This window comes from Alosa alosa, chromosome 11 (genome assembly GCF_017589495.1).
Source record: "Alosa alosa isolate M-15738 ecotype Scorff River chromosome 11, AALO_Geno_1.1, whole genome shotgun sequence".
NCBI lineage: Eukaryota > Metazoa > Chordata > Actinopteri > Clupeiformes > Clupeidae > Alosa > Alosa alosa.
In genome coordinates, this window is record NC_063199.1 from 5,410,373 (window position 1) to 5,482,461 (window position 72,089).

The 72,089-nt window shown below is 41.1% G+C and overlaps 2 protein-coding genes and 1 long non-coding RNA gene across 7 annotated transcripts; 1 reads left to right on the forward strand and 2 right to left on the reverse strand.

Annotated features, from left to right (window-relative positions):
- The first annotated feature begins 3,067 nt into the window (after positions 1 to 3,067).
- On the forward strand, positions 3,068 to 14,689 carry rgma (repulsive guidance molecule BMP co-receptor a). The gene is made up of 4 exons (XM_048257701.1): positions 3,068 to 3,923; positions 6,551 to 6,666; positions 9,951 to 10,468; positions 13,283 to 14,689. Exons 1-4 carry the CDS (start codon positions 3,895 to 3,897, stop codon positions 13,988 to 13,990), a joined length of 1,371 nt encoding a protein of 456 aa, XP_048113658.1. The 5' UTR covers positions 3,068 to 3,894; the 3' UTR covers positions 13,991 to 14,689.
- Positions 14,690 to 17,749: 3,060 nt separating this feature from the next.
- On the reverse strand, positions 17,750 to 50,010 carry chd2 (chromodomain helicase DNA binding protein 2). 5 transcript variants are annotated; one of them, XM_048256795.1, is made up of 39 exons: positions 49,193 to 50,010; positions 48,728 to 48,839; positions 43,563 to 43,785; positions 42,129 to 42,215; positions 41,668 to 41,729; positions 39,635 to 39,814; positions 39,165 to 39,304; positions 38,645 to 38,870; positions 38,322 to 38,422; positions 38,149 to 38,190; positions 37,836 to 38,005; positions 35,824 to 35,948; positions 35,332 to 35,548; positions 35,130 to 35,219; positions 34,752 to 34,942; positions 34,250 to 34,360; positions 33,237 to 33,425; positions 32,272 to 32,431; positions 31,763 to 31,915; positions 30,712 to 30,783; positions 29,839 to 29,988; positions 29,526 to 29,677; positions 29,303 to 29,399; positions 29,063 to 29,155; positions 28,607 to 28,777; positions 26,631 to 26,800; positions 26,426 to 26,467; positions 25,849 to 25,988; positions 25,498 to 25,636; positions 25,046 to 25,196; positions 24,455 to 24,577; positions 23,959 to 24,081; positions 23,441 to 23,569; positions 22,626 to 22,742; positions 22,108 to 22,286; positions 21,750 to 21,849; positions 21,165 to 21,348; positions 20,658 to 20,904; positions 17,750 to 20,165 (listed from the first exon to the last, which is right to left on the reverse strand). In XM_048256795.1, exons 2-39 carry the CDS (start codon positions 48,787 to 48,789, stop codon positions 19,823 to 19,825), a joined length of 5,451 nt encoding a protein of 1,816 aa, XP_048112752.1. In that variant the 5' UTR covers positions 48,790 to 48,839; positions 49,193 to 50,010; the 3' UTR covers positions 17,750 to 19,822. The 5 variants fall into 5 exon arrangements, with proteins under 5 accessions (XP_048112752.1, XP_048112749.1, XP_048112751.1 ...); XM_048256792.1 differs by having other exon boundaries at positions 43,527 to 43,785; XM_048256794.1 differs by having other exon boundaries at positions 43,527 to 43,785; positions 48,728 to 48,948.
- A 635-nt stretch (positions 50,011 to 50,645) lies between these two features.
- Positions 50,646 to 58,601, reverse strand: LOC125303203. The gene is made up of 5 exons (XR_007195028.1): positions 58,388 to 58,601; positions 56,792 to 56,846; positions 56,577 to 56,627; positions 53,017 to 53,075; positions 50,646 to 50,960 (listed from the first exon to the last, which is right to left on the reverse strand). It is a non-coding gene; the product is annotated as an uncharacterized LOC125303203 (long non-coding RNA).
- Between the last annotated feature and the right edge of the window lie 13,488 nt (positions 58,602 to 72,089).

Below are 72,089 nucleotides of genomic sequence, written 5' to 3' on the forward strand. Positions count from 1 at the left end.
GGCCTGTAATAGTAAAAATCTCTCCAAACTTTACATGATTCAGTCAGATAAATGGAATGCTCAATTGAAATGACTATTAGAACATAATAGTGTCGTGTTTCATACAAAACTAGACTGGTTTATGTGATTTTAATGTAATGTGGTTTCATAAAGCCCTGACTTTTCCTTTTTTACAGTGCTACAGTATCTATCTATCTATCTATCTATCTATCTATATTTATCTATATCTATCTATCTATCTATCTATCCAGCTTGTTATTTCTCATTTGCATGCTTTGTGTTTGTGTTTAATTGCAATCACTTGTCGTCTGTTTAGGGGATTATAGGCATGCATAATTTATCGGTGGGCCCCAGAGGAGAGGAGTTTCTGTGGAGAGGTACTGTGTTGGAGAGTGGCAGATTACCAGGGCTCTCCGTGCTGGCATACCACTCACAGGTGGGGGAGTCCCTTTCAGATGGTGTGGGACAAAAAACGTCTGGGGCCTCTGACTTGGAGCAGTAAAAAACACTCTCTTGGCTCTAACCTGCTGAATCACTTTAATACCTGTTATTCCAGGTTGCAGGGAATTTCTGACTCTTATAGTCATCATGAGATTATGCTGTCGCCTCATCAAAAAAATAAAAAAATCATTCAGTGTCTGAGAAGTGATAAGAGTGTGTGAATTGTGCCTCCTACTTACAAAATACAGTAAAAAAAGCTGCATTCCTGACCCATCCCTCTGGCTCAGCTAAGAAAGCATGCATGGGTCTAACATGTTACCTTTCCCTTGTTTGTGTGACAATATGTGACATTGTCATCGATCTTTACCTGTCATAAAATGTGTAACTTTTTTTTCTCTCCTGTTGGTTTAAGGTCTGGTAACCTAATCTGTTTCTAAACTTGGAGACAAATAGAATTTGTTTTGCCTTTTTTTTCTGGAATGGCATTGCGATTCAACTCTCTGAAAAATTGTTTGGGAATCTAGTTGGGAATCTATTGGCCACATTTTAAACACAAATCATGTCCTGGAATGCCCCAAACAGCCGAAAAACAGCAAAAAACACAAAGCAGGCTTTGCAAGTAAACAAATCTGAATCCATTGGTGTCTGTCAAGTTCAGATTAATGTAGAGTAATAACAGCCAACAGATTAAAAGGATATTGTGTGTGGGAGGCTATGTTTATGCCGATCAACATATTGTTTTGCATTCCTTGACATTTTGATGGTGATCAAACTCAGGACAAGTGTTCACAGTGTGCTTTTGCTCAGTTGTTTGTGGGTTCCTACACCAAACCCGTCAATTAATTGGATTCTGTCATTGTTGCTGACTTTCATGACCAGTTCGAAACTTATTTCATTTGCTTTTGTGGCTTATTCTTTATGACTTTTGAGGATTGTAAGATCAATTTGTTTTCCGTACAGCATTTTCACATTTTTAACGATGGATTAACAAATATGTAATTGTCTCTTTAGAGGTTTTGAATTTATACTGTAGATTGTAGAATGAGACAAAAGAATTGAATTTTGTTATTGATGCCTGCAGATGTTTTTGTCATAAGTTCATTTCACGACTTTGCTCTTTGTTGTAATTATCTTTTTAAATTCCACCCAGTGACAGATTTCAATCATTCTGGCAGCTCAGGACACTGTGTCTCCCTTTTTGTCTTTTTAAGGACTCGATGAGAATGGGGACATGGTCAAGTTGTCATGGTTACAGGGTGAGACCCTTTATTCTAGCCAAAAGCTCCCTATGTCCTTCCCTATGTAGAGGGCAACAGGCACAAGAAACTAGTGTATACTAAGGCTGACTATCTCTTAACATGGAATTCTCTTGTTCAGTCCCCTTAAGCACTATTAATTAACACATTGGGATAATTAATTGTACATGTGTTGCACCAGCAGTCTACATACCTACCTATGACCTTTGTAAAATGTAATACATGAGGCTAATAATAGCCTCGTTGAGATATAATAGAGATAACATGGCGACTGCATTATTTTATTCTCTGTGCCACTGGTTCAAGAGTATACAATGGACATACTGATAGACACACTTACTAATACTGATAATGCCTCAACCTCTCTCAATGAGGAAACAGCCGACTTAGCCACACTCTTGGCTTATCTACCTAATTACACTTAACGCAAAAGAAATGAGATAAAGCCTGCTTTGATCATTCATGCGCCATTGTCCTGTGTTTCCACAGAAAGTAAATTCTGTCTCGTCGTAGTCTGACCCTGGCATAGCCTACACATTCATAAAATAGGCCTAAACATAAAGTCGGGGGATTGACCTGACGACGTGAGGCCACTGATGTCTTGAACCTTTATGAACAATTTTAAAAATAACTGGTTTTCCTAAAATCAGAAACTTGTGATCCTTCCCCCACGGTTAGTTGGATTGACAGTTTTGTGACTGTCACTGCGTCCATGAATCTAATTTGAACCACCTCTATTAGCCATGGTTAGGGCTTTTTGTACCGGATTAGACCCTATAGGATGGTCATAATGAGTCAAATGAAACATAATGAGATTCTAACTGTCAGCGCTCTGCGGTATGGAGGAAATTATAGGAAATCACAGGGAAGTGAAATGTTTATTTTATTGATTTTTCTATCAATTGTGGTCGGTTTTGGCTGGTGATTGAGATTGGCAGGTTTGACTTTAAAATAAAAGTGTCTTAAGTGATTGTTTTCTTCACGTCTCTCTCTGTCTCTCACACACACACATCCAATGTCTAAGGAAAAGTATATGAGAAAGAAGAATCTGTCTTTCCATATGCCTATGACAGCATTATATAGCCTACAGATAAATGAGACTATAGGCTTGTTTTGTCTACTAATTTACCTCATCAACTAGGCTAATTAGAATTTTTTCTAAGAATACGTTTGGTTTGACGATCTTAAAACTTATACATATGCATGTGCATTATGCAATAGCTTATAGGTTGTCTAAATATTATATTCCACCACTGGGGTGATGTAGGCCTAAATACAATCTTGCACGTTACAATAAACGATGGTACTTACACTCCTTGTATGGTCTAATGATCGGCAGCGAGATGCTTAATATTTTCAAGATCCATATTTGAACCTTTACGCCGATAGAAAATACACTTCATCATAGCCTACCAAAACCGTGAGCATCTTTAAGGTAACCTATAATTCAAATGGCTATCGTCAAAAAAACTCCTGATTGTTCTACCAAACATTACTTGCTGATCCATGGGAAGTGCTATGCTGCGCTTGAGGATGACACCCCCTGCATGATCGAGTCGATTCTATGATGCGACGTGTGGCTTTGTGGGAGTGCAGAGGCGTCCCGCAGTGCTGATCATTGTGTCTCTCTCACTTTCTAACGAGCCATTTCACAACACCGGGGAGAAGAAAACAGCTAGTGGTATCAGCGGCTGCACATGTGGAGTGACGGCGGTGCATGAACACTCTTCCAACGACTGAGGCAACGCAGAGGAATACAAGCACAAACATGAAAAGCTTCTTTTGCCAGAATGTATCGCTTTGGCGCATTGTGTGTGTTTTTTTTAATATAGCTTAATCAGCTTAGTTCATTCGTGAAAGTGATAGAGTTAATTCAACGAGGCGGGAGAGGTGAAATACCTTAACACAACACAACATCGGAAAGTATTGGACTGGGCGAAGGAAGGAAGGCTGTTGTGCATCACAACTACCGGCAACTTATCTTGTGAAAAATCTATATCAGTTAATGCGCCTTATCTGGAATAAAAATACAGGAGAAAATGCATTGGAGGCAACGATATTATCTGCCAAGTTAAGCAACGGGGTTGACACTGAAATCTGGATTACTGGTGATACTCTTTTGGGCGAACACAGGACTACGGGCTTCCTCTCGCCGTAAGCTTCAGCTCGGTCCCGTGGCCAGACTACGTCTCGGTCGATGGTGAGGGGATCCATGCCGTCTCAAAGGTTAGTAGACACCAGTGTCGGGTGTTTGTTTGATATGTTTGATAGGCTATAGCCATTTGGTTTGTGTGCAGGATTTCATATCAACGAAAAGCTGCATGATTTGACAGAGTTCAACAGCAATTTAAACAATTTAGGATAGTGAGCAGCTGAAAAAATAGTGATTCAGCTGCATCGCAAATTGATTAAAGTAACTTTAGATTTTATGATAAAGTTTATTGGAGTTAACAGTCTAAATTGTAAGTTGTTCAGGCTTGTTAGCCTATAAATAATATTTTCAGTTTTGTGTTTCTGGAATGTCCTTTCTGTTTTTCTTTCCTTATTTTTTTCTCTCTTTCTTCTATAGCACGCATTAGGCTAGTACTTAACACAGCAAATAAGCAAATGTTATATTTTAATTTTCACAACCAATAACCCGTAGGTAGCCTACCACACATGTAGACTTAGCTATACTTTTTCATTTTCTATACAGCCCACGGAGTGTTTAGGAGACGTATGATATATTCAGAGAATTAACCAAGGTGCTTAACCACGTATGTTTTTCTGGACTAAAATGTCATGCTGTCATATGACAACCAGTTATGTTAGAGATATAGGCTAGTGCCCTGTGTATGGGACATGTTGTAGTCTCAATACTGAACATCTTTGTCACATTTTGTCACATTTGTCATTTTGATCATATGGGAGCATAACGCCTATATTAAGCTGTCTGTGTTGTGTTGGATTGCATTTTAAAGGGGATAAATATGAAACTTACACGCTGTCTCAGCTGTGAGGGTCAATTATTAGACAGGGAAGTGTTCTGCTGGTTTTGGTAACAGTGGTAGTGCAAGCGCCATCTATTGGGCGTAGGTGCGGAAGTACAGAAGATGTCGGCTCACAATTAATAACCATTGGTTGAATTGTCCTCTGTTTGGACTTTAGGCCTACGTTTTCATAACTACAAAGATGGTGTTTGTCGTTTATGACACATTGGCTATAGGTCCTAATAAATGCCGTCATTCCATTTGGTTAGAAAGTCCCTCTACGTGGCAAGACAGTTATTCATTTCCATTGACCTAATAGAGCCTATCCTCAGTCAGTAGGCTATCAGATTGTATGGCTACATTGGCTGGACTGTCATGATGAATATGCAGCAGTTGTGCCCAAGTCATGCACCCCTCAATTTCACACAGTATCCTAGTAGCCTAAATCCATAAAATATACCATGGTTTCACCGTATCATTCACAAATCATTGTGAAATTAAAGTTAGGCATTCAATCCGCTATGCTAGCGAAATGTTAATATTAAGGCTCAATCACTTATCTCTTCAGTGCTCCAGCAGCAACGTGTTGACTGTCTGGGACAGTGAAAGGCTCTGTCTGGTTCACTTTCTCAATTAGCACTACAGACACTAGGGCAGAATATTAGAATATATATATATATATATATATATATATATCCTTTAAATAACGGCTTCAATGGCATTTGGGGTGGTACACTGACTATTGGGAGAATGATGTCTCTGTGAAGCCGGAACGCCTGTTTTTTGGGCCGCGAAGTGACACCTCTCTTTTTTACGCGCTGCATGGCCTTTAGCGTCATTCTCCAACGTGCAGTCTGCTAGCCTTTCATAGAGCCATGCACTGTGCAAGTGGCGACAACTGTAAATACAATAGGCCTATGTTGCTTAAAAATCTAAATATAATTGAAATTGTGCACCTGTACTGGGAACAATTGCATTAGGCTATGTGTTGGACATTTCCTTCTTTAATAGGCGCGTCAAAATAATTGTATGGCTTCGTAACAGCCACATCGACAAGTCATACGTTTTGTTCTAGCCTAATACGTAGTACGCAAAATAAAAATATAAAATGACACTAGGCAATCATCTAATAAATGAAAGTTGCTGCTATATGCCTGGGCTAACACCACGACTGAAATTTCAGTGTCAGGCCTGCCTACATATTATGCATCACGTCTTTAAAGCGAGTGTCTGTCAAGACAGAGTCCATTATTTGCCCTTGTCAAACTCCAAAACATCTGTGTGATCCATAAATCTACGATTGAACGTTCCTTTGTAGTTTCCATGTCTGCGAGTATTTCTAAAGGGAAAAAACAGTGCCCCCTTTTGTACTGTTCAAAAAAAAAATGAGGACGATTACATTTTGCCAGTTTGCACAATGCAGGCCATATGCATCGCCTATTTCCTGTAGGTACTTGAGAGCTTAATGTATGTACCAAGCCAATACAGTTATCCGATAACACTATCCAGTAGGGATCCAACGTGACCTCGTGTGGGCTATGGTGAACAATCTTGCAAGTTTGCAGGCAGGGGTGTAATTTGAAGCTGAAAGGGGTTGAGGGGTGGTTCTCGGTCTTCTTATTGGTGCAGTTCCTGGAGTAGGCTGCCCTTTCTTGACACCCCTGTAAGAAGATAGATGTTTTTTCTTCAGTGTTTGTTGAGGAATTCCAAGGCTTGGAGAGTTGTCTGAATCTCAACGGATGTTTGGCGCTTGCTTGAAGAAATCCTTTGTAAACAATCAACGGAATGATTTCAACCCGAATTAGTTTTTTAGCGATCTTAAAGGAGTCCGACGTCAAAAGTAACTCGCTCTTTATTTTCTCCTGGCCGTGCTGACTTGACTAGGGAGAGGAGAGGAGCGCTGTCCCGTGCTGGATGGATGGTTATGGGGAAAGGAGCAGGACCTTCGGCGCTAGAAGTCGGCAAGATCCTCGCTGTGTTTCTTTATCTCTTTCCTGCAGGTGAGTCCGTCAACTTTTACTTCTTATCTCATACTCTTTTACTAAAACATATGTTTGTCTGTAAACAAATGCTCTCTTTTTGGATGAAGAGACGGTAACAAATTAAATGCATTTAACAAATAATATCCAATGGGACGACTGTGCAAAGTAGTAGTGTTATAGCTTCATGCCTGGAATCTGATTTCAGTGTAGCCTATAAAGATGATCTTCACTTGCATTGGTATTGTGTCGTTTTCATTGCCAATGTTTCTGAAGTTGGGAAAATCAGTCATAGCTACTGAAAGCATGCAGCGTGAATTCATCTGATGTGCTCGTTTCCGGGGAACATTGATTGAAACCTGTTGGATAGCCTATGTGTGGATTTCGGTGAATATGAAATATAAACCGTTCAGACGTTTGTCTCAAGTACATGCACAGTCCGGTAGTTTCAGAGACGCACTTTTAGCCCATGTAAACTGACTTTCAAATTGGGTTGTTTTCGCGTTTCCAAGTCACGCACATTTTCCTATGTCTCGCCTCAGCCGCATACATTCCTCCCAAGCCCCCAGGCCCTGTTTAGTTTGGGGGAGGGGGTTCTATCCAGATCCCCAACTTGGATTCTCAAAAAAATAGTCCTACTTTGTGCTTTAAACGTTTAGCCCGTTGCCTACATATAGTGTGTGAGAAGCGAACTGTAAGTCTCTCTAAATAAACAGCATTTTTTGTAAGCCGTTTCACGGATTGCCTCCAGAGGTTGCATATGTCTCGGCCTGCCCTGATCCTACATATATTATGATTTTTCCGTGTACAAGTACACTCAATCATGCCAAGATCATTATAAGCTATGAACGATAAACCTCACTATAGAGAAAAGAGGCCGCATCAAAGTCGATTTAACACCCCGACGAAGCTTATCTTTTTTCTTTTAACTCATGTAACGCCAAACAAATAGCCATCATGAAAGGGATAGAGTTGCTGGCAGTCAATTTCAGATTGAGATTAGTTTATTGTTTTTTTTTATTAGATTGGTGATAAATGCCTTTTGTTATGGGGAGGCGGGAGAGGTGTGGATGGGGGATGTATGGGCGAGCGCGGAGAGTGGAGGTGGTGATGGTGTCAACTGATTGTGTTGATGATTCTGGGTGTCACAAATTAGCCTTTTAACTACAGATATAGGATGAAACACACTGACAGATGAAAGCAGTTAAACCTGTCTTGCACAGTACTATATAGCTGTGTTAGATATGTCGTTTTTATTTTCCATGACATAGTATGGTCACTTGTCTTCATTTTAACAACATTGTAGTCATGGTATCCTTGCTATCTCTCTTCCTCTCTTTCTCTCTCTCACACACACACACACACACACACACACACACACACACACACACACAGAACCAAATAGACAGTATTCTTCTACATGGATTCTTTCCCCTGTACAATTACGCTTTCATGCATTTTCCCTCATGCGTTAGCCTTTAGTTTGTGCCATCAAGCAGGGAAGATTTTAATTTCAGGTCATGTAATCTAAGCCCTGGGGAATGCCTGTCCAAAATCTAATTTAGCCTTTGATTAGTGCCCTTATTCGCAGTGGACAGGTGGATATCTTATACCTCGTCTGACCTGTGGAATGGTAGGACCTCCCTTCTTTTCCGCCCTCTGGATGGGAAGCCAGTTTCTCCTTGGAGATCTTGTTTCTTTAAGAGAGCACCCTTCACACACAGACACAGAGGCACACACACACACACACACACACACACACACACACACACACACACACACACACACACACCTCCCTCAGCCCTGCACCCTCTCTCTCCTGCGTTGGAGATGAAACTCAACCTAATCCCTTTACACAAGGCTAATTTATGACTCTGCTGGTCTCCTCAGTGGCAAATTACATTGTCTTCATTCAGAGCTTTAAGACCTCTCCCCTCACCCCACATTTACAACATGCACGCACACACACGCACACACTTTCACTAATGCAAACTAAAATTCATGCCTACACTTCTATTCTATTCACTAAGAAGTGAAATCCTCAGGAGGTGCTTTTTTTTTGGGGTTCCTGCTGAGTTATCTCAAAAGGCTGGTTACAATGCCATGACTCCCCTAGGTGTGGAAGTGTGTTAATTAACTCACATTTGACCATTTGCATTGGGACCATTTGCATCTTCTCTCTCCATTTGTCTCCACACCAATCTCTAAAATTAGCTTGTTTGTTTGTGCTGAGTATTAGCCCCCATGATAGTCGATACCCTAATTCACAACAATCTCCACGGCGATCGTATCCGGTGGGCCTGCTGCTGCTGAGGCCATGGTTTCTCTGTTTTTATAGCCGTGCCGTTTTCCCTGTGAGGTAATCAGGTTTAAAAAGACTGGTGGAGCTTCATCATGCTCTAATGATGTCAGTTCAGATTCTTATTGGGTTAGCTCAGCAGCTTCCAAGTGTTGATACAGAGTATTCTTGTTCTTATTGTGTACTGTATAATGTGTGTTGTGATATGCTGGTTTATGGAGAGCTTTGTGTTATAGCAAAACAAAAATATGTTTTTGTAAAAAAACAAAAGCCTAGTTTGTATTTTCTAACTTGTTTTAAGTGTGTGTGTGTTGGGCGGAGTTATATGACTCCCTGTTGGAGTTGATAGAGTTGCATTAAATTTCTGAGCAGGATTGATTTTTAATGAAGTGCACTCATACATGATGGAAGCTGGCACATTGCAGCCTCTTGGAACCACATTTATTTTGAGGAATGTTGGGTTTCATTACATGTGAGCGCACAGTTGCTCAGTGGAAATAAATACTCAATTTGCCAAGAGACCCTTTGGGAGAGCAAAAAAGACAGAAAGTAGAGATGTGTGGCATGACTTAAAAACAGTTTCTGAAAGCTTGTGCATATGTTTGTATGCAGCGGCCTGTTGAGTGTATAACAGATTTATATTTGCTGTGACATTATTCACGGATAAAAACAGTTGAAATACTTTCTGAGAACACAGGCCATCACACAAATCATGGAAAGCTTGTATTTTAAGTAAGCACTATTATTCTTTACTTTCTTTCGGACATGAATCGAGCATTGTTTATAAGATAAAACTGATCAAACCGACAACTGCATCTGGGTCCTAAAGAATGGTCTGCAGTTTGTATTTCTATTTGATTCCTAGTGATATTTTTATCTCTGGTATCAACAGGGGACCCCTCAAATTCTTGTTTCTTCACAAAATTGCACAATTGAGTAGTGAAAGTTTGTTTCCAAGGTTTCTTGATGGCTCATATTTCTGTCTGTTTCCTCTTTCCCCCTGCAGTGAGCTTACAGTGTAAAATCCTCAAGTGCAACTCGGAATTCTGGGCTGCGACGACGGGTTCCGAGCCTGAGGGGGACGTGGAGTTCTGCACGGCACTGCGGGCCTATAGCAGCTGCGTGCGCCGGACCGCCCGGACTTGCCGCGGCGACCTGGCCTTCCACCTGGCCCAGCATGGCATCGAGGACCTGATGAGCCAGCACAACTGCTCCAAGGAGGGTCCCACGACCCCGCCCCGTGCCAGGCGCCCGCCATCCCCCGTCCCGCCCCAGCTGCCCGAGGAGACCACACAGGGCAGTCCGGAGGTGTGCCACTATGAGCGCAGCCTGCCGCGCCACTCTGCGCCTCCCAACTACACCCACTGCGGCTTCTTCGGCGACCCGCACCTACGCACGTTCACGGACGACTTCCAGACGTGCAAGGTGGTGGGCGCTTGGCCGCTCATCCACAACAAGTACCTGTCGGTGCAGGTGACCAACACACCTGTCATTCCCGGCTCCTCTGCCACCGCCACTAGTAAGGTGAGAATGAACCCCTATTGTTCCTCTCTTCTCTTTTCAGCTTACAGGCTTTGTGTCGCCTGTTAAGAACATATAATGATGAATAGCGTACACTTTCCTGGGGGCAGAGTGGGTCCAGATCTGAGGTTGTTGTTGCAGTTTGTATTGTGTTGGGATTTCTGGCAGGTATTGGGTTAATAATGTCTCTGCAGCCAGAGCACATAGCAGAGGAGGGAGGACTGAGTTTGGACTCTGGTTAATATTTGGATGGCCTCCATGGCAGATGAAGACGTGATAAACAGAGCAATTGATGGGCCTGCGATAAGGCTCGCTTTTTTCAACTGTGGGAATGCCAGTATGAAAACAGAAGTAATAAGTCAGAATGTTACCAGGCTCCAAGCATCTCCAATTTTTTCTTACCAGACTGCCAAGACTAATGTTACTATATCTTTGGCAGTCCTCGCCATTGTTTGTATGTGAATTAAGAGCCTGTTGTTTTAACTAAGTGCTCAGTCCATACAGGAAACTGCAGATATTTTCTCCACATTAGCTGGTCCTCATACCTCATAAATTATCATTGTTTTGCTTTACGGTACATTGAACAGGCTGGAGCACCGCCCCAAATTTAGCCAGCTGCAGACGGCGAAGGTGAAAGTCAAGAAATGGTAGTTGTGCACTTGCAGACCACTAATCCATTTAGTTTGTGCTGGGTTCACATTTTGGTTTGCGTTTGCCAACTTGTAATTAAGTGACCATAGGCCATGTTTTAATCACAGGCCTCCTTGTGCAGGCTTGGTTCTATGTGAGTGGAAAAAGGATGAAGGGGGTGGAGTGTGGGGTGCTTGCAAAAGGAACATAATAGAACTTTGTCCACAGTCCCATTAAGAAACAGGGCTAATTTTCCGTCATCAAGAACCAGTAATAACGCGCGATTAAGCATGCTGACCTTTCTGCCTCTTTTCTCTTGATAGTGGTCATTTTGTTAAGTTGTGCTTGGAAACCAATGACACTGAGGCACTGAGGCCTTTTTTTTAATAGGTACAAAAGGAAAACAAACCAGCAGATAATGCCACCTGTGCAAACAGCCCTGTCCTCTCCCCTCTTCTGCTCCCCTCCCATCTCACTCTTAGCTCCCTTTATGAGTAGGGCCCCGGGCCAGGGGTGGGGGATATAGGGGTATTTTTGTCTCTATCGTATGTTGTTTTTATGATACAATATGAAACTGTTATGGAGTCGCATTGTACTCAGTTTGTAAGTACAGGAATTAGTTTGTTTGCAAATAAATAGTATTTTGTTTCATACAAAGACCAGAAATCAGTTGTTGTGCAACAAGAGAATAGCCCAAAAGAAAGAAAGAGAATGAAGTGGAGAATTGAATGGAACAAAAAAAAATTATAAGCAATGATAAAAGCACACTTGCAATTATGTTCACAGTGTTTCCATGACATATCTTTGAACAGTAAAAACGTGTAAAAATTTTAATGGGACCAGTATAAATTTGTCATATCGCCCAGCCCTAATAAGGACTTTTTGTGTGGACTTTTGCCATAGAGGAACTGTGTGAGTTTGTGGGGAGGAAGGGGGATTCTGACCTGAGTGGGCTGATTACTGGAGCAGTTTTGGTCTTTTCTGTTTCTACCCCCCGCTGCCCTCTTCAGCTTGAACTGAAGGCCCATCTATAGTTCAGTGAAATGTAGATGTAACAGAAAAAAGTCATTAACATGGTTGAGATTGATTCCTCTCCCCTGAAGTGACATTACCTCTAGAGAGAACGTGTTACAAAGTTGGTAGTGGTGTGTAAGTGAACTTGAGTCAATCATAAACATATTTTTATCACACTATGATGTCAGTTGTGTAATTGTTATATTACTGCTGCTAGTTTCAGACATTGTTGCTAGATTCAGAGAGTGAAAGGTAATTTGTTAGCTAGCCATAGGCATGTAGCTACATGACCTGGCATACAGTGTTTGTACTTGGCATGAGACATATTTAAGGGGTGTTTGGAAAGCGTGGGCAACTGAGTGCCGGCTTTGTTTCCGGCAGTGTCTGGAACTGGAAACTTCATCCTGAGACCTTTAGACCTTTTGACTCGTACCTACTGTACATACTGTGTTAGTCATGCTGTGTTCGTAATCATCCTATCTTGTCCTGCAGTCCCCTAACACTGACATTTAAATGTAGCTGAGATGACTCCTGTGAGCTTCTGGTTACTCAAAATTGTCCAGCTCATAATGTGCATTTTCTGTTCAAACGTGTTCTCCTCACTGAGGTACATGGAGGTTATGGTATGCCCGCATAACCATTCTCATGTCACTTCAAACAGCAGACCCACTCTTGTCATCCCAGGGTCACCAATGTCACCCCCCCCCCCATCCTGAACTACCCCACCACCCCAGAGCAGAGCAGAGTAGCAGCGCCAGCCTTCCTTAATTAGCCCCCGCCACACGCCTCAGTCCGGGCCGCCTGGCGCAGGGCCACTCCCTGGAGCAGGGTTCTGGGGTTCACAGGCCACTCTGGGCAGCATGAATGGATTGCCTTTGTGTCTGCAAACTGAGGCCTGATTTAACAGAGACTAGACCTGTGTTCCTCTGCGAGCGTTTACTTTGGCCTCCCGCACGTCGGAGCTACAGCTGAAATGTGACACTAGAGTCAGACTCGTGAGGCAGGAGAGCCAGTCTGCATCAGAGCTGGGTCTTTTCCCCCTTTCTCTGCAACACAGAATGGAATGCACTTCAGAATGCATCTGTAATGTTGACTGAACTCATTTTTGTACAAAAACTCCCAGGACCATATTTCAGATCTGTGGCACTGACCTTTTTTGTCTTTGTTTTTCAGCTGACAATCATTTTCAAGAACTACCAGGAATGTGTCGACCAGAAGATGTACCACGCAGAGACAGACGAACTCCCGGCGGCCTTTGCTGATGGCTCAAAGAACGGGGGTGAGCGTCATGGCGCCAATACCCTGCGGATCATCGAGAAGGTTCCGGGCCAGCACGTGGAGATCCAGGCGCGCTACATTGGCACCACCATCGTGGTCCGGCAGGTGGGTCGCTACCTGACGTTTGCCGTGCGGATGCCCGAGGAGGTGGTCAATTCCATGGAGGACCAGGACAATCAGGACCTCTACCTGTGCCTGCACGGCTGCCCAAACAACCAGCGTATCGACTTCAGGACATTCAGGGCCCACGCCGTGGAGAGTCAGGCCCAGGGTCGGGCTAGGCCCGGCAGCCCTCAGCAGCCTGGCTTCACCTACCAGACAGCCGTAGCCAAGTGCAAAGAGCGCCTCCCTGTGGAGGACATGTACTTCCACTCCTGCGTGTTTGACCTGCTGTCATCGGGAGACATCAACTTCACCCTGGCGGCCTTCTACGCCTTGGAGGACGTCAAGGTGCTCCACTCCAACAAGGACAAGCACCACATTTTCGAGAGGGACATGCACTTAGGGAACGCGGGGCGCAAGGGGTCGTACTCGGTCCTCGTGCTGCTCCTCAACCTGTTGGCTTTGGTGCTCTGGACAGAAGGTTGCTCAACACATCTATAGTCCACCACCGCGATCTCCATCTTCATTGTCGTCATCTTCATCGTCCATGTGATGGCTTTGAGCCTGTGTGTGTCTGCGTACCGCTGGTCTCGGCTGTGTCACGTCCAGTCTGTCGGAGGCAGAGCCCCTGCACTGGTGCACCCCCTCACTCCCAATCCCAAGATGGCGGTGGTGGTGGCAGTGAGGGGGGTGAAGGTTCCAGATGGGTTGGGCGCCGGGTCATCCCGCTCATTCCAGCCATGGACTCACTCATGTTCATTGTGGTTCGTTATGCACCGAGGGGGGAACAGTAACGTCGTTATTTGTGAAGTCGGACTCGGGAGTGAGATCCCTTGCTTGTCATCGCGCTGCTGTTGCTGGCTTCAAGGGACACGGTTGTGATGAGGAGGAACTGCAGTGAGAGAGAGACCCCCCTGTCCTCCCGCTCCCCCGCACACACTCCATCCCTCCCCACCTCTGTCTACTGAGAGCTTGGATGTCCAGCTTCGGATTTAATCCCTCATTCCCAGAGAGGCCAAGTAGCCTATGGGAGACGGTGATGGGATTTGGGATGATCCTCTGTGGAAAGGACATTTTTTTCCCCCTTCTCTTCTTCTATCCCTCTATTTTTAACTCTCATTGAGGATCTCCTCCTTCACTGGTGCCAAGTGAGTGGAGTGGTTGTATTTGGCCCCTGGTGTATGTATGTGTGTGTGTGTGGGGGGGCAGGGGGAGGTTTACCATGACAGGAGCTGTTATTAACCTCTGCTGAAGAAGAGGGCCTTCCCTGAGCTTCCTGTTTGATGAGCCTCCAGAGCTGGAAGAGGCCAGAGCTCGCTGAGAGAGGGAGCCCCTAGCCAAAGGGACGTCAGAGTAGCGAGCCTGGTTGTCTGCAGCGGAGATTAATTGGCCGTAACGCCAGGTCCTTTTGTGTGTGTGTGTGTGTGTGTGCGCGTGTGTGCTCTGTGTATGTCAGTTAGTGTGTGTTGCTTTGGATATTCTGTGTGTGTGTGTGTGTGTGTGTGCGCGCGCGCATATGTGTGTGTGTGTGTGTGTGTGCGTGTGCATATGTGTGTGTGCGTGTGTGTGTGTGTTCCTTAGAACTGTAGAATTGTAGTTTGGAGACATATTTGCTAATGTCTTTATACTGCACCCAGGGCTTCAATATAGTGCCGGCCTGGTGGTCTAAGGTCACTCTCAATGGCCTTTGTCTGCCAAAAACTTTTGCCAAAGTGAATTGGCAGACGGATTGGAAAAAACTTCCTGCTTCACCGTTTCCATGTGTCAATAACAGTGTCAAAGAGATTTTTGTCAAAGAAAATACACCCACATTACATTGGTGCTTAAATCTCAAAAATATTTATTGCTCTGTTTGATTAGAGTTTATGTGGACTTCTTTCAACCGCTAACAAAAACCAAGCCCAGAGAGCAAGCACATTTGGGGCAGAGGAAAGGCAGGCTGCCATATGAACAATATGTTTACAGATTTTTTTTTCAAATGAAAAATCACATCGATCAACTGAACAGACAGCCTCCATTACTTAAATCCCAACATGGAAGTGGACCAGCCAGCACACAGCTGCCAGACCTTTTTTGTTTTTGTTCTCCGACTCAAAGTTGTTGGGTCGGTTTACAGTCACTGTGCTGTGGAAGATGCCCAGTTGAGCAAAGGGGACTGGTCAAGCGCAAACCGTGACTGGGCAGGGTTAGAAGGGACGCACGACCCCACGGGCAGGCTCATTCGTCTTCCTGACTGCTTTGCGGAAAAAAAGGAAAACAGCCCTCTCTCTCTTTCTCTCGCGCTCTCTCTCTCTTCTCTGTCCATTTTAGTAAAAAGGGGTGTCAACGTGGCTGTGCTGTAGGCCTCTCTTGACTCACAACTTTGCAGATCTGTGAATTTATGGCTAAGGCCCTTTGCCAAAGAACCAGCCCCGGTGCCAACAATTTTCCCCAAACATCTTTCTAGCTCACTCTAGCGCTCCCACTCAGTCTCTTTCTCTCTCTTTCTACAGCCACACTCACCCACTCGGTCTCTTTTTTACTCTTTCTCCCTCTCTCTCCCTTTGCCTCCTCATCTCTCTCTCTCTCTCTCTCTCTCTCTTTGGTTAACCTTCATGGGTTACCTAAGTATTTGGACTCCAACCAGACGTCCTGATTGTGTATAATACTGGAAGGTGCTGCTAAATGAAATCAGTGGATGGAATTGAGTTTGTGAGCGGTATGCACGAGAGGAGATGTAACGGAGTGTATATGTCAGCCAAGCTCTGCTTATCCACAGATCGTCCTCACCACTACTTCCATTGGAAAAGAGGCATCGGTCGGTGTTTGTTTTTTTCTCGTCTGTTACTGTCTCTTCTAGCACCATTTGTTTTAAACATGAAGTCAGAGTTTTAAAAGAAACAGTCATGTGGGGATCGGGGAGGTTTAGTTTAATGTTTATAGCACTAAAAACGTCTGCTGTATTAAGAAAAATTCTCTGCTTCTGGGTACCTCTTAATATCAATGCTAATGTTAGAACAACATGCCCACTCCCATGTTAAACTCCATTATCAGGTCATTGTGATGCGGTAGAAGCTTAGATCAACACCCCAGGCAAGTTGAAAGTGCACGTCGCTCCCTGATTTGCAGGAAGAGTTGCTGATGGAAATTGGCCCATGGTGTATATTCAGTCTCACAGCGTGGATTTTTGTATCCAATTAAAGCCCACATTAAACATCCGTCTGCCTGAATAAAACTCCCAAGTAATTCACCTCGATGCTGAGGTACAATCAAACTTTTGCCGACAAATGTATTCTAGATCTGTCTGTCTGAGGTGAAAATCTCAGAGGGTATGTATGCTTACACTGAAACATCAGGCAGGCGGGACTACTGCCAAGCAAGCATGTGCCAGTGCAGAATTAATTTAGTCTGTAAGACAAGCTAACAAAAAAGATATCAAACAACTAAATGATTGTAATGTGGACATTTTGTGTTGATAGGTGTACTTTGTAAAGTCAATTTCTATCAATGGATGGTTCTTTGTGTGTAATGTGAGTCTGTACATAGGTTTGTAAAAGTTGTTACATTTGAAAAAGAATAGTGTTTATTTGTTGTTAAATTGTTTTGTAAATCTTGACATTTTATATATGTGAGTACAGTGAATGTGACCTTTTATTTAAAAATAGAAAAGGTTTTATGTATGTGAAACAACACACCAAATGTTAATCAACCTAACAGATCTAAAACAAATCAGAACTGAACCATATTCATAAATAGGGAATTCAATGGTGTTTTTTGTTGTTGTTGTTTTCATTATGGAAGAAGCACTTTATATTTTTGTTTGTGTTTAGCTCTTACTTGTCATGAACTTGATAGAGCTCATCAAAGTTGTAAACCTAGGAAAGAATAAAAACACAAAATCTAAACTAAACAAAAACTAAACATATTGCATAGGGTTTGCCAGAGATCAAACTTGGCTTGTATGTAGGACTAAAGTGGTGCCTCATGCTACCTGTACATATTGTAAATTATTTATTGAGCGAAAATAAATTGTCCTGTCGATTTGTTTTGGAAATCTTGTGTCCTGTGTATTTGATCTCCCTGCGACTTGCAGTGACTAGCTAACTTTATATGGCTTACACTGCCACCTAGTGGATCCTATGTTGTCAAAGGAAATGCCCCAGACATTTTGAATGCACTTTTAATGCTTTTTAAATGTATTTTGTTATAAGCAATATTATAAAAACACACTAATCTCAATCTTGAGATAAAAGTGAAAAAGAAAACACCATCAAATGTAACTTTTTCATGATGTAGGAAACTTTAATACATATAGGTCTATAAACATATGTACAGTTCAGTCTGATTGAACAGTGGCATTTTAGTTTCATCTTGTGTATAAATTACTCTGGTTGGCATATCTGTGGAGCTCAGCCTGGCTCCGAGAGCTGTTGGGTAGTGTCTGGTTGGCGGGGTGTGGCGTTGTGGTGAAAAGGGGTGGAAGATTCTCCGGGCACTCTCTTGGTACAAACACAACTGTCGCACTCTGAGAGTACTAACGCTCACACTGAATTCAAACACATTAACTCATCCCTTTCTGTTGCCATGACACTACGGAACCACACAACCCACACGTTTGTTCCCACCCCCTTCCTCAAGTAAACTTGAGTCGTCTTCTCGAGTTACTTGATTACGACTCCCATCACAAACACCTAATACTGAGACATCTCTATGTTCAAATCATTGAACGTCCAGGCATCCATACAGTCATGTGAATGTACATCAGAATTAAGGCACACATGGAGAGAACGCTAAACACATTTAAAAAATAAATCCACATGTTTCATGTTCAATAGATCAGGATTGTGGGTCAGCTTGACTGCTGAATGTTGGCGGTCTGCTTGGACAGCGGCAGACCGGATCTGTGCCATGTCAGGGCCGGATTCAAGCCAGAGTCAGCTGCTCTCTGTGCTGGAGACGATCCTGATCTGACATCCTTGGATCACTTGGTTTCTTTTCTTTCCTTTCTTTCATGACTTTGAAAGGCAGAATAATAAAGCACACTGATGACAAACGAACGAAAGAAAGAATGAGTCTCGAGTCCATGACACTCAATACTTACAAAGTAGAAAACAGGACTTGTAGAGTACTGAACTTTTAGTGCAATATCAGATGCAGGAGAAGTCTTCATACTGCCCGTACTGGCCCAAGAGGGCCCAACAGGCATTGAAATGGCTCAAAGTGAAGAAAACAAAAACGATGAAGAGAAGAGTAGCTTACATATCATAGTGTTCTGAGTCGTCCCTAAAAGATACACACGGACCTTGAATACTGGTGCATAAACGCCCACTCTTGCCATTAAGCTGGGCAACTATTAACAGTTATGTGCTCGTAGCACAGTTAAGGGATTGATAAAAAAAGCCATATCAATGGTACATTTTTTTAGCAGACTGGTCAATTCAGTGATGGAAAAACCAAAAGTGGTTACTAATGATTCATCATTAACATTTAAAGTGACATTGTTATAAAAAAAAGTAAGCTGTTTCAGTGTAATCCACTGAGAGTCATTGTAAAGGCTTGATCCTACGAGAAATGTGCTGTCGGGGAGAGTCAAATGAAAAACACATGATAAGTTTCACCAGAGCTACTCAACTTAAAGCTTCGATGGTATGAAGGTGCAGCAGACACAATCTGTTTCTTTTGTAAAACAGACTACTTTTCTAAGAAGAGAGATTCTTATTTTTTTTGGAAAATACTACAATGAAAACTACAAAACAACCAAAAGCGACAAACATCAAAAAAATAAATGTTTTACTCTGAGGGGGTAGGTGGGTCAATCCCTTCTCTGCTTACTTTCAAAAGGCCAAATGCGTCAGGCACTTCAAATGTGTCATTCAATCGTTCTTTTCAAAAAGGCATTGAAGATTGTTCCTGTGACAGTCCATAGGACTTAACATTTCTCACGGCTGAGTTCACAGAGTCCATAGAAATGCAGCTAACAGTTAAACAGTGTCTCTTGTCTACTCCTTGGGGGTCAGGCTGTAACCTGCCTCAGGTAGTGGATTGGGGGGAGAGAGGGGGGCCTAAAGGGGGGCAGAGCTCCTGGCTGCATCCCCTGGCGGCCATGGGAGGAGGGAGAGTAATGGGGCTGGCAGAGATGGTGCTTGCTTGTCTTGATCCCTCCTCTGTTGAGCAGGTTGTTTGTGTGTTGAGGAGGGAAGTGGCCACTGGCTGCTCTAGGCCAAGGCCGGGAGCTTTGGCAGCAGCAGCAGCTAGCCATTCCCCCGTTTTCCCCCTAGAGTGAGGGTAGCTTTTCCTGGGCACTGTGTCTGGCCTCTCGGCCTGAGGAGTCGGAGGAAGGGCCGGAGCTGGCGTCTACCTGCTGTTCCAGTTGAAGTCTCCCGCGGGTTTGGCCTCGATGGGGGGGCGCTCAGTGGGCGAGTGCGAGTCGTGGGGAGACTTCTGGGCTTGTGGGGAGCGCGGATCCAGCAGGGGAGGGGGTTTGTCCGGGTGGAAGGGCCGGTGGTGGTCTGGCCCCGCGTTGGAGCCAGGGTTACCTGGGGGTCCTCTGTGATCGGGCATCCGCCTAAAGTCTGGACCATGGCCTCCACCACCACCACCACCTCCTCCTCCTCCTCCACTACCTCCTCCTCCTCCACTGCTGCCATAGTTCTGGGAGCGGAAGTCATCGGGTCGTCTCCTCTTGGGGTCCATGTGTCTGAGGAAGCAGGAATGGTTGACATTAACGGCTGCAGTGTGTCTGCCTGTAGCACTAAACCTGAGATGTACTGACTGTCTAAACAAATCCACCCACAGCTGGAGCACTGCACTTCTAATCTGATGAAACCTGACTATACGCAACACTCTGATATAAATGGCTACAAAACATAGATAAGCGAACTGCAATTACAAAAAATGTACCTGATGCTTCTTTCCATTCTAGGACCATCGGACACATAGTGTTGCAGGCAATTATTTCTTTCAGATATGCTCTCGAGAGATGTTCTCTCACTAGAAATCCCTAGTGCTATAGGTAGGGTTTCCCACAGCAACCAATCAACAACCAAGCTTATTTAATATTTATAAGAATGCGGAGGAGAAACTAAAGGACTCCAAAGAGTTCATTGGAAATGAGCCTGGAGCACAAATTCCAGAGATATTCCAGAGATAGCTTTAGCAATTAGGTGCAACTCCCTTTCCCTCTGCTCACCGGTCATAGTAGTTGTCCCGGTGGCCTCTGTGGTCACGATCATTGCCGTACTGATCGTAGGGCCTCTTCCGTGGGGAGCCGCTGTTGCGGTAGCCCCCTGAGCTCCGGTAGGAGTCGCTGTGGGGACGCCGGTCGCCATAGTGATGGTCCTTGTAGCGGTCGTAGGGGTGGTGCCGGTCCCCCTGCCATGACTGGTTGCTATTGCTTGGGTAACCGTAGCTTCGGTCCCTTTTCCAGTCTCCTCGGTCTGTTGCAACAAGAAACACACCACAGTGGTGGTCAGCATCAACCACACGTGATTATCCGTTTCTGTTTCACACCAACCATAACAATACCAAAAAATACCCCCCAAAATGCAAAACTTAAGCACTGGCTAGATTAATTAAACAAATATATATCATATATTAGGATGGTGGGCTATTTACAACTACATTTAGATGCTTCTCACAGATTTAAGTTCTTTATTTCCCACATAAATCTCTTCTCCACCCTGTGTTAGCATCTCACCATCTCCTGGGAAGTGTCTCTTGTTGGGCTGGCCGTAGGGGTCTCTGTGGTGACCGTGTCCAGGGGGCCCAGAAGGATGGCCCTTCTGAGAGGCCTGGGTGCCTGTGGAGTCTCGACTGGAGCCGGAGGGCTCAGGCCTGAAGGGCCTCTTCTTGCCTGGGTCCTCCTTCTTCCGATGCTCTTTCTGGAGATAACAAAAAGATAACAATGATTAGGGTCGAAATGTTCTGCCGAGGAGACACAAAAATTGGACCCAGTGATTTCTCTGAGCAATGTTCAAGCATGTTCCAAAACATTCTTTGAGACATCACCATCTGTGATAATGGAACATCCCTCATGAATTTATCTCTACATGCCCTTTAGAAGCAGAGTTCTGCTGAAGGTTTCTTCCTGTTAAGGAGGAGTTCTCCCATGCCATGGTTGCCTTAGCGATCGCTCTTGAGGGTTCAGACACTGGGCTCTAAAACCCCTTGAGACTATTTCAATTGTTACTGGCTCTATGTAGATAAAGACAATTAATTTTAATTGAATTGAATGTCTCAGAGCTATACAACCATGAGTGGAGCTGCTGGGAAGCGTGCTTACCTCCTCCTCCTGGGAGCGTTTCTTCTGAGCCATCTTATACAGCTTGTGCAGCTTCCTGGCTCCAAACTCCGTGAATTTGGACACAAAAATCCACAAGTTCCTGGAACACCAAAACAGACACAAATGTACAAAGTTAGTAATGAGAATTAAAAGTAACAAAAAGGAGTTTTAAAACTAGCAGTCTAACTACTGAAAAGACATGCAAAGTCCACTCATGTCTTTTGGCAATAGCTTGCGATGGCCTTTGAAAGTGTGAAACGCAGGACTGCAGATTTGGACCATGTACAATAATGTGCACACATATCAGTGGACTGCACTAGGATGCCTGTCACGTATCTAGCTGGGCAGGTGGTGTTACCTGCGCCAGGTTTTGACGTGCTCCGGGTCATTGTAGGCTTTAAGGCACTCTGTGATGCGATCGCCGATCTTCAGCAGGCAGGTGCGCGTGTGCTGAAGCTGGTCCTGCACGGTCATTCCCTCGTCAGGCTTATCCAGCTGCTTCAGAGCCTTCTTCACTGGCCGCATACGCTCCTTACACTGCACACATGCGCGCGCGCACACACACACATATATTTAAATCAATTGAACACATACAACACAAAAGTATGCAAACATACAAAATGGTAATGCGAAAGCATAGAAACAGAAAACACATATTACACATTGTATCTGAGTACACGCTTGTACTTACGCACACATACATACATAAACACACTAACATATCCATTCACAACCATCTGGGGCAACTAAACACCTTCTGGTATCCTAACAACCATGCCACACATTCACATTGCATTCTGCTCTGATTTATTCTCGAGAGAGAGAGAGAGAGAGAGAGAGAGAGAGAGAGAGAGAGAGAGAGAGAGAATGACTCACAATGCTAAAGGTTTCCTGGTCCAGCTCATCGTCCTCCTCTCCGATTGGCACAGGATCACTGCCCGCTGTAATGTGCACTGGCCCCTGGGGCTTCTTCCCTTTGGCTCCTGCCTTCGCCTGAAAGGAGAGGACACTTAGCACTGCTACGCAATACTACATTTGTACTATTTTCTTTTTTTAAGCTTGAGCCTTAATGATGCTGTACAGTACAGAAGGCTGTGCAGCACACTAACTACATAATTACCTAATTACATAGTAATTACTACATAGGTACATATTTAGTTATTACATGGCTCTTCATAATGCTGTAAAATGTTCCATGCGGAATGTGGAGGTCTGATAATTTTGTATAACAGACAGTTGGTGTGTATAACAGACCGCTGTCAAGGAAAATGGGTTTTGTGCTTATTATTCTCGTCTTTCATATCACTCCGCAAGTAGTCCAGTCACTTCTTGCAATGGAACTTCATTCAAAAGTGAAAACAGACGGTTGATCAGCTGTGTTCTAAAGAATGTTCAAGATGATTCAAGTTTAGCGTGTGAACTATTTTCTATATATATATATTTCTACTATATCTAGTTTCTCAGCAAAACAAAACGGTAACAAATAAATGTGTAAAGAGATATGTAAAGAGACATATCATGAAGAGTTTATTTTTTAGTTTTGTCAAGTAGTCGCATAATAAGCAGGATAATGTATAGAATGTCAATCATTATCGGGAAAATAAGACAAGCCATGAAGTCATATTTCAAATTTTTACAAGAAAGGTGTGGAGCAGACATTTTCCCATAATACAGAAAGAAAAAAAACACACCTTTTCTTTTTTGGCCTTGGTACGCTTCTTCTCTTTCTCTTTCTTAGGAGTTCCCTGCTTCTCTTTATTCTCTTTGTTGTCTTTCTTCTTCTGTCTCTTTTTGGCAGGTGATTTATCAGCCGTGTCATCCTAAGGAACACACAGACAACACTCAGGGAACACACCCTCATAACGTATGTGTTATGAACTAAGATACCATCTGCCAGTTTGTCTTTACTGTAATGGAAACCCAGGTGGGGAAGCAAAAGCTTGTACGAGTATGGATGGAAGTGTTTATTTTGGAATAATGCCCTGTTAACAACCGTTAACAGTTAACAACCATATAACTACCATTTCAAATGTTAAAGTAATGTTAGTGCAGAAGCATAAATATGAAGCAATAGACGTTCATGACTAACAACTTAACAACTAGATGCACCTCAAAGTGCTCTGATATACAGATCAGTTGCCTATCCAGAAAATGCCTCAACTGACTAATTCCCATTGCTCCACTCTGAGCACTGCGGAAGAGGATCTACCTTGACCTCTCCCTCCTCAGAGGGGTTGTCTGAGAGACGCGGAGAGGAGATGTCATTGGACAGTTCATCTTTGGGAACCTTGTTCTCCTTCTTCACACGAGGCTTTCTCTTCTTTACAACAACCTGAGAGGAGACACGGAGGAGATAAAGACTGAATAATCTTCATTGAAGATTTTTTTTATGATTTCACACCAGGTTTGAGTTGTCCACGCTCCTGCCCGACAAAAAAGTCAAAATCTGGACACATGACATCCATTTAAAATGTTTACTGTGATTAAAACCAGTGTGAAAATGTGGCAGCTTCTACATAGTGTTGCCCTGCTGTTTTGCCTATCTACATACAAATAGTATTTTACTCTTACACCAAACTCCATATCAAACACTAGCTTTCCTTTATTTAATTTGGTATTTGGCTTTCCAGAGTTAACTAATCCAAATTATGGCATATATGACCATAACTCTATTGACATGCGAAGATTGAGAGGCTGGTGCGTACCTCATCTCCTGCCTTGGCGAGGTTCTTGCTGTCCTGCTCCTTCTTGAGCATCTTCAGCAGGTAGTCTGCCCGCAGCTGTAGCTGCTTGGCCTGGGGCTTCTTGTCCGGGTCATCAGGGAGGATCTGCACTCAACACAAACAGACGTGTGAAAAGAAGCCACAGTCACACTGATTTAATGACATTTCCATGACACTCCATTACTACATGGAGCCAGACTCGCCAATATGTCTGTTCTTTATTTCTCTTCTTCATCCCTCATCCTCTCCATCTGAATTCACTCCTAACTAATCCTACCATGTCTGCTCTATATTTAAAACAGTCACCTTCCTAAAATAAAGTCATTTTTTTCAAGTTTTTCAGAAAACACAAAAAGTTAACCAAAAATTGAATGATGATGATTTAGGCAAAAAAATATTATGCCATTATTTTAGGAAGGTGACAAAATGATACTATTTACTAGTAGTATTTTGGGAAATGTATGTACATTTTGTAACAGTTGGCTCTGTTGTAAACTATGTGCTTTTTCATGGAACAGAGTGATACTAGTAACCCTAGAAATCAACTACAACAGCGTCTTGAGGTAGGTGTACCTTGTCGGCCAGTTTGAGGTCTGGGTCCGTCTTGAGCTGATCCCAGTTGCCGTAGCCGTGCTCGTAAATGCCCAGCAAAAGCTGCGTGTCGTCCTGGAGATCCCAGTCCACATCAAAGTGGGGGATCTTCACCCTGCACGTCAACTGGAACCTGGGAAAGTGAGTGGGTAACAATAAGCTACAAGGGACCTGTTGGTGTTCATTAGGTCAAGCACCTGGAGGATACCTCTGACGCTCACTCACTGCAGACACATACAATACACAAGTGGCTATTGATAAATTGAATTCTTCTTTTGTCAACTCTTCTTTACATGTGTTTAGAATGGAGGAATTCAAATGCCTGGACAGAAAATGAGAGTTGTTCCGATGCTTGCTTTTTAGAGTGAAGGTCACTGGGCCTGTGTGTGTGTGTGTGTGTGTGTGTGTGTGTATGTCTCAAAGCAAAGACTCACTTGTTCCTCTCGGCAGGGTTGGAGGGGATGACTTTGTGCAGGGGATCAAACTCCTCCTCGTGCTGAATGATGGACTTGGCGTTGACCTGCACGCCAGAGATCTTGATGTTGATCCCTCGCCTTTTCCCAGGACCCTTAGCTGCAGAGGCAGCACAGTGCCATGAAGAGAAAAACAGGAGGTAGAGAGTCAGCCAAGGTCATAGGCTCGCTACTGAGTGTGTGTGAGCCACAAAGAACCCATCACGTCTAGCGAATAGCTCCACGCCACACCAGATTAGAGACGCTTCTGGTCCAGCAACAGGTCTGCTGTTATGGTGTGGCAGCATACACAAAACACACACACACACACACCTTCTGCAGGGTTTTCTTTGAGCTGCTCCTCATGCTCTTGGACAGCTGTCACGCAGCTGTTGTGCACCAGCTCTCCCAGGCGCTTCAGGTCGGCGATGGACTTGTCGACCAGCTCCGAGTCCCGTGCAATGGCCTCCAGCCTGAGAGAAACACAACAGAGGAGGTGACATGGCTGCAACACACTCAACAACCACAGCCAGACCAGTAGGACACAGTGAACAATCAAACATCACAAAGAGGCAAGTGTATTGTTTAAGCTGTATTCTAAAACAAGTATTTTGTGCTTAAAAAGCCATGAAAATCATAGATCATTTGAGTTCATGTTTTAAAACAAACCCACAAGGATGGCACAACCCTCATTCAGTCTCCATGGTACCAAACGTTTATTTTCATTATCAGACTTACAAAATGGTGGCTTTCACCAAGCCCATCTAAGAACATGGGACACAACTCAATTCAAGCCAGAAAGTAGGACCAATCTTGCTTAGTGTCTATTTCTTGACATCCTTGCTGTTCAAACTTTATATACAGCTAACTAATACTAATAATTATAATAATATTGATAAAGATGCTTTACCTCTCCAAAGGTGCTCCAAACTTCTTGTAAGCCTTTATGAACCTGATGAGTACAAATACAGAAGATGTTTAGGGTATAGTGCTCACAACATAAAGGCCATGATTCCAGTTAGCAAATTATCAGGATTGAGCTTTGGTTGCTTGGGATAAAACTACATGATCAAATTTCTCTGGTCTTATAAACACAGCTGGGGTGGATGCATTACCTGCGGATTTCGGCGTCTGTGAAGCCCTCCACATTGTTCTTGCGTGCCCGCGGCCTTCCACGCCTTTTGGGCTTCTTGTCGTCCTCGCTGTCGTCCGTCTCACTGTCCGACCCAGATGAGCGGTTCTTGAGTTTGGAGCCAACGTCACTGTCACTGTCATTGGCCCGTGCCTACAGACACAGACACATCACATGTATCACATGTCAAATCCGGTGCAGCCTTATGCTATTTACATTTTCTTACTTCTTTTTCATATTTATGACTAATCTCCTTAAGCAGTCCAGATAAGGATCCAGACAAGGATTGCAGAAACATAAGAACTACGCCAAAGGACCAATTCAGAGAACCTGGCAACAGGTCCAAAAACCATGATTTAAAGAGACTGTCGAAATTATTATTATGCTTCACTCTCTGTGTGTGAGTGTGAGTGTTTAAACAAACACTCTGAGCTGTAAGGCCTGGTGGTCCCTCGGGTGTGTGTGTGTGTATGTATGTCAGAGAGAGAAAGAGAAAGAGTGTGTGTGTGCATGTATGTAAGAGAGAGAGAGAGAGAGAGAGAGAGAGAAAGAGTGTGTGTGTGTACGAGTGAGTGAGAGTGAGAGTGAGAGTGAGAGAGAGAGAGAGAAAGAGTGTGTGTTTGTGTGTGTGTGTGTGTGTGTGTGTGTGCGTGTGAGAGAGCGAGAGAGAGTGTGTGTGATTTGTATGATCTCAGGCGGCAGGGGGACTAATGAGGCTGTGGTAAAGACAAGTGTGCTGGCATCACAGGGGAGCCCAGCCTGCAGTAAAACCTAACGACTCATTACAGGGTGCGAGGACGCAACAGTCACACAACCATGCTCTCGCTCACTCTCACACACACCCACGTATACAATCCCATGGAGGTATACAAGCACACACATACATGATCACACGCGCACACACACACACACACACACACACACACACACACACACACACACACACACACACACACACACAAACTGAAAGTGCAAACCCAATCACACACACACACGCACGGATTTAGTGCAGGGCTATAAAATCTAATGAGTCATTACGAGCGCCAGCGACATCACACATTGCGAGTGGAGATGGAAAAGGCTGCGTTGGGCCTCGGGGAGCACTTCACAGAGGACCATCTGGAGCGAGTGCACCCGACGTCTGGCTTGAATAAACCACTCGCTCTGTGGCAGTGTGGGGAGCCGATGGCGGTGGAGGAGAAAGAGGGGGAGGAGGAGGGGGGAGGAGGAGGAAGGGGGCCCTTAGCTGGGGGCAGGCAGTGGGGGAACTTGATGAACTGCACGCACGAGTGTGGAGATTGGACGTTTGGAGACTGGAATTGCAGGAGGCGATTATGTTTGGGATTGCCTGTGGTTTTTGTTTATGAAGGACTGGGGAGGTTGCAGTGACAGTAGGGAGGTGGTGTTAAGTCAGGCCAAAGATGCAGACTTGAGGAGGCATCACTTGCATGAAACCAAGGATGTGTCAACCACAGGAGTCTTTGCTTTAGGAGACGCCGGGGAGGCTATGCACACCATGGACGGGGTTTGTGTTGGAGAAAGTGTGGGAGAAGGTCAGGCTGACCCTCTGGGAAGGGTGTTTTGGATTTGAGGCGCTCTGCGAGGTTGCACCCCAGAACTGCAGCTTTGTAAGCTTGTAAATCAAAACAACGGTTCACAGAGAGAAGGGTCTGAGACGAGAAATTGGCTGACAGTGCAAATTGAGCTGCCTTTGAAAACACAGGAGAGAAAACATGGCGGGTCAAATCTCTGGGTTTAGAGCAGCAACCCTGAGGCCTTTGAACAGTGTGTGTGTGCCGAGTGTTGTTAACTGCACACTGCAAGCACATGCTATGGGTCACAGACGTGCTATCCAAGATTCCTTCCAATTATATATTATGCACAACTATTCCCTGATGCCTCATTCAATGGAGCTTGAGAAGTGCGTGTTTGTGAGTGCTGTGGGATGTTGCAGCGTACCCTCTTGTTGGAGCTGCGGCTGCGAGGCAGCATATAGATGTCCTCCATCTCCTTCTGCTTCTCCTCCTCCTCGATCCGCCGACGCTGGTCCTCAGGGATGATGTCGTCCCAGTCGCGAGGCTGCCTTTCCTCCAGCTCGGGCACGTTCTCGTCCATGGTGAAGTTCGCCACCTGTCAGAGGGGGAAGCTCAGAGACTGAGGACTGGAAGGATAGACCAGTAGGCAAAAAGTGTGTGTGTGTGTGTGTGTGTGTGGGTGGGTGGGGGTGTGTGGGTGTGAGGGGTCTGCAGTGGGTCTAGCACAGCTCTCTGTGTCTCTCTAAGCATCTAGGCCCAAGTTGGGGCCTCTCTGAGCAGCTGGAGCCTGTGTGAGCAACAGGGGCCTATGTGTGTGTGTGTGTGTGTGTGTGTGTGTGTGTCTGTGTGTGTGTGTGGTGGGGATATTTAGGGCACACACCTTGAACTGAGAGAGCAGCTCGTCAGTAGCACTAGATCCCTGGTCACTCTCGCGAGTCTCTGCCAAGCGCAGGATCTCATCAATGTCCATTTCCTGCCAAACAAGCAGCCATGTTTTACTAACAAGCCATATTTCCCCATTCATTTGTGCAGGAAAGCATGCTTCTGCCAACAATGCAAAAGGTTGAATTTGAAAAATTAAACGGTGAGAAGAGTCATTAAGTTAAGTAATGACAGGAACCTGTGGCTCTGACTCCTCTCCTTCTGCCTCCTTGAAAAGTTCCTCAGCACCGAACTTCAGGATGGCAGTGAGCTCCTCTTTATTGAAAGGGTTCGAGCTAAAAGAAAATCCAATTCATGCCAATTAAACCACAAGAAAAGTAAAATACATCTATTTTCGAGGGGTTAAAAGTACATAATGACCCTAAAGATGAACCATCTCAGCACAAAAATCTGCCTCTCACTTTGTATTTCCTGAGGTGTTGTTGTCCAGCACAGTGCGCCCAGTGGTGTCCATTCTCTGAATGACCAGATGGTCCAGAACCATCTTCTTCTTGGCCCTCTCAATGATGTCCTCCTCCACAGTTCCCTTGGTCACCAATCGATAAATATTCACCTACATAAACAAAAAATATTTAAAAGCTTGAGACTTTAGCAATAAATAGTCAACAATATGTAGATTTTCCCGACTTTTCACGACATGTGAAAGGAATATGGCTCGGCTGGACAGCTATAGCCAGGAGCAGATGTTGTGTGTTTGGAGAGCATGGAGCTTACCTGCTTCTTCTGTCCAATCCTGTGAGCCCTGGCTTGAGCCTGCAGGTCATTCTGAGGGTTCCAGTCTGAGTCGAAGATGACCACGGTGTCGGCAGAGGCCAGATTAATGCCCAGGCCTCCAGCCCGCGTGGACAGCAGGAAGCAGAAGTCCTGTTTGATAGGACAGACAATATGTCCATGAGCTGAGCTCAAACCCAACTGCACAAGAGCCAAAGAATCTGAGCTGGGGCATGAAGGGATTTGGCACGTGTTTGCATTAGGTATTCTGGTACACGTCGTTGATGTTTGCACTCGACAGCCATGTGTTTTAATGTGGTTATGCTTTTAATACTTCTAGGCATGCAGCAGTAGGCATCTGTGATCTGAAATGGGCTGATGTCCATGTACCCGTCAGGTCACCTACGCGTAAAAATACTTCAAAAATACTTAATGATATTCAGGGCATTTGTAGATGGACTGCAAGATAACACTGCGATAGTGTAGAACTCCCCCAAGGGCAAATGTGCTATCAGAGTGTCTTTCTAGTTTGCTTTTATTTTTATCAGAAGTAAACATTCCAGTTATTCACTTTCACGGTAATTACACAAATGAATGCAACACTTATCTAAAGACCGGGCAGAACAGAGAGGTTAAGGTTGCATGGCTTTTAGAGCTGCGAGAGGACAGAAGGGTACTTTTCCCACGTTGCACGAAAAAACATTCCTCAAGACATGGCCAGGCCAAGTCAAATGCCCTCTGACGCAGATGGGGGTGGGGGGGGGGTGGGGTGGGGGTCCAAATCATAGAGCAATCACCCAGAGTAGTCACATAGAAAACAAACAAATAAACAGGCAAATAAGTAAACAAAGCGTGACGAATGGGAAGTGCACATACCTCCGAGCCCTCGGCGTTAAAGTGGTCCAGTGCTTGCTTGCGAAGCTCACCCTTTATGGAGCCGTCCAGACGCTGTGAAGACGAGGGAGCAAAAACAAACGCTGTCAGACATCTGGCTCCTCGCCCTTCCAAGAGCTCCCCCACAGCTATGCCTCAATCATACAACAGCTACACTGCTCTCTATCACAGGGTACCCAGCATTCTTCAAGGCGGCAGCACAACTTTCGTATTGTGCATGTTTTGAAGCAGGATGGAGAAGGTCCGCCAAAATCCAGAGGCAAAACAGCACAAAGACGCGAGTGGCTGTGCCCAGCCAGAACCTGCAGAGGACCGTCGAGTCCCAATCAAAAAATAGCTGGCAGATAAAAATAACCATGGGCGCGAGGAGATGGGTCCGCTTTGGCAAGCGTGTTAACTGCTGTCCTGACACTTGATTCCGTTATCACCTGAGTCTAGTGCAATCACACTCACATACACACACACACACACTCATACACACACTCCCTCATACACACACACTCATACACACACACACTCCCTGACACTCCCGGGGTATGCACTATGCACTCAAGCCTTATTTAGTTTAGCATAACTAAAACATTGGAGCTGTAATAGATCTTGCCCTTACACAGATATTAGATGACGAAAAGGTAGAATAATGCAAATATGTTTACAACAATGGGCTCTCATACAGGACCCATGCCTATCTACACACACATCAACCTCTATCTACACAGTGCACACATGATTGGATGTATGCAAGTATGAGTCAGTCTGTTCATCACTTCACTGCCTTTTCACAAAATGCAATTATATTACGCCACTGTGCAATAACACCCAAATTCTTGAACATGGAGAAGAGCAGTGGATGAGGTTGCAAAATCTGGAGTGGGTTTCAGGTAACTACTACATTGGCTGACTGTACATGGCCACTAGCCAGTAAATAGAGCTTCCTATAATAGACATAGGCTTGCTAGACATAGACAGGCTTGCTAGTATGGAAAGCGACTGCCCTCTCTCTTGTGGTCAGAGTGCCCCCTCGGGGTCATACCTGGAATTGGTAGTGCTTGTAGGACAGATAGTCAGCAAGGATGTCCAGCATGCGGACCATCTGGGAGAAGATGAGCACGCGGTTGCCCCTCTCTCGGAGCCGTGTGAGCAGCTTGTCCAGCAGCACCAGCTTCCCACTGCCCCGCACCAGGCTCTGCAACACAGCCATCACAAACAAAACAACAATTATACAATACCTTTATACCACTCATCACCAACAGAGTATCTTTACCAACATTTAACACAGAACACATTTATACAAGCTTCACATGCACACACACAGTGTTATTACCAATGGATTTTCTTTCGTTCAAAACTAATTATTGGTATAATTTGCTTAGTTGTTCAAAAAAACTCCTGTAGCTGATTCATGTTCATAGGCCTGGCAGGGCCTTTGTGACCGTTGTAAAAGGCATTTGTGATCTTTGCACTGCACAAAAAACAGCTATTCCACTGTCATGGTTCCTTAACCTTGCAGAGGATGCAGTTCCTCACTTCACTTCTCTGTACCTTCAAATGCTCATGTGACTCCTCCTCGATGTCGTCAGGATGCTTGATGAGGAAACCATGATTACAGCACTTCTTCAGTTCCATGACGATGTTCAGGAAGCCAGAGGAGCTGCCTCTGTTGCCTTTAGAGAGGGCCCTGAAGTTCCTAGTAAGAATCCACCTGGGAGGAGGAAAAGGCAGATATAAACAAAGCACTTCAGAAAATGCTGTAGAAGAATTAGTCCTCACAGTATCATTAAGCAATAAGCCCCACAAAGCCATAGGTTACACTGATTTCAGAACAGCTAAGGGGCGTTGTTAGGCACGATGCTAGCAGTGCCTAAAACCCCCCCCTTAGCTGTTCTGAAATCAGTGTAACCTACAGACTCGAGTGGCTTATTGCTTTTCTAAAACGGTTACTACATATATCTGACAAGATTTCGTAAAATAAAAGGCACAGCAATGAGAAATGTAACGATTTATTCATAGATAATAATTCTTCTGCAAAGAAATATATTTCCACTATCTGAATGGTTACCAAACAACGTCGAAATGCAGCTACTTTAACTTGTTGTATCAAGTTATGGTAACACAGTAATATAGAACGAAATACGGTCAAGGTCTATGTTTGTGCTGGATTTTACACTGGCATTGACCACGATTTAGCCAATCATAATCAAGGACCGGAACTATCCTTTTTAGAATATACAACAACCATATCTCATATCTAGCTTAATTGTTCCATACCCACATAAACAAATACAAAGGCTGACAAGTAGCAACAGAGAAGGGAATAAAAAAACTGACAACTGATAGCTGACAAAAAGCACATGGACAAACATGGGCTAGAGTAATACCATTCATAGACAGGTGCACAGGCAGTCAAGTCACACATCAATACACACACACACACACACACACACAGAGAGAGAGAGAGAGAGAGAGATTGAGACAGACAGATGGGATCCTCCAGTGGAATGACTCACTTATAGTACTGCTTCTGTTGGGCAGACATGTCGACCCGGAGGATTTGCTCCACCTTGGCGGGGAGGGATTTCTCCACATCCTTCTTGACACGCCTGAGCAGGAAGGGCTCCAGGACTTTGTGCAGGCTCTGGTAGCCATTGTCTCTCCCTTTCCCGTGCTCATCCTCGAAATCCTCCCAGGACTCAAACCTACCAGAGGGGGAAAGACCCGAGGGATTACCACACATCACTGCACACCTAGGATTAAAATCCCCAGAGGGTTAAGCGCTCAATGACACTCATTTAACAAATCACCCTACCCTCAGACCATTCTCAGAATACCACACAAGGTTCTTGTTGTTATTCTCTTATTCTAGTCTAGCCACTATATTACCGTTTGAGCAACTTTGAAGTTACAGCGTCCTCCATGTTTATTTGCACCTCTGGTAAATTTGAGAGGTAAAAAGAGGTATAAAAACAATAATTTGGCCATTAATCAAAATGAAAACAATGAGGAAAAATCCAGCCAAATTTAATCTGTGGGCAAAACAATGCATCGTAAAGAAACAAATATTTGTATTTCTTGAGAAGAAATAAAATAGAAAACCAGTGAAGTGATTTGACGAGAATACACAAGAAAGGACCTAGGAATATGAGGGATCCTGTAAAGAAGAATGGTTTCAAATCCCTTGCTTTGTATTCTCCAACATTATGGCAAGTCCAAGGAGAAGACTAAGCGCTGTTTTATTGGCAAAGGGAGGTTTTGCAATGTATCAAATTCAGGAGTGGCAATAATTGTGGGACATGTGTTTTTGTAATCTTCTTTTGTTTTGGGTTATTTTCTCAGAATAATTTTACTTCCTGTCAAGGGTGCTTTGTAACTCTTTGTCTTCATTGTGTGACTAAGATAATTCCCACAAGATGATGCTGATGATGATGATGAGGGGACACATGTTATCTATTAATACATAACTAAGATGTGTATGTATTGGTGCTCATTTTCATTTCACTGAGATACTAGTCTGGCTGCTCACAATGCGTTTACGTTTCCCTCAGTCACCAGGGTAGAGGGCCAATCAGCGACAAGAGAGGATGATGTTAGTTTCGAAACTGAAAGTGGCTGAGGTAGAGTGTAGTAGCAACGCCTGCAAACATAAAAAAATTGCAGTCGGAAGAAGGTGTAAATTTATACAGCAAAGGTAAATACATTGTTTCCTGACTGCTGATGAGGTTTACCATCAATTTGTAAAGGTTAGGTGAAGTAGTAAGTAACGTTAGGAATGCCTGATCAATGTGACTGATTAGGCTGGACCAATGATTTTATAGTTAACGCAAAGTCTACACCCATTATGATGTTTGGAAACATTTCCCAATTGTGAGTACCCAGACTCTCTTCACAAAGTGAAACAAAGTAGTGAGTTTGAAAACCAGGGTAGGAAGAGAGGCACTCTGGTCTCTATGGCTCTCTCCAGGCTCAATCTACTGCTTAAGAAGCAGGCTAGACAGAGAGAGATACAAGTGTGCTGCACTACGTACTTGTCTGGCATGAGGAAGTGCAGCAGGGACCACAGCTCTTTAAGGGAGTTCTGGAGCGGAGTGCCCGTGATGAGCAGCCGGTGGTTTGAGCGGAAGTCGATCAACGTTTTGTAGAGCAGTGAGTCGTCGTTCTTCAGACGGTGGGCCTCATCCACGCCCAGGAAGGCCCAGTTGATGTTCCCCAAAATGCTCTGCACATGCGAATGAAGCAAAACCAAGACATGACATGAGCTGTGAGCATAAGATTAAGTATTCTAAGTACTCTTGTGACTACGTCTAGACAGTTATTTGAGAACATTTGTCATTTGTCAAATGTTTGAGAACATTCTAAACATATCGATTAATCTCCACATTCTATATATATACTCAGCCACTTACCTTGTCTTTCAGTAGAATTTCATATGTTGTCAAAAGTGCATTAAACTTGATTCTTTTTGTTTGCTGGTGAATCCACTCATAGTCACGGATCTACAAAAATATGAGTCACAATGATCTCTGGTTGCACATGAAAACCAAAAAGAAAACAGGTAGACATTTCCTACTCAGATAACAGGGCCCTTCACCATGTTGCAAACCATACCGATTTCCTGCTCATGACGTCACCCAGGTACACCACCACGTTCATGTCTGGGGCCCACGTGTCGAACTCCCTCTGCCAGGAAGTGAGCGTGGACAGGGGCACCACCAGGAGGAAGGGCCCGTAGAGCTGATGCTGGTGGAACAGGTACGACAGGAAGGAGATGGTCTGTATGGTCTTCCCCAGGCCCATCTCGTCTGCTAATATAACACTGTTACACCTTCAAGGACACAGTGGGCAGAGGGGGGAGAAGAGGAAGGGAGCACACAGCGGCGCTGTTAATACCTCCAGAGGTTATTGTTGTTATAATCTACATGTTTTAACGGACATTAAAGGCATATGCAGCTTGACATGCATTTATCTTTATGTGAAGCACTCAAACGTCATGAAGTGTCAGACAGACACTCAAGTGGTTAAGAAGCTTGTGATATAAAGCTGTTCCATTTCACAATAAAAAAAACTGCACTGTAAATTCTGAGATGTGTGTTCTGGTACCTGCACCAGGAGTGCGCCAGCCAGTTCACACCATCCAGCTGGTAGTCCCTCAGCTCCAGGGTCTCACTGCCAATGTAAGAAGGCTGCTTCTTTAGTGGCACAAAACGAGGCCTCTGCTTCAATACCTAGAAATGAGACGGGAGGAAAAAATGACTTGATGTTTGACTGACAGTAGAAACATAATGGGTAGCAATGGATTACATGTGATCTGGATTACGTAATCAGATTACAAAAATCTCACTATAATCAGCCCAGATTACAAATAAAAGTGTAATCAGATTATAGTTACATTGTTGGGGACTACTTAATTACATTTTATCACACAAACAATGCAACTTTTTTATGATAGCCTAACTAATGTTTTAATTTGACAAGCAGCCCATTAGTTTGTCCACTATAGTGTTAATTTTATCACCTATTTTTAATTTAGTCTTAGTCTTAGTCTTGTGACGAAATGTCCTTTTTAGTCTTTGTCATATTTAGTCATTCAAATATCATTTTTGTTAGTCAAGTTTTAGTTAGGACTAAAAGTCTCGTCATTTTAGTCTAGTTTTAGTCAAAAGAAAACTAAAGGTATCTTAGTCTTAGTCAGTTTTAGTCAACACATTTTAGTCTGTTTTTATAACAAATTATTTCTGATTAACAACATTGTGTGTCCACAGGGCTACTCGTCTGTTATAATTACTCATTCTGATTTTTTGTCAGTCAGTATGTTTACATGCACAGGTAAGTCGAGCTACAGTTATAGCTCGGCTGGGATTTGACCATAGACAGTAAAGATTTGACTGGACCACTGTCATATTCAGAGACCAGTGTTTCTCAAAGTGTGGTCCGGGATCATTGGTGGTCTGCAAGCTATCCCAAGTGGTCCACAGAGCAGGCGTGGTAAAATATAATATAGATGAGTTGTTTGCAATATAACTTGTATCTAAATCCAAACAGTTCTGCAACACTGTCTATGTAAGATATGCCAATTTAAATCATACAGTATGAATCCTCTGACACAATAAGCAAAGTGCAAAGACAATAAGCAAGGTGGTTCAGTGAGTAGGCCTATTGTGTAGACTAATTATAGGCCACTGTTGAAGTCTAGTATAGTTTTTTTAGCTAGGGTTATTTAAGTGGTCCTGAAACTGAAAGAGTTTGAGAAACACTGTTGTAGGCCAAACTATTAATGTTTTACTCCATACTAGATGGCGATGGCGATATCTAAACACAACACATTCCCCAAACAGACTCTCCATCTTAGCCATAGCTAACTTGCTAGCGAACTTTCCATATTAGCTTACTTGCTAGCAAACTTTGCATCATCAGTCTAACTAGATGAATAGTTGACATTACATGCTGAACATTTTCGTATAGACATTCTGGGGGATGTTAATTTGTATGAGAGAAGCTTCAACTTCTGGGTATGTAGCATTGTGGCATAAAGCTTAGGTAGTTAGCTTGCTAACTCTGGCAGAAATCTCGTGTTCTTGTTCCATGTAGTTTTAGGTGTTGCAGCCACAGGGTTGCAGCAGCAGCACGACTAGCCTCCAGGAAAGCTGTTGCGTATAAACTCATTCGGAATATTTTAAAAAACATAACAGCTAGATATTCTGTCTTCTCATTTTGTAGACGAACATGAAGGGAGATTTTATCTTAGTTTTTATTTCATGCAAAACATTTTAGTCTCGTCTTTTTTCGTCAACAATAATGCATCTTAAGATAGTCTTAGTCAGTGTTTCAGGACATTACTGCCGTCTCGTCATCGTCTCGTCTTAGTCATGAAAAAAAAAGGTAGTTGACGACTCGTTTCCTCTCGTCTCGTCTGACGAAATTAACACTGGTCCACTAGATGTCACTAACATCCATTTGCCTGTCTAGCTTCTTGACAAGAAAAAGGTTCAAATCGAAACCCAAGATGGAGGAGCCGTCGGTGGAAGAACCGATAGACCCGTTCCAGTTGGGAAAAAAGCGTTTAGTACTGGCAATATCGCCAAGTTACTACTCCCAGGGCCCTATTAACCTACCTTGCAGTCTTTGGAGGGGATGGTTTTGCAGCTGTTCCTGCTGATGAAGCTGTCGATGCAGTGCTGGAACTTCTTGCCCACCAGGGCTCCATCCTCCCAGCTGCACTCAGAGTAAGGTAGACCCATCCACTTGCACAGGTACTCTGGTTCGTTGGACGTGGTCTTGTGCGCTGGTATACAATTGAGAGAGCAGACATTATATGATGCTATGTTATAATTCATGTATTATATACATTCATGTATCATTTTAAATCAGTGATGTTTATGACAGAGTATAATGGATTGTTCATGCTGTATGTCAAAATAGACTTACAGGGAAAGTCTGAAGGTCCTTGTGTTTTCCCTGTTTTGACAGCTGTTCAGGGAAGAAAAAAACAAAGCTATTTCAACAACAACAACAACAACAACAACAACATCCCAACACACAACTCAAAGTGTAGAGATATATCAAAGGAAAGCATAACAGTATGCTATGATCGCTCTTACCAATCACTCTCTCCACAAAATGGAACTGTTTGTTTAGGTCTGTGGTGAGCTCTTGCTGACAGTTGTAGTACTCCAAATCTTCTGGAGAAGCTTTTTTCAACCTACATGAACGATCAGTCTATTAACACTTATCTTGAAGCAATACCAAATAGAGACAACTAAAGGAAACATTGATCTGTAACAGTATCCATAACCGTTCAGTTCAAATTCAGATAGTCTTTGTTCATATTAACAACTGATGTGTAAATGAAATTCTCTGACACCTTCACGGTCAGACAAGTAAAACTATTCAATTTTAGAATATTTATTTTAAAGTTCCTTACCAATACTGGAGCTCATCATTCTTCTTCTTGAAGTTCTCCAGCTTCTTCAGGCCCTTGACCTTCTGCTGGGTGAGGGTGTCCACACTCTCCCAGGTATTATGAATGTAGGACCAGCCTTTCCACTTGATCAGGAACTGTGTCTCCCCCTCATCTTTCTCTGGGTCAAAGTCTGCCCCCGGGTCCCCATTCTCTTCTACAGCATACAGAGTTGTGGACGCCCCAGTGGCTAAACACACAGAAGATCTTCATTAGGGTTTATTTTTGTTTATAACAACCATTAACATAGGTAAGACTCCATAAAACAATGTTTATTGGTTTTATTTTGTCCATGCAAGTAATGAAACATAAATTTGAGAATATGACACTGATTGAAAGGTTGAACTAATGGATAAATATTTAGTATAAACTCTGTATTCTCAGTACTCTTATTTAGCATAAACCATTCATTACCATTGATAAAGAGCACCTATGACACATACAGTTAGAAAAGTTTATGGTTGAGTAAGGGACGCTGACTGACCTCCTTTCTTCCCTGTTCTAGTGTCCATGACCTTCTCGATGGTCTCACTGTCGTCATCCTGCTGCTCCTCGGCCCCCTCCCCTGCCATCTCGATCAGGTCATCTGAGTCGGTCTCAAAATCATTTTGGTCTTCCTTATAACTGAGGGTACAGAAGGCAGATGTCCCAAAGTGATAAGACTGTAACTGCCCCAAAATGGACCCATCACCACCACCCTCACCCCACTAGAGCAGATCAACGTTCAACATACTCCAAACTTCAAAAAATAAAAAAAAAAATATTTTGAAAAACAGGTTGTCATTTTCAGGCTAAAGACTAGACAGAAAACAATTAGATAAGTAATGTGTACTTCTTGTGTGCCTGCACTCCCATCTTCTACATCTACACACGAAGCGCTACTTCATTTGGGAACACATCAGATCAGGTCACTACCATATGTGCGGTCTAGAGAAACCACAGTAAGCACTGTACCTGACTTTAGTAGCTGCCCTCCTGCGGGTCTGTCTCTTTGGGGTGTCCTCCTCATCGTCATCATCATCATCCTCATCATCCTCATCATCATCATCGTCGTCATCTGAGGTTTCTTGCTTCCTTTGCTTGCGTCCCTTTTGAGTCTGCTGTTTCTTAGCTGAGCTGGGTTTGGTCTGAGGTCTGAGTGACAGGTGAAGCGCACATACACACACAGACACACACACACACACACACACACACACACACACACACCAACTGGACCGTGCACACATTCACGCCATCTAGCTGTGCTACCTTGCTCTACCAATGTGTAGCGAACGGTCATGTGCCGATGGCCTTAGGACAGCTTCCAGCTTCCTTTATTTTACATGATCATGCCAAACATAGGAATTTTAATCAATTTACGACTTGAACAGTCAGAATTTTAGTAACCAATCATTCATCTCAAATATTGGATGTTAGAGCATACAATAGGAAACACCACACAATATTTGAAAATGGCAAAATGTTAGAGGCAGGGGTTAGAGTGGGAATTTGGAGGTTTCAGATCAATTCAAGTTGGCTGATTTGTGCCATTTTTGTCTTCTTTTCATTTTCAAATGACCACCACTGTTGGTGGGTTACCACTCCTTCCCTTCCCAATTTGACCCCTTTGCTTAAAGCAGGTAAATCCACACACTTTGGCGATTTCCTAATATCAATCCAATACCAAAATGATCAGGCTTTGAGATTGAATAGGGGAAACACCAGGACAGCCACAACCATATTGACCACACAAGCTCATGGCAGGAGCTGTCTGAAGGCCACACTTCGCTACACCTCTTACCTTCGGGCAGGAAGTCGTCTGGATCTAACTTTATTCTCTTCCTGCTCACTTTCTGTACTGCTGGCCTCCTCCTCATCCTCCTCATCATCATCATAATCTTCATCATCCACACATCATCATCATCAGAATTTCTTTCAACACAGAGATACCACAGGTTCACCTTCTGGGGGTCTATAATGGCTCAACCTTCTGCCCCACAAAATGACTAGAGTGAGTAGAAGTGTCTTGTCTCATCCACAAAGAGCTGTTGTGACTGTGACTTATTTTGACAGAGCAGGAACATTTCACACCTCCCACTGATGACATGACATGACATTGTGTTGTGATTGAACAGCTCAATTTTGCTACTGCTCGGCTAAAACAGAACCCTACGTCCACACCAGCCTTTTGTGGATAAACTCAAACACCCTGGCCTCAACAAAAAGGATCAGAGATAGACTTCACTCAGAAAGGTTAACTTGTCTCTCAGTGATCGCTATCAATTCCATAGAGAAGTTAAATAGTGGTTCAACCATACAGGCTGCATCACTGCTGATAAGAACTACAGAAAGCTAAACGAAGTGTTCTTTTGACTATTCTGGTCATTAAACATAATAAAGAGGAATTGATGGATAGACAGTAAAAGAAACACTTTCCCCTTTTAGCTATAGGCTAACTAGTGTGTATCCCACTTCCAGTGAATTATGCTAAGCTAGGCCGACGGTGGCAGACTGGGCTATTGCACTCACAGTGAAGAGAAGTGTATGGATTATCTTATCTAACTCTGGGGTAGACGGCAAATACGTTAATTTACCTAAAACATTAGCGTGTTAATTTAAGAATCTTTCATTTGAACTTGGTAGCTGTAATTAACCATGGCTACACATAAAGTGTGATTAACAATGCAGATCATATAATCTATTTATTATATCTTAACTATAACTATTGTTTGAACATGCTGACGTTAAAAGACACATAATTATAAAGATGTCATTACATGGAGATCTTACATTTAATCCACTAGAATCAGTTTACTGAATTCTGTTATCTTACTTACCAAATTAGACTAGATAATATTGACATTTTATGTAGATTAAATATGTTTGATACCATTATATTACATTATATCCCAAAATAATATTGGGATACCAAGTGAACATGGCAGTTCATCTAAACAAATAACCGTGTGATCGTAAGTATCACAACACCCAGTCAATAATTCACTTACTTTTTCTTTTTCTGTTGATGTCCTTTTCTTTTAACACCTTCACTTTCTGAATCACTGCTACCCTGAAAATTAATAATAATAACCAAATAAGTTCCCCAGAGAGCCTGAGGATTTATGTTGTGATGTATGACCAGAGTACCACTAGAGTGTGCAAGTCAGTTGAGAAACTGATCAGCTTATTCTACCACCAGGTGGCGCTTCTGTATCAAAAATACAGTGCAAAATTACCTCATACCATTTTTTTTTAATTCTGGTATAAATAATGTCTAATTTGTTCTCTATTGATCAACAGTGCTAAAAAAATCTGATTCCCAAAGGAAGCCAGGTTCGAACTATATAATTTATCATCAATCTTTGTGTGTATAATAACCCCTAAATGGCCACAGACAGGGTTGAGTCACAGTGTCTAACAGCAGACATGAATAATACAAAACAAAGGAATAATGACAATAACACCTCACCTCTGCCCCTATGTTCAAACGTGAGGGCTCTTGTCTACTGCGGCTAGATCTCCGGACCCCATACACATCTGGATGCTCCTCCCACATCTAAGGCCATACACAGAGGATATGAGGATCACTTTGAGATCTGATGAACTTCCTATAACCCTATATGTCATTATTTTTAGAAATACACTTGGTTTTTTTTCCCCTTCTGCTTTTTTTCCTCTCTTGAATTTAAATCAATTTTAATCTCATAGGGCCAACATAATAAAGCATTTCTCATGAGGCTTGATAGTATTGGCTCTAGGGGGCTCTGGGTTCTAAGGCGACAGGGGCCAGGAAAAAAAACCCTTTGTAACAGGAAAACACTTCTTTTATTTATATCCCTTCATTCATCAGCATGAGAGCTCTGCATTTGTAAGTAATTTAAAGCCATATTGATGGCCGAAACTGCCCCATTCTTTGATAAATATTAAGTAAAGCTCTTACACAATCACCCATTTTCAGAAGGGAGAGGCACAAAAGGCCTTTTAAACGCCCATGGTGAGGAAGTGAGATTAAAGAGTGGTTTAATGACACACTCACCACTACTTGCCCTTTCTTTCAACCTGGAAAAACTGAACTACCCTTGATAGAAATAGATAGAATCATAAACACTACACAACTGGATAAACATAAGATTCAATCAAGGCCCATTAAATGTTGAGGAAAAACAACAGTTTGGCAGAATACCCGACTCATCTTTCATTGTGAGACATCACAGCAGTACTGCAAAAATGGCCTTACTCCCTTGTCACTACATGGCCGCCAGTTCAAAATGGCTCAGTGACTGATGGGTGACATTTTCATGCTTTCACAGTAACAAAAACAATGATTGGAGGGGGTACTCTCTTTCTATACTGCAGTGGTTGTCAACCTTTCTTGAGTCGTGGCCCTCTAATAATCAGGTGTGTTTGCGACCCCCCGCCCATCCCACCCTCCACCTGCGGGCTCCCTGCTCTTTTTTCTCCCCAGTTTTACTTGAGCTGGAGTGACGCTACCATCACAGTTGTTACGAATACGTAGAACAACATTTTCATGTTTACAGCCATTCCTGACCATTAACAATGCATAGCTAATAATACAACACAACTATGGGAGATTATACGATCATCACATACAATTATTACAGGAAGACTGCAATATTACTATTGCCAATTAGCTGGCACTTAGTTAAGACCAGACTGCCACTGTACAGACTGGTGTGATGATGCTGTTCATGAGTGTGTATTAGAAATGGTAATGGATATTAAACAAAACAGAGGAAAAGTGATGGTTTAATGTAGATTTTTTTTTTTTTTTTAAATCACACAATCTGGTGAACCCCAGAAATTATGTTGCGACCCCCAGGTTGAAAACCACTGCTCTACATTATACCTTTTTCACATCGGCCAACTTGTCTTTTTTCCGTACAGGCTTGTTTTTGGCCTCCCCTGAGGCATTCTGTGACTTGGACCCGGTGGACTCGCTCCCGGAGGCCGAGTGGCTGTCTGAGTCGGAGGTGCTGTTGGACTCGGAGCGTCGCGAGCGGGCCCGATCGCTGCCACGCTCACTCCGATGCTCACTGCCCTGCTCACTTTCCGACTGGCTGCCTGACTCCGAGGCCGAGTGGTTGGACTCCTCGGAGGCAGAGTTGCTACAACATCAAGAAAAAGGGGTGGATGGGGGGGGGGGGGAGGGGGAGGTGTTTACTTCACATTTTCCACAGCTAATGGACTGGGAGGAGCTCCTCTGTGTTTGACTGAGATTGTCAGTGCCTGCTTGTCTTAAAACTGTTATTTGGAAAAGAACTTCTGTTATCTGAGCGCTACTCTCCATCCACAGCAGGCTTCATTCGTTTCCAAATATGTCTAGATTACATAACTGCTCTCCAGTGATGCAAATGCAGAACAGTATGATCTGCATGATAAGTGACACAAGCAAATAACTGAAAACTTCAACAAGATTCAAGGGAACTGTGACAGAAGTCTCATTACATAATGATTTATTCACACGGCCACAGGGCCAAGAGTGCAACTGTTTCTGTCAAGGACACACAATCCTCTTAAAGCTTTAAATATACACCACTGCCACCATCACCCGCCGAGAATACGCATACACCATAGCAATACAGGAGCAACTTACGTCACCCGACACCAGAGCACTCTGCCATGACCCAATCGTCTAACTGACCTTTAGGCGAGAGTAACTACTGGTGAGAATGTCTCTATGATTAAGTGTAGATATTTTGCTTTTTAGGGTCACACATGCCTCTATGGGCACAAACATAATGTCATTGCATAAATGGACAATATAAAAAAAAATCCTGTGGCGGCATTATACATACAATTAGAGTACATCTATGTTGCAAATGCATTGTATGTCAGCAAATCTGTTGAATGCATCTGCAGAATGCATTTTCTGTCACGCAGACTTTATTTTTCATTACACTTATACTCGATTATAGATGTAATTAATTCTTGGGCAGTCTCACCAGCCTTTATGCTATGGAGAGGACAGGTGATTTACGGGACAGATTCTATTGGTGGTAGGAGAACAAAGGAGAAATGAGAGTGAGCCATATTTAGTCTGGCACTTGTCTCAACTGTTTGGGGGATCGCACAGCACCTTCACTTCGCCGCAGGGTGAAATACTTCCCATTTTCTTTCGTTTCTCACTCAGCATTACCGTGACTTAAAATAGACCCCTCTTAGATTACCTTACATGGTGAGAAGAATACATCCTCTAGTCATATACACACATATATGTACACATGCGCATACACACTCTCTCTCTCCCTCTCCAACATATCCATTTCCAAAAGTCTCAAATTTAAATCAAACCAACATTTTAATCAACTGCAATAGTATACTTATAGTATATATAATTCATGGGGAAAAGGATACAAATGGTGTTAAATACAATATTTAAAAGTTAATCCTGAATATGTCAAAAAGAACCCTTTAGGAAACGCTCTGATTTTTGTGCGATTCACAAAGCAAAAACAATCGTCTGCTGTGCCTGGGTGTCTGCTGTGCCTGGCTGCTGCTGACAAAGCAAGTGGGGAGGGCTGCCTCTCCCCTTCCGTCTTGCTGGCTACAGACAGAGGCGGGACTCAACCCGCTGCTGAATTACTATAGGCCACTGGGTTGCCATGCAGGGAATGTCCAATCAAAATTCGCTGCAAGCGTCTCTGACCTCCGAATCACTTCCTGCTTTACCTTCCTGTAGTTCTAGGGACTCTATCTGTATTGCACCAAGTCACACAGCCTATGCAGCACAAAGCAAGAGCCATTTTGTGACACTGTGGTGGACTTTCAGCTTTTTAATGAAGCAAATCACACATCTGATTGAAACTAATAAACCCTGAGAATATGTGGGGGGGATCTGGTAGAAAGGTGATGGCTATTTGAAGTGTTCAACTGGTCCAAAGTTAACATGTGTACACGCCTTAAGCATTTCTGATCCAATTTTGGATGAATGTGCTTATAAAATGGCTGCCACATACTCAGCATAAACACCACATCAGGGGTGGAAACTACAACTAGTAAATGGATGATATCTGCAAATAAGGCATTATTAATAACAAGAGCATGCTGGTTTTAAGTAAATAATAAACAGACAAGCTCAAACGTCTTTTACACAAGAAACAATTTAAATATTAACCCTTACTACATTGAGTGTTCAAAACAAATAGGTGTTCTTAATTGGGCAGCACCAGGCATAGAGGATGTTTCAAGTCTACATTAAACAATAGTGCCAATCATGTGACTTATCACTGACAAAGGTGATGATAATGATTAAACTCATCAAATGCACTTTTAGAACTGTGGGAAGACTTCAAAGCAGTGAACATGATACAATTGTTATTGTATGTTGTTATTGTATTGTTCAAAAGTAAAATAAATAAAACAAATATTCCTTACAGTTCAAATACCAATGCACCTCACGTCCCAGAATGAATATCCCAATATAATGCATGTATTGTTCTAATACTGATGTCATGTCTTCAGATTTCCAAATTGTTTTCCTAATACAGTCACAGAACCTATTTCGCTCAAGCTGACAGGTGAAAAGTTGTCAACATTCATGTGGTAATATTCCTATCCTATGGCTAGCCAATTATTGTACCAATTTAAGGGTCTAATGCAACTCAAGGTCCATAATTTGTGGGTTCCATACAAACACAGCAAAAAGTCTGACTTTGACGACTCAGGAACCAAGTTTGACACGTACAACATCAACATCCCGATATAGCCAAAACACACTGTATATTGGACAACTAGGTATATACAAAGTTATCCGGCATCCTGTTCTAGCCATCAATCACCTGCTGGTGAAGATGCTACATATTACACATCAGATCCAACAGCTCTTGGTTATACAAAGCCTTGCAAAAAAACATTGCATGCTCAGTGGAGTCACTTACAAAAGTGTTACATTGCCCTGCTTTGAAATTAATATAATGAATAAAGGACTTCGAGTCATTTAGCACCTAGACTGACAAGGGGCAGCTATGACTGATCACAAATTGGGATTGAAGTCTTGCAGGTGCCTGTGTAAGACCTTGTATGCTATGGCAGGAGAGTTATTTGGTGTGGTCCATAACAAATGACTAGACCATTTCACATAGCAGATATCTCAATCAGTGGCAATGGAAGCATGTCATCATGTCAGAGGCTGAGGACAGTTCTCAGGTCATCCCAATTCAATCAGGATTATAAATATGTTGATACTATATACATCAACACAACATTAAGATGAACAAAATGTTTAAATGGATACTGAGCAGACCTCTGTATGTCCTCAGCATGACTGTGTGTAGTGTTGCATTTGCCAGCTGATTAGAATTTATCACACATTACAAAATAAAAGTCCTAGGTTCAGAACAACGGCCATTTTTGAGTGTTTATTGAAAAGAACACAACATAGTGCAAAGCCTTCTGGGAGGTAAGTGTGGTTAGCACAGAGTGGTTATGTGTACAACTTACCATGTTTTGATTTCCCAAACAAAGTTCCTGCTACAACTGTTTCATCCTTGTGATAAGCTAATGCTAAAAACCCAAGATGTCCATGATTACAGACAAAGCCACAATACTGTAAAACATCCCTATAACCTACAAAACAGAGTATTGCACCTGTCAAGTGAAATAACTGAAATAATGACAATGCTAACTTGCAACAAGAATGAATACACTGTGACCATAGGCTATATACTGGAGCTATAAAGTGCCATATTGCTCAAAATCATTAATGTGAATATTATGTTCACAGTGTAGCTGAAGTCTGCTCTACATATCATTTTACTACTATTTAAAATGCAACTTAATATGTCTATCTATGCACTAAGAGATCTGATATTCATTCAATTGGCACATTCTAACTACATAATGGTTAGCAAAAATGAATACTTTTTAAATGACTGGGCTTAATCAATGCATTGCATGTATGCATATCTTGTCAATATTTACATGTTAACCTGTAGAATGCAGCATCAGTGTTCAAAACAAACAAAAGCACAAAGGCAACATAAAAACCCTTTAGTCAGAATTTAATCAAGTCTGTGAATTGGCTTGATAAACTGAAGTTTAAGTTGCACAACATACGTGTTTCAGGTGAAGAATGTGGTAACCAGACCACTACAAAATCATTTAGAGTGTGAAATGTCAAATATGTAAATCATTTCCCATGTATGGCCCCTTTGGGACCTTTAATGATGTTGACTAAGGGCACATGAAATATGATCAGAATATAACTCAGAAACAGCAATTTACCTTAGATATAAGCACATTAATACACATTAATTCCAGCAATGACAGGTATGGGGCAATTGTTTTGTTACAGACAAAGTAAAACAGCACTGTTTACAAATAATAAAAACTGAGTTCTTGCAATGCATTTAGGCCCAAATTAAGCAATGCCAGCAATGCCACCTAAAAAAAAAAAACACTTCAACATCAGTATTTAAATGTCAACACTGAGAGGATTTTGAGGGTTAACCATGTGATAAATATGAATAGATTGATGTCATTAATGCTTCAAATGACATATAGTAAATAACGACTATTTTGTAAACCAAAATGTACCATTAAATATTATGTACAGATGTTTTAGAGTATGTTCCCTACGTGGCATTTCTTCAGGTAACAAAACCAATGATGCATTGTAACAATTACAGCTATGTATTTCTAGAACACATGTCAATTAAGCATGAAATGTTGTTAAAAAGGGCATTAACGTTGCATGTAAAATGGTGCAATGCAGCACACTAATCAGACAAGGTCATTTTACACTGTCACGAAGGAACAAAAAAAATACTGAACCATGCCACTAGATTATCCAAAACTGAATCGAACACATCCGATTGCTATGCATTTGAGTTCGGATGTCTTACATGGGCCTCAATGGTCAAGTCATAAGTTGTTCAAATGCTGGCAAAATTAGGGTGTGGCTATTTAGCAACCTCAAGGTCAATGATCCCAGGCAAGTAAAAATCCTTGAAATTGCCATTTAAATACATACACAGGTGATCAACCATGCTTGTCAGACTTTACAATCACAACACATGCCAAAAAGGGGTAAAATACATGAGATCGTACCTGGAAGCATTGCTTTGGGTTGATCCTTCATCCTCCTGTTTTTTAGACTTATTCTTCATCATCGTTGTTACTTGAAAAGTTTTGGTATGACGATGCTATGTCCAGGTATTTACTGTCAAAAGTTGAAAGAAGGGTGAACTATCACACATGCTCCACCAGCCTGCTTTTGCTAAAAGGACAGCAAAAGCCTCGGCGTTGCGACAGACGTGGGCTGTATTAGCCTACAACCGGACATTTAAAAAATGAAATATAACAATCAAAAACAGAGCATCATGTATCGATAGCTGTATGATACCTGCTCAATACTAATCGATACTGAATAACCATGTGTTGATTCCATTTCAAAGTGATCCATGTACTGGGCCACATACATAAATTCGAACTGCGTCACCACACAAAGGACTGATAGAAGCTGGTTTAAAAAGTGAAACTGTTAAAAAATAAAAAAGATACAAAGTAACCTACCTATTTCCATTCAAAGACACCGGAGGATAAACCATCCACTGTAATAAGTTACATTCGTGCCAGCAAAAATCGACGTTATATTCTTTACGTCTCCGAAATGCAAAAATACACTGTTTAAAATATTTTAGACTATTTTGTAAACGAATTGTACTAATACTGTCCAGACAAGACTTCAGAATAGCGGGGTCGAGACTCTGAGGTAACTAGCGAAGCGCACTAAAAATGGAGGAGCGCCATGGCTGCCAGAGCAAGGCAGGGAAAACAACGACTCGCGCATTCACACTACAGCGCTGGTGTTCTCGACGACATAAACGGAATTTACTCGGAAAATATTAATAACTTCATACAGATCACATGTATATATTTTGTTAAATGTCAAAAAAGCGACACGAAGAGCCAATCAAAGTTAGAGAGCCAGCCAAAAGCCTGCAGACTCTCGACGTGTTCCACTTCCCAAGGCTCATCCGCCATCTAGAGCTCCTTCCCAGCTCTGAAAGCTTAGCCTTTGATTGACGTTCTTTCCATTTACCCAGCACTCAGGTGATATACTAAAGACCCACCCCTTTTTATTTTGAACAAAAAATGTAACTCAAATATTATGTTTCATAAGAAACTATGTAAATATTCAGATAGCTGAATATCCCTTCAATTAAAACTATTTCCTGAGTCAGATAGTAGGGTTATAGTTAAAGAACTGCAGAGGAGATTTTATTTTCTCAGCCAACACTTCCTGTTCAGACAGGAAATGAGACAACAGGAGCCATTTTATGGTGTTAGGGGTGACTTGGACACCATTTTATAAAAAACAATTACATCACACCAAACTCTTGTTTAAGTAATGGTGTGAGAAATAAAAGCAAAAAGGGGGAAAAAAAATAAAAATATATATATATATAATGGGATTCAATTGGAGTGGTGTGGGCTTTCTTATTATGGTTATGCGTTTTGAATAATATCCAACTAAAGAATAAAACCTGCAGCCTAAAAGTAATTTAAACAGATATTCTTCGCAACACGGTATGTCGAAGAAGTGAAAAAGAACCCATTTCCGCTTAAATGCGAAACTGATGCAGAAATTCAAATCTAAAAAGAGGGTAGCTAGAGCACCTAACCAGTGAATATCTTAAATTAAGTTTCCGAACTTTAACCTGTGAAAAAAATTAAACGAAATGTAATGTAAATTTAATTTGAAATGAAAATTAAATGTAAATTATTTTGTCCATGACCCATTTAGGCTAGGCGAAGGTCATTATATCTTTGCGTAGGTAAGTAGTGAAAGCCCAGTTTGTTCCTACATTAAGAAAATCAAGTCTTGTGGGTGTTGAAGATTGTACATAGCATTTAGGAAATAGCATCGCTGTTGACCTCTACACTAAACCAAAGGCCAGTTTACCCAAGTTTAAAAACTACATTTTGTTCAATGTAACTAACCAAGGACAGAAAGGCAAGATTCTTCAATAATTTACTATTTTATTTATCAAAATTACATTCGAATTTGAAATTATACATAACATTTACTTTCCTTGAATGAGAAGACACTGAACGTTTTAAATAAATCAAATTAAAACTCAATCACAGCAAAAGGACAGTTCAACTCCATTTTAAAATCACATTATTGATGCAGCCACATCAACAATTACAAGCAAAAGCAAAACATCTGACATTCCAAATTGCAATCAGCACAAAAGATAAGAAAAGGAAAAAGGGAAAAAATAATATTCGCCTCCTTCTCCTTCCGTCTCCTCGTGAATCTCCAGTTGTATGGGGTCTTAATGGAATTAAAAAGAAAAGGAAAGAGATGTAAACCCCAAATTGCATTTGAAAGCAAGTTTAACATGTCATGCTATCTTAATTGCAACAGCCTATCCAGACATTTTCTCCCAAAACAAACTAGCCAAGCTAAAAATAAGCAAGCAAGTCTTAGCATAGCACAAACTTAGAAATAGAACCATAAACAACAACTACCTGGTAACAAATACTGAATAAGCTAACCAGGATAAGATCGCTATGTTACACGTCACCATTACAAAACAACAACTGCGGAAGTTTAGAAACAAACTGCATCAAATCTGATTTCTCAAACAATCGGTTCATCATAGTAAATGACGAACAAAGTGACCATAGTAACAAACTAGTATAGCACTGCTTACAAAGAAAGACTGGGGACCAAAGCAACATAGCTACCTATTTACGTAAACAAAGTCAGTTCTTCTATTTTACAGGTCTCTTCACACTATTTTACAGCATCTTGTGTAATGTGAAATGCTGAGTGAAAACATCTGCAAAACAGCTTAAAATATATTATTTTTCTAAATTCAGCTGTAGATAGCATCAAAATACACCAATGTAAACCATTTTTATCTGTCCACAAATGTCCACAATCTGTGAAGTGCTTTATCAACCGTTTTTGTCATTATGGGATGTATGAAGGAATTTTGTTTATAAAGTGGCCATACTTAGTTATTATTTAATTTATAATGATCCACATTTTTGGAGCCGATTCAATCAGAAAACAGCAATGGAAATAGCTTTTTTTGGTTGTCAAATTATGGCCAGGGTTTGAAAATAAAAGCCAATTGTTACTTAAGGCAACTTTTTTGCAATTTCATACCAAAAACTTAAACAAGTTGTCACCAGTGACATGGTATCATAAAGCTACTAGGTCTTCACAAAGGATAATGTGGACATGCAGAAGCCTAATCGTCTCAACCAAACAAACAACAAATGTAAGTGACAACACATGTGACAACAAATGTCTGTCTTTGTGAAAACCAGGTTTTTCAAAACATCATAAGTTTTGCCTAAAGTTTTGTGAAGAATATTGATGTTCATGTAACTGAAAAATAAAAATTTAACCCCAAAAAAACTCCCTAATTGATGCCTATTAGATAGTCTTAGAGCCCCATACACATCCCCTATGAGTTTCTTGTAATAAGGTAATGTCCCAGCATCAGGTGATGTTAATTAGTCATAACACACTACTACATAACACACTACTACTACTACATACAAGTCGGGTTCGGTTATCTATAAATCCTATTCAAGTCCATAGCCCAACTGTCAGAATATTGATCTTGTATATTATCAATAAGTTGCTTCATTTTTAACTGAAGTCAAACTAAAGATTGTTTCCCCGAGATACAGTGGTGGTTGAAAGGGATTATTTGATTAAAAGACTTCTTATTTTATATTAATATTAAAAACAGGGCAATCTAACTGTATTGGGATATAAAATATTAAATCGAGCCTTAGATATCCAAAGGGAGTTTGGTTGGCTTGAATATGTTTTCATGGCATCCCTATGCAAAGACCCCATGTCCAAGAAGAAGAGTAGAGTATATACACACAATGTGTCTGAACACGTGTGTGGGTGGGTGGGTGTATGTGTGTGTGTGTGTGTGTGTGTGTGTGTGTGTGTGTGTGGGTGGGGGGGCGAGTGTGTGTGGTCTGATGAGGGTGCAAACAAAAATAGAATTCAAAAGTGAGATGAGAATTTTAATCTTCATTTAATTTGTGCGATAAATGTATTCATACTAAGTGGCCATCACAGTGGCAGGCTATTCACAGTCAATAATCAGAAATACTTGAATACTATGTATTCAGTCCATGTAAGTGCTTTCTAATCAAAGTGTACATAGCTATATGTCAGAGTGGGAAGGGGGCATCATAAAACATATCCTGTGGCAATTAATGTAATGACCAAAGACAACCTTTGAATGTTAAAACAAAATCAACAATGCAACACTATGCTCTGAAGGGCAGTGCCAAAATGACAGACATTTGCAGTAACATGTATGAAATGTTTACGAAGGGAATAGACTTACAGAGTAGTCTTCAGGTTTTTCTGGATTCCTGCTGAAGCCTTGCAGTTCACATACTGGCTCTGCAAACAGATAGTGAAACGTTAGAAATGTGTGTGTGCATGTTTCAGCAAGTCATTAAGGTAGCGACTGGGATAATTTTACTAATGAACTTTTTTGTAAACCTTGTGACATTTTCGGTCACAAAAGCAATCAAGTTGTTAACCTGAGGAGAAATGCAGTTGAAATAAATACTTCTCCATTGTTAGTTATACTTCTGGGTGCTATTTTCAGTAAACGAAAATAACATTCATTTGTTGGTCTAATAACTTGATTTCAATTGTCTTCAAAAGACAAACATGTGGAACTTGTTGAGAATGCATTGTCCATGTAACTCAGAGTCATTCTTCTATATTACCATGTTTGGAAACATAATGTGATGTTTAAGAAAAACATCATACTAGGCTACAAAATGTCTGCAAATGAGAGCAAATTAGATGTGATATCTTTGTAGACTATCTATAGAGTAACAAATAAATTTAGGTACCTTTCAAATTATAATAAAAAAAACAACGTGGTTGTGGTTTGGCATGTCATGCATTTCAAGTCACAAGTCTCATGAAAATATAACCCAACTAAACAATTGTCACCTTTGGCTTACAGCTATATGGGACCTCTGAACACTAACTAGGATGGTACAATTTTTATTTTCCCTTGAGACTATATCTAGTACACACTCAATTTCACAAAGATAATTATGAAAGCCCTCATTTCAGAACACCATTTCTATCGATTGACATAACATTTTTTAAGGAGAATACTTTAGTTTAGTTTGAGGCCAGTTTGCCTACTACTGCATTTCAAGTGTTGGAGTTTTACAAAATGTCTCAGCGCCGATAAAACTAATTCTGTAGAGTTGTTGAAAAAAGTCCAAGTTCCAAAAAATATTACCGGTAGTATTAGCAGAGACTTTCTAATGAGGAGACACAGCACTCAAAGAATCTCCCATAGAAATGTATGGGGTTAGTACTTTGTAACGCAAAGATGGCAGTTCCACCGCCAAAAGTTGACATGTGAATACATTGTGCCAATCATGTGGTATATTGTGAATACATCGTGCCAATCATGTGTTGTGATCTCGCAGCTGGAGCGAAGTTGGTGTGTCGCGCAAATAGATGTCGATAAGTGCCCAAAAAGCGTTGCAATATGGCCGCCGAGTGGAGGGACTTGCCTAAAAGGACTTTGGTATTAGTAATGTGTAGTGCGCTGTAGGCTACAGTAGCTCCTCCTATGCACTTAGCAAAATAGAAGTAGCAAGTTGATTGCAATATGCAACCGCACCATTAGATGGCACTACATCGTACACCTTTAAAATTTAGTACCACTTCATTTAGTACCACTTCCAGCTCTCTAAACGTTTTGTGACATCATTCAGTCTTCCTTTGAAATTTGCAGCACCTTGACTCTTAAAGGCCAATAACTTTTCTTAAAGAGGTCATTTAGCCATCAAAATATATTATACAACAGAAACCAGTCAATTCACAAATCACAAGACTGACTGCAGACCCTCCCCCCTATGACCGGTTAGTAAATAAAGTGGGGGGAAATTGTAGCCCAGAAGCCAGCCCGATTTTAATCCCGATCACAAAAATTGAGGCCGAGAAATTCGATCTGGCATTGCTCCATTGACAAGCCTCTATGCCCGTATGAGAATCAGCCAACCGATTAAATCATCCAGGCATACTAAACAATGGATAGATGAGCCTATTCATTCACGTGACCTGAGCACGCTTTAGTTGATTTTATTTGCAGCAAAAAGCTTGTTGCTTGAGAAGCTAGACGTTCAGATGTCGCAATCACATCTGTTCTACAATATATTTCTAGCGCTTTCACTAAAAAAAAAAAAAAGACAGAAAACAGCAATTAGCATTCGTCAAGAAGGATGTTTTGACTGTTGTCCCTACAGGATTCACAGTAGGCCATGTCATTGCGCTGATTGGTTCGGTGTATCCAAATGTGTGCAGTGGCATTTTTCCTCCTGTATCGGTTAAATGGTACATTTACAGACTCAGAGGGCTATTGAGAGTTGGCCCAGAGCCCTTTTTTTAGTAAAGGCAAGAAATGTCAGTGAACTTTTTCCTCTAAAGGAAGAGTAGACCATAAGTCTAATGCTTCCTGTATTTGACGCCAATTCAGTTGACCATTTCCAATGCCAAAATCTGATGCTCAAACGATATGTAATGCAACAAGCTAGGTCTCATTCCAGACACTTACATCAGTGTACTTCATTGAAGTCAAGTTTGAACACTATGCACTTACTAGGGGCGGTGGTAGTGTAGTGGTTAAGGAGACAGGCTAGCGTGCAGTAGCCTGAAAGTTGTGGGTTCAATTCCCAACTTCCACCGTTGTGCCCTTGAGCAAGGCACTTAACCCCAAGTTGCTCCGGGGACAATGTACAACAGACTGCTGTAGATTAAAAAAAAAAAAAAAAAAAAAAAAACATAGCTGCTTCCTCTCCTTCCACTATCTAACCTAGATGGCAGACACCATGTCCAACATTTCACACTCCATCTTCTCATTATGGGCACACCATCTGAATACTGGTGGTGTGCTGCACATTGCCATAGTTGTAAATGTGAACACATGTGCACTAAAAATATCAAGTGTGGCAGAATGTGAAATGAGACATATTTTAGGACTGTTAATCAATGTACAGCATTCAGTTCACCGACATTAGTCGTGAATGTAATTATGTAAAATGCAGAGGGTTTTTAAAATATAATGGAGTATAATGGGCATTCTTGCAACTGCTTCTTTTGTATGTTTTCCTTATGTCTGGCCCATACGTGAGTTTATTTCAATTAATGTGTTCAAAAAACGGTTATGTGGAAGTAATTAAGATTACTTCTGAAGTTCAACATTCAGGTCAAAAAGGCAACCGGCCATATCCTTTGCTTCTGTGGGTGGAGCTTAGGTATGCTAATAGGTAAGTGAACGCCATCCTAAAATGGTCAATAGCATTTCTGTAAGATATTTACACATTAGAGAATATGGTATAAAACATTATGTGATTATTTCATATGTATTGTTTTTGATACAAATGAACTTATTTTAATTTTGTCATCACAAATACATGTCTGCGTAACTGAGAACTGGCAGCATAGTAATACTCGCTTGTTGCAATTGGGCTATTAAGATATGATATTTGGCTATTCAATTGAGGAAAATGTTGGTGTAATTTACGTAAGTACGTTTTTGAACACAGAAACACAAGCATTTCAAATAATATAGTATAATAACAGCGTCCTTCCAAAGAACATTATTCCAGTAGTATCAGAAAGTCTTAGTCAATACACAAAGAAAAGGCAACATTGGCCAATCCAATCCTCTTGGAGTCACATCAAACAATGCAATTCTCTTTTATAAAAATCCATATTAACAAAGCACAGCTGTTGCAGATAATAATATAGCTTTCCCTTAATTTAAGAAATGCTTACATTTACAAGTAGAACCATGTCATTAAGGCATGCACATCTTTTATTAATTGGTCATTAGGCATTTGAGACTACCTCTACAATACTTACAATTGTTACTACGGTCCAGCACTGGAAACTCCCTGCCCAGGCAAAGCTCCTCTAAAGAAAACATAAAATAGTAATGACTCAAACCGCAATTACGTACAGGTCAAGCAACATGAATTACAGCACACCCTACTGGTTATGTACAGGATGCAGAGCATATTCATTTATTAATAATTCATTTACAACCTACAGGACTCCAAAATTAAATTTCACATTACCTTGACTTGTTGTCTTTCATTGAGTTTTCAATAATTCACTGCTTCATGATGGATCCTGAAAAGAGAATATTAAGCTTAATTAAATCAATTGTAGTACACCTTTCTTTGTTTTTGAGAGCATGCAAGTTATTGTAAACCCATTTAAGTTAAACTTAACCTCTTCTGAATATAACTATATCTGTGCTCTTTCATGTTACATTTTAATTGCACGCTTATAACATCAACCTCTGCCAACTTCTTTAGAACATAATGACTATTGTGGCTTTTCACATAAATTTATTTTATTTCCCCAAAAATAAACCAGGATTGTAATGACAATGACTCTGAATCAATAAAAAAATTATATATATACACACTTAACATGAGGATTATGCTTTGCTTTTATTATGAAATGTTTCAGGCTGAGAGAATTACATCAAATGGAGGACACTGGAAACCCACAAAATGTCGTCTTCAAAATGAGCTTAATGTAAGGATTTAAAAATCAATACAGACTAAATATATAACACTGGTCATGAAACAGTGCAAGCAATGAAGTGCTTGCTTAAGAACTAAGAAAAAAAAAACTATTATAACCTAGTAGCATTATATGACCTTGAATTTGAATATATTTTATATCACAAGGCTAAATGTGTAGTTTTTTGCATCAATACTCATTTTGACATACCTGACAAAGTGCATGAGCTTCACAAACTTGGTCTAAAAATCAAATGTCCCCCTACATAACATTTTAAGTTGAAAAGTTGTTTTCTGTAAAATTTTATATTCTTTTTCCAACCCTTACCACAAAGAGTTAAAGGCCAACACCCTATTTATAAACTTCGACAAATACTGTAGAAATGTTTCTCTAAACATTGTACATCCTACAGCAATAACATAATCTTTCAAGAACCTTAAGGACCTACACATTTTGAAAATATGTCTTTAATTTTTAATTCAAAAACAGGGCTTGCATAACAGCAAAAATAAATAAAAGTGTTTAAGTCTAAACTAAATATGTAGGCTTCTATCATGTCTTCCATCATTGTTTTTGCTACATTGTAACTGTAACTTTATTCCAATAAGACATTCTTCCTATTCTGTTTTAAATTATGGCTCTTTTAAATATAAGTAGCCTATATGCAAAACATAGTGCTAAAATGTGTTTAGAAATCCGTAGAATCTCGACCCTGACCATGATATGTATGGAAGTCTAATGCACAAACACAAATCTGAAAAGCGTTTTGGTCATTTAGAACATTTTTAAGCGAGAGCCATAACAAGGACATTTGCCCCTTCAAGGACAAAGCACATTTTAAATGCGTAGTAAGCCACCATTAGGTAATACACGAGTTTAAATAAGAAATTTTCGTTCTTACCTACACCTATACCTAACATTCGCCGGAAAAACGACACGTGAGCAAATTTTATATCGAATTTACCTCTAGAAATGCGATTTTACGGAACTTGTTTGTCTTTCCATGTAGGCTAGGCATCCACCATGGCCATTTTTACAACAGGCGGCTCAACCCTCTTTTTCCTCCATATTGGAACGGACTAACGTAAAAGTACACCTCAACTCAACATGGGGACATTATGGTCTCATTAAAACCTTACCATAACTCGTCTCAAATATTCTGTATGTAGATCTGGACACAGTGTTGCCATTTTTCTTGCGGATTTCGGTCGTTTTGACGTCGTCTTGTTTCTTCGTCTCTCCTTCATGTTACAATGTTGCCGTGGCTCCTCTTCTCTTCCGTCTGCACTCCTCAAGCGCTCGAGCTGTTATCCAGTTTCAGCGGACTGCCCCTGTGTTTTAGCGTCAGCGCGCTCCACTTCCTCCCTCTCGGCAAGCGAGCATTGTGGGTAAAAATGGAAAAATACCACATTTTTACGTACAGATACATTGTAACGGGTTCACATACTCATTGAAAATTCAGTTTCCCTCTGAGAAACTATAAGGTTTTATCACTGTAAATCATTGTATCAATGTATCCTTGTGTTTTTGTTACACTGTGTGCTATTGCATTACTGCTGTAGCCTGTTAATAATGTGATTTCCCCATGGCATTTCATTTTTCTTTCTAGGTCTACAGTCATCGTTTGCACCTAAACAAATAGCCTACAAAAGTCACAACATCTAGTAATTCACAACATCTAGGTTTTCATTCATTTCTGGTCTCATGGGGTTTTTCATAAATATTGGCTGGAAATACAAATAGGCCTACAATCTGAGGTGAAAATACACTACAGAAAGTTTGGGGTCACTTTCCATTCCACTCCATTATAGACAGAATACCAGCTGAGATCAGTTGCATTGTTTTCAGTTTTCAGATTACAATTGCAAAAGGGTTCTCCAATGTTTTCTTAGTTAGCCTTTTAAAACCATACCAGCTTAGTAAACAGAATGTGCCTTTGGAACATTGGATAAATGGTTGCTAATAATGGGCAATGAAACTATTGCATTAAGATCAGCCATTTTTTTTTACAACAGTTAAGAATCCTTTTGCAATTATGTAAGCACATAATGTAATCTGAAAACTGCTGTCCTAATTATAAAAAACAATGCAACTGATCTCAGCTGGTATTCTGTCTATAATGGAGTGGAATGGAAGTTTCACAACTTTTGACCAGTAGGGTATGTCACGCTTATCTGTCAAGGTTTATATCTGTCAAATATGACAATTTACGTAGCTTCTGAAAGTAGATAAAATGTCAAATTGACTCAATCTTTAGAGCTGACTAATAGATTCACTTGCTATTGGTTAACTACACAAAGACTAGACTAGCCTAAGGCCTAAAATTGGCTTGGATTGTGTCTGATGGTCCTGTTTCTCTGCCTGAAATGGTCCAATTCAGAGACACAACATACAAAGACAATAAGAAAGAATGAGGCAAAAGATATATGACATTGAAATATAGAACATTTTGTATTCATTTTTGAGTAGATTCAGTTCAGTTACAAAACTTTTGACATGTTGAACAGTCACACTTCAGCCGGTGGCTAGGCTATTGTAATCCCACAACAAATCTAAAGCTATTTCCTTGATCATTATTCAGAAATACTTTTGACAGAAGCTGAACAAATATGCCTTTATACCTCAACAGGCCACAAGAGGCTCCCTGCTGCTTTATGAACACTTGAGAGCACCCACTGCATAGACATGGCCAGCACCTCAGTCAGTGCTTGTCTGCATACCATAGGCGGTAGCTTAGCAACTGTAACTGGATCAATCCTGTCCCTCCCCCATGGCTCTCCTCTGCCACGTTGACAATAGTGCAGACTGAAGTGGCCTATGAAAAATATTGTGAAACAATTGAATGTTTAAGTGACTCACTGTTGTTGTTTTTGTTGTTGTTGTATTTTGTAATGATAAGGGGGTATTCCAAGTACGTGGTTTAGTGACAAACCTGGGTAAGTTAACTCAGAGTAAGTGGTAAACCTCAAGAACTGTATGGCTACATTCTCCTAACAAAACAATGTAATAGGGCTCTTATTGTAGGAGGTTTACTGCTTACTCTGACTTAACTTACTCAGGATTGTCACTTGAACCCCCAGAAGATGGGGTATAGGCTAGGGTATAATGATTTCTACTGATTTCTTCAGGTCTCTTGAAAACTAGTTCAAGAGTGCATTTTCATATTAGTTATAAGTAATCATGCAAAGTGAAAAGTATCCTACATTTCACAACAGCCTTTGGTGCAGACAGTCAGACACACAGACATTCATCACCACCAGAGGGTTGTCCACTGCGGTCTATTTGTTGAATAAGGAGATTGCGCCATCATGTGGCTGGTATGGGGTCAGAACAACGGCAAAAAGATTGTGTGCCCATGAAAAGATATTCACATGTGATTTGCACAAGTGTAGAACCGTTTTGTAACTGTGGAATTAATTTGTCTGTGTGCAAAAAAATGCATACCTGCAGAAATATTTTGTGCACTTTTGTCCACGGGGATTTAGTTTGAATGTGTGTGGAACAGCTTTATAGGTCAGTCATTTTATGATAAAAGGTTGAACAAATTGCAACAGAAGAAAACTTAACTGATTTTGTATCCTCAATATGTCCTGAGTAAGGGAAAAAAAGCCCCGAAGAATCCCAATAGGGGAAAGTTTAGAAAAAGACCTAAACATACCCTATTCATGCGCCTACACAGTATTTTTCTCACGCAAATAGAGGGAAAAAAATTAACCTTCACATATCACCATGAAAATTACTGAGTTGATTACTTACATCAAGACAAACAAAAATGTATTATACTTTTTTTAAATTGTTTGTTAACATGGGCAAACAGGGCATAATGTAATTACGTATAGCTAATTTGTATAAATACCACAACGGAGCTAATAGTCCAGGAAAAAGTCTGACCCAAAACTAATTGCAACAGAATTTATTTTCACATTTTTATATTTCAATTGGTGATCTAGACACCATAGTAAAATACCATGAAAATCCAGTTGGTGGAAATATGTTAAATATGTTGTTTTGCATAATAGACCCTTTCAAGAAAGTTCCATTATCAGCATCATAGTTGGCCCCACAAGGCTTCCGATTTAACATTCCATATGTTATCTTAATGCAGAGGAAGTAGATTGGGAACCAAGTAGAACGTTCAAGCACTGTTTTAGTTTACCTTGTTGAAAGGGTCTATTCTTCAGCAAATACTGACACATTCTAAAAAATATCTGACCCCATCTAACTTAACATGGAATTTTAGAATCTTACATTGTTGAGGAACATTCTTTTATTTTCAAAGAGTGAATTTCTTTGGCTTATTTCAGACTGGTTTGTTGCTCTTTAAATAGAGCCAGTGTGTTTTTGCATTTAAGTGTTCCACAATGTTCAAGCTATACAGACACATAGTTAAGCATTATCCAGCCTAGGAAAGTGGTTTTGGTTCTGATTTAGAGGTCACTGAAACATACATTATATCACACTAAAGTATCAGTTCATCATTTTCCAAGACTTATATTGACCTCTTGCCCAGGGGTTGACTGATATATTGTCTGTCCAATCAGAGGGGCCTGTATGATGCCCCTTTACTTTGCACAATTCTTGTCTAAAACAATAATCAGACAGCACAGTATGTTTATGTTAGTGAATGCAGGAAAACTGTGAAGGCAAAGTTGAAGATGGACATGATAATGTCCAAAATCGACAGAAGGGTGCAGATGGGATAACTGCAGTTAGCCTCCAAAAAAGTGACTCTATTGTTGTGACATCTGGCAAAAAGGTACATGCTATACTAATAAATATAGTTTAAGATTAATAATTAACAATGCATGCCTATGCATGGGTCATGGTTTTACCAAAGTCATGGAACAGTCAAAACTATACATATTCTAAAAGCATATGCACTGTGCATGAAATATAGCATTAATCAACTTATGTCCCATCTTCCTCCATACCATGCATAACACATACTCCTCTATTCTATAGGCGAATCAAGTGAACAGCTGATACATTTGGCCTGCACTATTAAGGGAAACAAATTAAACACCTTAAACTATATATTTTCTGAAAGCATATACCCTTCAGAGGAGATATAACACCATTTAAGACATTTCCCATCTTCCTCCATGCCATGCAGAATACATTGCCCTCTATTCTGTAAAGGCGAATCTAGTGTAAAGTGAATACATTTTGGCCTATACTGTCCGGGGAAAACAAATTAAACACCATAAATTATATATTTTCTATAAGAATATACCCTCTACATGAGATATAATACCAGTTAAGACATGTATTATCTTCCTCCATGCCTTGGACAATTTGTTTGTCAAATGTTGCAATTAGTTTTGGGTCACTATAGCTATACTTAATTACATTATGCCCTGTTTGCCCATGTTAACAAACAATTAAAAAAAAACTTATAATACATTTTTTGTTTGGCTTGATGTAAGTAATTAACTCAGTAATTTTCATGGTGATATGTGAAGGTTAATTTTTTTCCCCCCTATTTGTGTGAGAAAAATACTGTAGCGTATGAATAGGGTATATTTAGGTCTTTTTCTAAACTTTCCCCTATTGGGATTCTTCGGGGCTTTTTTTCCCTTACTCAGGACATATTGAGGATACAAAATCAGTTAATTTTTCTTCTGTTGCAATTTGTTCAACCTTTTTTCATAAAATGACTGACCTATAAAGCTGTTCCACACACATTCAAACTAAATCCCCGTGGACAAAAGTTTTTCATTTGTTGACCCCTATTTTGGCTTAAAATGACTAGACTACTACAGGCAGGGGAGAAATGCGACATCTATCTTTCGTGTGCAAACTGGATCTACGAAGCTAGCACTGGCACTGCATCTTACTTCTGTCCTGTCTGTGTCACTGTGTATTTTTATTGTGTCCTGCCTGTAAATAAATATGCACGTCTGTATATTGCTGTACTGTATATGTTTTTTTCTGTAGTATTAGAAAAACACTAATGAACACAGCCACTTCCTTATGTGTGTCAATATAGGCTACTTGGCTAATAAAACATGATTCTGATATTGATGCTGATTTTAAAAAAAGGGTTGCATTATTAGCACATATTTTTCTAAGTTATGCACTATTCAAAATCCCAAAGTCACTTTACAGTGGTTCAAAGGGTAACTACATTGGAGAGGGGGAGGAGAAAAGTCTCTTGGTAAGATTTGAAGGTAGAGATGGAGAAGCATTTATTGAGAGGAGTAAGAGAATTCCTGATTTTCCAGAGCCCAAGATGGGAAATCTACAGACATTAAACAAGAGAGAGAGAGAGAGAGAGAGAGAGAGAGAGAGAGTAATGGATAAAGTGTTATGCAGCACGAGGAACGTAAGAGATGAGGAACAGGATTTTAAAGTTACAGGACAATGGTGATGGCCGTGCAGCTGAGAAAGGATGGGGTTGACGTAAGCAGATTGTTTAGAATGGACGAGAGCAGAACTTGCAGAGTTTTGCAACTAGCCATTGTAGGGATATTACAGAGAGGCCAATGAAAAGGAAGTTACAAAATCAATACAGGACACTGTGAAAGCATGGTTAAGGTTTGTGCATCTTTACTAGCCAGGACGTAGGTGAGCATTGTTGTAGTGGTGCAAAAAAGCAGTCTTGGTGATGGGCTTGATTATGTAGATCAAAGAGAAGTGGTTAAGTATAGTATAAGTATAAGTGGTTTGCAAAATAAGTGGATGCAATTCGAGAAAAACTGGACAATTTACATATATCTTCACTTGGGAAAGTGATCGTGCCTCTAGATATTTAAATCTGAAATACAACCCAAACTATTGAGAGGGCTGTCTATCGGATCACATGATGAAAGTTAAACCATATTGAAAAATACTCATAAAAGAAGTTTATGAAGTTGTAAAGCAGCCATTCCTTCCATTACTAAACATACCGGTAATGGTCGTAGTGAGAATCCGGATCCTGTAAGTACTTGACCATCACTTAAAATCTGACTTATCCAGCAATGAGTCTGTTTATCGGCAGGAGCTTGAACAGCTGGTGATCTGATGCATTCAGAACAGCTTGGAGTTAAACATTTAAGGCGGCGGAGATTATAGTGGACTTCAGGAGGCACTTTTTGGTGATGCTCCCCCTTACAATATCCAACAGTCTAGTGAAGACCTTCAGGCTCCTGCCTGGGAACTAGCATCTTAGGACCTGAGGTGGGAGTCCAACAACAACCCCACCCTTAAAAAGACTCAGGATGTACATCCTGAAGGAACTGAGAAAGTATATGGTCTACCACAGGAGCTACTGACCCAGGTGTATTTCGCAGTCATTCCTGTGTACATGAAGTGGGCTGAGAAAATCATTAAAGACTTCTCACACCCTGAACACAACATTTTCCAACTCCTGTGAACATAAAAGAAGCAGAGTGGCTACATGATACAGTGCAAATTTTGCGGTGAAAAAGTTCCGCCTTTTAAAATCAGGTGTAGCCTAATCCGAATCGTAGTTAAAACCATCAATTAAACAACAGAATCAGTAGGGTACCAGTTTTGTTCCATTGTACCAGGCCTACTGTATGTCAAAAGCAGGCTCGGATGAAGCTGGGAAAGATTAAACACACGGTTTCCACACCGCGGTAATCAACAGTGATAATCATGATGTTTGAAATGAAAACGGTAATTATTATCGTCATTGTACCGGTAATCGTTACATCCCTACCTGGTACCCATCAAAAAACTACACTCAAGTTCTGGTTCTTTAGACGTTCTAGTTGATCAAGCTCAGCTTTGATTGTACTTTTTGCGTGACATTAAAGCCTACTGGAAAGATTTTTAATTGCAATTTAATTGAATGGAATTTACTTTTACGATTAAATAAAATTAATTTATCCCTCTCACCCATAGTTTTCTATTTACAAATGTACATAGGCCTACTATAATTACATTTATACATAGTTATTCTACTGATCTTCATACTATTCATCCTGCACATAGACTTATTCTTACTAGCCTACTCTTATAATCACTTTGCATGCATACTGTAGCTACATGAATCACAGCTAAGATCCTTGGTTGCTATGAAGGCCAGTCGTTCTAAATGGATGGTTGCTATGGCCAAAGGCCAGTTATCTCTGCCGTTGTCAAGCGGGCATATCCTAACCTTATCTTATTTAAAACATCTCTATTTTACTTAGCCTACTTCTATACAGTGAGTCCTATTAAGAAGTGGCCAATTCATTCGCGCATACCGTGATTCACGCAGCAACATTATTAAATTAATCTGTCACCATATGCCTATGCCAACGTTTGCAAAGAGGAGAATCTTTTAATTTGATTCACAATGAAACGTTACATTTAATGTACATGTAAACAATGAGTAGGCTAGTTTTGGTTGTTGGTGGTGGTGTCACTGTCTCCCTTAGTTATGCCTACAATGCAAAATTGTTCCCTTGTGATTGTTAGCTCCTGCAGACGCATTTCAAAACATCGCGACGTGAAATGCCACCACAAAACATTGTTTGTGAATCGGTCTTATTAGGAGTCCTCGCTTAGGCTAAGCTGTCACAGACTCAGGCGCTACTTTTAGGGCTAAAATGCTTCCTGAATTACTCTTAGAAAAAAAAATAGGAGTCTTAAAGGTATATTGACGAAGTTACGAGTACAAGCATCTCATATCAAATGACCATGGCATTATGCTAAGCAACATCTCCTCCCTATGACATAGCTAGCTAGCTTCTGGCTACACAAGAAATGAATGATGTTAAATCTCCGCTTAGCATTCTAATAACAGAAGGGGCACATTTATGTGGACCACTACAACATGACTCCTTATGTCTGTAACCAGAGCCCGTCTACGGAGAGCCTCCCCACTCTCTATTAATCCCATACAAACCGAATTTGACTGCAGTTCACCAGAGTTCACCTAGATGGCGATCGCGAGCGAATCCAAAATACATGGGGTCCTATGGAGCTACATTTATTGTTTTCACCTATTTAACAACTGAAACCCTCAGATTTTATTTTATTTTTCGCAAAATGGATATGGATTATCAATCAAAAGTGAAATAATCCAGGAGTCATGTCCTTTCGTTTTACAGGTTACAGGTTACAGGTTGGGTCGTTGTTGCCCATAACACGCTAGCATTGATGCTATGCTATGCTATGATCATGCTAATGAATGACGTCATTGACACGTTTGAAAGGCTTTTTAGAACAATTAAGTGTCTTTAAAAAATATAATACTCAACCAAGTGTATTGTCTTTGCCTCCCCTTTCGAATACAATATTCAAATTACTTGAAAAAAAATTATATCCCGAGAAAAGTGGCTTTTGAGGGGTACAGCTCCATAGACCTCCAAGAGTGAAGGTTCTCCCCTTTTTACATTCTCTGCTGTAACTCTATAAAACACTTACTTTCATAAAGGACGCACACCATCCAGTACATACACATGGAAACCGATATTTTAGGTTCTTGGCTACGAACTCAAAACGTGTCTCTCTGAAGCTCTGTTCTAGAATCTTTGCTCTGAAGTCTGTTCCTGTTGCTAGGCAACATCAAATAAACGAAATGAGAGTCTTCCAGTATTAAATGTGTACGTGTGATTACGAATGGATGTGTGTGGTTTGCAATAAGAATAAACAAGAAATAACATTTCCAATAATTTCCCATAATAAATTACATAATATTTGCACTTTCCTTCCTTGTGAAGCTCACACTAATTCCACCGCATTTAGTGAAATGTAATACAACGTTGCCACCTAGCGTTCAGATGTAGGCTATTTAAGATTAACGTGGCATTTCCTGCTTATTCTTTTGTCAACACCATGCTTTTAGGAAAATAATCTTTTTATCATAGTTTCCTCTTCAATGAGCGATTACCAGCTCTTTTTTGTAACAGAGATAGCTGTTTATTGTCCCTAGGTTTACAGAAACACCTATTCATATTACGTATGGAGTGCTGCCGACCACTGTTCATTACATGGCCTTGCATGTCTTTAAAACAAAACAACACAGTAAAACCTAAATGCCCGTAAACATATGCATTTCCATACTTGTAACATTTTTAATGATACTCTCCCATCATGATATTTAACAATAATGAAAAAATTAATTTGAATACCGTCAATGTGAAAATAATTGTACTACGTCAGCTATAAATAGCTAATGTTCTCCTTGCTACTTCAGTTTGTAAGTCCATACTACCCCATGGCAGAGCAAGGATTTCATGATTGGGCAAGGTTGCCCGGTGACAATGTGGCTGCCCAGGGACGTTGTGCATACTTGGAAGGCATTGTGATAGAAGTGCAAAGGTGAAAGGTGATAGTTACCAAATACCTGTGGATGATTTGCCAAATGCTGGAAACTTTTGGAATATTTTTTTTTTTTTTTAGCTTATGCACCCTCACACTGGAGTCCCCAGTTCATATACAAAATTTGGTATCGATATGTGACAGTGTTCCTGAGATATGGACGACTTCCTGTTTCGGAGCTTCGCCGCCGATTTCGTTTGGCTGTGACGGGCAAACGCTTTCATAAATAAAAAATCCTTCTGGTAACTTTTGTGAGGCTTGGTCCAAGGATAATGTACGTCAAGTTTCGTGGTGTTCGGACCAAATTTGTGACCTGTGAAAATTTAGTTTCGCTTTCTGTTCAATCCAATATGGCGGACGAACGACACGCCCACCTGACGTCATCTTCGCGAGCAACTTACACCGGTACTGACCAAACGTTTTAAAGTTGGAACGGTGTCTCTGTCTCAAAGGGCCTAGGCTCTAGAGCTGACAAAAAATTAGGGAGACGAGAAAAATAATAAAACTTAAGAAGAACAAATATAACCGCAAGCGGTGATTTAACGGGATTCCGAGCAAAATGAACATGAGGTAGCATAGCTTTTTAGTTTACATATGTTTCAATTGTTTGGGCCCAATTGTTAAAAAAAACGTGATTGGATTTCGGTTATCGGATTTCAGTTACCGGATTTCAGCTATCGGATTTCAAATCTTAAAAATTGTTGTTCAAAGTTGTTCAAAGGGAAACAAGGATCCTGAAATTTGATTAGATCACATAATCTATTCTTGGTTTTGATCAGGATAAAACCTTTGTGTTGTTCAAAACTTTTGAGTTGGATTGGAATAAATTTGATCCATAAAATTAGGATTACCCTGTGCTGTAACGTTATAGTGTGCTAACCTCCACAACCCAACAGTATTCTAACAGTATTCTATTCTAGTATGCTAAGCTCCACAACCCAACTGAAGGAACTGTACGGGGCGATGTGGGTTTAGGTAGAGTGAGTGTGTGGCGAGCAGGCAGAGCCTCGGTCAGAAGGCTCAATGGTATGGAGTGATTACACGGAGATGGCAGGTTTCGGTGCAACACAAGTGAACTTTATTTGAGTTTCAATTCATCTGTTCTTTTGTTCTTTACTTGTATGTGTGCTGCATCAAAGAGGAAACAAACAGAAAATGGAGTAATCAGTGAAATGGGGTAAATCAGTACAGATCCCAACTCACAACAATAAACTGAAATCATATGGCTATATGATGGTACAACTAAACTTGACATCCCAAGTCAACCAACATCATCTAATCATCTCTCACATGCATCTCTCACATTGGACTCCAACACACCAAACCAACAAAGACCTTAACTTTACACATGATGGCAGAGCTACTCTACAAACTGATAAACATCACAAAAGTCATAGTGAGGGTCATTAAAGTGATTACGTTAACTCAAAGACGCACACAAAGCAGGACACACTGGAGTGCTGGGTTGAGATGAACAAAAGAGTGAACTGAGGGCGAGCAAACAATTTATCCTGGTCTGAGCCCCTGCTCCGGAGCTACAGGGTTTTCCAGCAGGTAAACTGGGCGTGGTTAGGTGGCAGAGCCAAACAATCCTGCAATTTCTCCACAGCACTTTCACCTCAAGGACTTTGTGCAGATTTAAGTGTACATTCGAAAACGAGAAACAATATAAATAATAATAAAATAATAATTATAATTATATATATATATATATATATATAAACTTAGGGAGTCTTTTCACCAACAGTATTCTAACAATACTCTATTGTAGTATGCTAACCACCACAACCCAACAGTATTCTAACAGTACTCATCTCTACAACTCTGTGCTAATCTCTGTGCTAATCTCTACAACCCAACAGTATTCTAACAATACTTGATTCTACAGGACTATTTATTTGTCGTGGATAAGATAAGGGTTTGATAATGGAAGGCAGTGTTTCCCAGAGAATTGAATTGTATTTGTGGTGGTAGGTGAAGGGGGGGTGGGTTCTGTGTTGGAGTCAATAAGATAAACAGCCTATAATTATACAGTTATACTTGCCTTGCACTACAAGTCCATATTGACAAGTAGCTTTAATTTTATAGTGTGCTAACCTCCACAACCCAACAGCATTCTATTCTAGTATGCTAACCTCCACAACCCAACAACATTCGAACACTAATGCTTCAAGTGGGATTTGAACTCTCAACCTAAGGATCACCAGTACAAGGCATTAGAGAAGAACACTAATGGATGAAATATAAATATGATAAACGTAATGATGAAGGAAAAATAGTAAACAAAGAAGTTCCCCTAAATGTAATAGAGAGTCCCGGCATTCTGATTCTTGGTAACTGATGAGTGTGAATGTTGATTGACTGATGTCATTCAGGTGCTGTTCAATGGTGTAAATCTTAAATGACAAATCCTAAAGCTCTAACGGTGATTTGAACACTCAACACTCAAGAAACACCAGTACAAGGCATTATCCCACTGAGCCACTAACAATCATACACATTGGGCAGTCACATTCACATGGTGAAAATGTGTGTTGATAAACGCACAAGAAAAACTCCAAGCATACATTTGACAATAAAATGAAGGGCTTTCCTGAAAGAGTACACCTGAAATCTTTTTGAAATTCTGGGGCAATTAGACATTTGTAGAGAAGAACACTAATGGATGAAATATAAATATGATAGACTTAATGATGAAGGAAAAATAGTAAACAAAGAAGTTCCCCTAAATGTCAGAGTGTCTCGGCATTCTGATTCTTGGCAACTAATGACTGTGTATGTTGATTGCCTGATGTCATTTAGGTGCTGTTCAATGGTGTGAATCTTCAATAACCAATAGTATTCGAGCTAGAGTCTAAAGCACTACCGGGGATTCAAACTCTCAACCTACATGTAACAAACACCAGCACTAGGCATTATCCCACTGAACCACTGACAATCCTACATATTTGGCAGTCACATTCACATGGTGAAAATGTGTGTTGGCAAACACACAACATCAAGAAAATTCCTAGCATATATTTGACAATAGAATTAAGGGCTTTATAAAAAAGAGTACAGATCTGAAAATGTGCACTGTTAATGGTAGTTATGATGGTTGTATGGTTGTTCTCCAAGGGGAAAAAATTACTCATATAGGAATATAGGTGATATAGGAGAAATGGGCTGAGTGGTCGAACTTTATTGGTCTATATCTCTGAAATGGAACAACATATCCAAATTCTTTTGTGAGGCTTTGTCTAAACATTGTCTGTGAGAATTTTGGTGAAGATTTGATAATTTTTGAAGCCTGTGAAACTTTTTATGGTGTTTGGCTTTTCTCTGAAATTGTGGCAAAAGTAAACATCTTTAGAGCATAAGACCAGGGTGAAAAAGATGCATCTGAATGTAGAGATTAATATGATGAAAGAATTTTGAGTCTAGGTCAATCTGGTAAGGAGAAATAAGCATTTTTGACAAGAGCGCCACCTTTGGGTGCAGTACCCCAAATTTTGGGTTATGGGTAGTGGGGGGTACTGGTAACAATACTTGAAAATGTGAAGTTTCTAGGACTTACGGTTTATAGGAATATAGGTGATCTAGGAAAAATGGCCTAAGTGGTCTAACCTTATTGGCCTATATCTCTGAAATGGGACAAAATATCAAAATTCTGACCGATAACTTTTGTGAGGCTTGGTCTAAACATTGTCTGTGAGAATTTTGGTGAACATTTGATTATTTTTGAAGAGTGTGAAACTTTTTAAAATGTTTGGCTTTTCCATGAAATTGTGTCAAAAGTAAACATTTTTAGACCATTAAGACCAGGGCCACAAAGATGCATCTCAGTTTAGAGATTAATATTATGAAAGAATTTTGAGTCTAGGTCAATCTGGTAAGGACAAATTAGCATAATTAACTTTTTTTTCCAACAGCGCCACCTTTGGGTGCAGTACCCCAAATTTTGGGTTATGGGCAGAGGGGGGTACTGGTAGCCTAGAAATCTAGACACGCCCCTAGCGGCAGCAAATTAGATTAGGCTAGTCTAGCAACTCTCCGTTGGCTTGTGAGCTCCAGAAATCGAAACTTAATCAGGCATTGAAATCGTGTATAGAGTCGTTTGGTGGGCTTAACATAATGATTGATGGCAGAGTTGCAACGGTTTGGCTTGAATTCCCTGCTACTTGAAAACAAATATCCTACTGCATCCTATTGCGTACAGAGAGAATTTGAAAGACAACTGATTATCCCGCCCCTCGGACTGAGCACTGCGAACGGTGAGTGCCCAGACCCTACATTTTACAGTTTTTTCTGAATGCTTAAACACATTTTTTGTAACTATGGCTTTTTTTGCAAAACTCTACACACAAATGGCAAAACTACTCACTGAGTTCGCAAAACTAAAAACACAAACACTGCTTTGCACTCAGTTTGCAATTTTGTAACACACACTTTGCACAACGGCTATGATTTACACTATTTTGCCAACTCTCTGGCACACTTTCTCATGTGAAAACTGTTTTAGATAATTAGTTCACTTTGTGCAATCAGCCTAAGCACTATAAATAAACCACAGGTAATGTACAATGGGTACGATGGAGTGAGCAG

What these genes read in the sequence shown, in the direction of transcription:
- rgma (XM_048257701.1), top strand. Translation starts at nt 3,895, where the DNA reads ATGGTGAGGGGATCCATGCCGTCTCAAAG. An exon ending in GGATCCATGCCGTCTCAAAG is followed by an intron (nt 3,924 to 6,550) that starts GTTAGTAGACAC and finishes TGACTTGACTAG; the next exon opens with GGAGAGGAGAGGAGCGCTGT. An exon ending in TCTTTATCTCTTTCCTGCAG is followed by an intron (nt 6,667 to 9,950) that starts GTGAGTCCGTCA and finishes TTCCCCCTGCAG; the next exon opens with TGAGCTTACAGTGTAAAATC.
- chd2 (XM_048256792.1), bottom strand. Translation starts at nt 48,789, where the DNA reads ATGATGAAGAATAAGTCTAAAAAACAGGAGGATGAAGGATCAACCCAA. An exon ending in ACGTCATGAGCAGGAAATCG is followed by an intron (nt 35,220 to 35,331) that starts GTATGGTTTGCA and finishes ATATTTTTGTAG; the next exon opens with ATCCGTGACTATGAGTGGAT. An exon ending in CACGTCAAAACCTGGCGCAG is followed by an intron (nt 21,850 to 22,107) that starts GTAACACCACCT and finishes TTGGTGTTCCAG; the next exon opens with GAACTTGTGGATTTTTGTGT.